Source organism: Notamacropus eugenii, chromosome 3 (genome assembly GCF_028372415.1).
Source record: "Notamacropus eugenii isolate mMacEug1 chromosome 3, mMacEug1.pri_v2, whole genome shotgun sequence".
NCBI lineage: Eukaryota > Metazoa > Chordata > Mammalia > Diprotodontia > Macropodidae > Notamacropus > Notamacropus eugenii.
In genome coordinates this window covers 423,033,825-423,105,913 of record NC_092874.1, presented here as the reverse complement: position 1 = coordinate 423,105,913, position 72,089 = coordinate 423,033,825, and the positions used below count along the sequence as shown (strand labels likewise).

The 72,089-nt window shown below is 38.1% G+C and overlaps 2 protein-coding genes, 1 long non-coding RNA gene and 1 pseudogene across 4 annotated transcripts in view; 1 reads left to right on the top strand and 3 right to left on the bottom strand.

The window, feature by feature from the left end:
• The window catches only part of LOC140497361 (E3 ubiquitin-protein ligase TRIM63-like), a 15,484-nt gene extending 8,778 nt beyond the window's left edge, over window positions 1-6,706 (bottom strand). The window contains exons 1-2 of the mRNA XM_072598239.1: window positions 6,460-6,706; window positions 4,466-4,624 (exon numbers count right to left, since the gene is read on the bottom strand). Of these exons, the coding sequence (XP_072454340.1) occupies window positions 4,466-4,624; window positions 6,460-6,633 (333 nt within the window). The 5' untranslated portion in view covers window positions 6,634-6,706. The remainder of the gene's footprint in view (window positions 1-4,465; window positions 4,625-6,459) is intronic.
• An 11,585-nt stretch (window positions 6,707-18,291) lies between these two features.
• Window positions 18,292-18,808, bottom strand: LOC140497362 (large ribosomal subunit protein P1 pseudogene; annotated as a pseudogene).
• Window positions 18,809-23,540: 4,732 nt separating this feature from the next.
• PTPDC1 (protein tyrosine phosphatase domain containing 1) lies at window positions 23,541-40,123 on the bottom strand. 2 transcript variants are annotated; one of them, XM_072598232.1, is made up of 9 exons: window positions 39,814-40,123; window positions 39,153-39,324; window positions 37,825-37,905; window positions 37,480-37,598; window positions 35,902-36,039; window positions 33,143-34,380; window positions 30,321-30,506; window positions 29,181-29,291; window positions 23,541-23,631 (listed from the first exon to the last, which is right to left on the bottom strand). In XM_072598232.1, the coding sequence occupies exons 1-9, from the start codon at window positions 40,025-40,027 to the stop codon at window positions 23,614-23,616; spliced, it is 2,277 nt and encodes a 758-aa protein (XP_072454333.1). In that variant the 5' UTR covers window positions 40,028-40,123; the 3' UTR covers window positions 23,541-23,613. The 2 variants fall into 2 exon arrangements, with proteins under 2 accessions (XP_072454333.1, XP_072454332.1); XM_072598231.1 differs by lacking the exon at window positions 23,541-23,631 and adding an exon at window positions 24,703-27,117.
• A 255-nt stretch (window positions 40,124-40,378) lies between these two features.
• On the top strand, window positions 40,379-43,205 carry LOC140497364 (uncharacterized). Its single transcript, XR_011964639.1, has 2 exons — window positions 40,379-40,465; window positions 43,115-43,205. It is a non-coding gene; the product is annotated as an uncharacterized lncRNA (long non-coding RNA).
• The last annotated feature ends 28,884 nt before the right edge of the window (window positions 43,206-72,089 follow it).

Sequence of the window (72,089 nt, the reverse complement as noted above, 5' to 3'; positions counted from 1 at the left end):
GTGGCACATATATTACAGGCCTGCACAACATATTGTTGCCCGCCAAAGGATTTCAGGCAGCCAGAGTCGGGTTGACACTGTGCACTCTCTCCTTTGTCACTTGACCCTCAGCAGCCAAACATTGTCAATGCATCTCTAGTCTAACCTATCTGATACCCAAAGAAGTTTAGCCTATTTTAATTTTGGCCCCTGACTATTGCCAAGTTGTGCAGGTCTGATATGTTACAATGCCTCAAGAACCAGTGAATACGATGAAAACAAATCATGGATAGACTTAAATGAACGGATGCAGAGTGAAGTAAATAAAACCAGGAAACCAGTATACATAATAACTACAGTGATGTAAATGGAACGAATAGGAAAGTGGAGGTTTCAGAATTAGAGAAAAAAAACCTAGCCTGGTCCCCAAGAACTATGAGAAGATAATTTTCTCCACTCATTTGCAGAGACTAGAGGTTCATAGATATGTAACACTGCATGTACTTTCAAAATTTTTTAATGTGGTCATTGGTTTTGCTAATTGTTTTTCTTTTCCTTTTTGTTCTTTTATTTAAAAAGATATTCTTTGTTGTATATATGATGGTTCTTTGGGAAGGAGGAGGGGAAGAGATAACTGGGAGAAATGTAGGTGATGGAAAAATAAACAATATCAATAAGCGTTTTATTTTTGACAAAAGAACAGAGAAGGGAGATATGTTTGCTTGCTTGAGACAGACAGACCTCAAGGTCTCAAATGAGAATCCTGTTATGGTGATCTTTATCACCATGGGCTAAAGCCAGTATTTTTTTCTTTTCTTTTTTTTAGGTTGATTGTTTATTGTACTGAATCATTTGATTAACTGTCTGCACCCTTGACAGTAACTCTACTTTCCTCCAGGAGCCATGGCTAATGGATTGAGAACTACTATTTAAAAATATTTCTGGGAGAAAATGCATTCCAAATTCTAAACATTCAATTTACACTTTTTTTTTGAAACATAGAACTGACTATATAACTCAGATTGAAAAAAAATCTTACAATTGTCTTCAGGATGGGTGAGAAGTAGTACCTAAGTATTACTGTATATATGGGAATGTTATATTAATAGTAAGTAATAAAATATATCCTTCTAAAATATACTTTAATAGAAAAATTGTGATTGTAAGGTCAATTATTTTTCTGCCTTACCCCCAAACCTCTCATCTCCCCGCCTACCACTTACTGGGACAAATTAACTGCTACCATGTTACTGTGGACTATTTGGGCTTGTCATATCAATAAACCATAATAAACTTGGAGTAAGGAAACTCCAAATTGGAATCCTTGGTCTCCCCCTAGCTAAGTGACCTTAGATATGTCATCCTTTCAGAACCTCACTTTTTACATATGTAAAATGGGGATAATCATTCCTATGCTGCCTACTTTACAGTATTACTATAAATATTAAAGTCCTCTGTAAATGTAAGCTGTTTTTTTTAATGTCTGATAAAGCAGGATATAGACAAATGACCTGAAACTAACTATGTAAAGACTAACTGACAAAGAATTTCAGGCTCAAGGAACAGCTTGATTCCTTCAGACTTCTTTTTCCTTGCCAAGTTCTCACTCCAAAGGACCGTGTACTTACTATGTGTGATGGGAGTCAATCAATCAATCAACAAGATTAATTAAAACTTAGTATGCACCAGATACTATGTTAACTTAGGAAAAGAGAGAAAAAGCAGAGGATTTTGTGATTTCCCGGCTATTACAATAGAACTGTCTTGGCTTCTGCTTTCAGGAAAAAGGCTGCAGATGCATTTAGGTGGCCAGCTTGGGTGGTGGTTTTTAAGTCAGAAACATGAACATTTAGTTACTCACTACAAGAATGACAAATGAGACATTTAGAAGACATATTTTGCTCAGCGCTCTACTTTGGCACTTCTGAAAGTGTTTGCCACCATCCATTTTCATTCTACCTGTACTCTGCTTAAGATATTAATAGTCTACAGAGTTGGGGAACCTACAGCCTTCTATGTCCTTGGGTGCAGCCTTTTGACTGCAGAACAAATCCTCTTATTAAGACTTGTTCTGTGAAGTTTGGATTCAGTCAAGGGGCAGCACTTGAGGAACTAGAGGGCTATATGTGACTTCAAGGCCACAGGTTTCCCACCCTTGGTCTATAAGGTCCCTGGGTGTAGAGATTGTGCCTTTTTCATCTTTCTATCCCTATCTCCTAGAACCACAGTGTTAGATACTGTGTTTATATGTGTGTTGGACTGAATCCCACAATAGCTTCCAGTGGTTTATCAGATCAGGAAAAAATCCTGGTTTTGGAGGCAAAGAACCTGGGTTCAAATCCTAGCCTTTCACTATTTGAATGACTTTGGACAAATCACTTAACTTGCATGGATCTCAATTTCCTCATCTACAAAATAAAAGAACTGAACTAGAGGGTCTTTAAGGTCTTTTCTAGCTCTGAATGCTGTAACCTAAAAGTCTTCTTTGTAGTTTCAGGCCTTCCACAATCTGGCCCGACTCTACCTTTCCAATCCCACTTAAAAAAATAAAAGTTCAGTGAACAATTTTGAGTACCCACATGTGCACAGCATCCTCATATGAATCTTGTGCTTCTTTGAGTCAGGGCAGAGTTGAGGCTAGGGGTAATCCAGGTATGCAACTGCCTCATTCACAGCATGTGAAGGAGCTGGGTAAACAATGAGGAACACTATAAAATTACTTTTTCTACATGCATATGCTCCTAATGCCAGAAAATCCTTCTTTCTGTGGTATATATAGTATTTTATATTGTAATAAATCATGTGTGTACAATGATGTCTCAAAGCTTTTAGTGGACAGAAACACAGTGGGAGGTAGGACACACAATTTTCAAACCTTGCCTGAGTGTGCAAAACCTATTGCCTATTCCGAATGATAATTCCATCTCCTTAATGCTTTCCCAAGCCGTAAGATAGGCATCGTTCCATTTCCACCAATGTCTCACTCCTATCCTTATTCTGTTCTTCCCACTTGAATGGCCCCCCTCTGCTCCTCTATCTCTTTTAAATCTTGTCCATCAAAAGTCATTTTAAATCTGCCTTCTCCATGAAGCTTTCCTCAACTACTCCAGCTATGCAGACTTCTCTCTTCCTTCTTTGGACAATTATACAACTTTGTTTTCACCATGCATCTTAGTACTGACATAATATGTTGTATCATGCTGTGGCCTTATTTATACCCTGGGAGAAAGACAAAGAAATTATTTGGCAATGGTGGTTCCCTAATAAGTATAGTTTGCTCTCTGTTAACTTTTTTACTTTCCCAAAGCAGACTAGAGCCCCTGAGCCATTTATCTTCAACAAACTGGATAATTTTGCCTCTGGAAGTTGAAAGGACTTAGTTAAACTTTTTATTGCATTTGAATGTATCTGTAGGGGAACTAGAGGGTTCTGATAATTCTGTTTCTTTCTGCCTTACCCCATTCCTGTTTTCCTCCTGCTTTCCTTCCTTTGAGACGTCTCCTGCAGAGTAACCACTCACAAACTGATCCCAGTGCTGATCAGTACAGAAGCTTTACAAAAACTTTTATCTGTTCCATTTTTTTTTTTAACCTGGGCTCCTTAGGCAGACTGGTGGCCCTTTGCTTCAGAGAGTTCATCATATTAATGCTGGACTTAGTGTGGACCTCCAATTAGCTTTAGATCTACTGTAGCTCAGAACCTCCAGATTTAAGTGATCCAACAGTGCAGTGGCAGGAATCAAAAGCTTTGGCTACCATGCCTGGCTCTCATAATTATTTGGAAGTATTTCTTCAACTTCTTTCAATAGTAAAGCTTTTTGGGTATGTTCATTTATTTAATAAATATTTTCTATCATGTCAAGACCTTGTGCTAAATGCTGATATAAAGAAATAAAACTTGTCCTCTGCTTTCTAGTAGGGGAGTCGCTTCCACTGTAGTGTGAGAGTCAGGGTGTGTATAAGAAATCAATACAATAATACATGGTACTGCCTAATAAGTTAGGAAGCCTGGGAAAGAGCTGGAGCAGACGTCAAAACATTGGCTTTGGTCTCAGCTCTGTCATGACTAGCTGTGAAACTTTGAGCAAATTATTTACTCTCTCTGGACTTGTTTCCTCATCAGGGAAATGGAGGTGGGTTGGATGATTCTAGGATTCTGTCCTATTCTGAAATTTTAAGTATCATATTGATAATCCAGACAATAAACACCATGGGACTTCAGAGGAAGGACAGGTCACTTCTGACTATGGTGATGAAGGAAAGGATTAAAGGAGGAAGTGATATTCACACTGGGCCTTGAAGGATTGGTAAGATGTACTGGTATTATCTTATGAATTATAAAGTAGAGAATGGAGAATTGGTTTATTTGGGAAAGTACAATCCTCCTACAATTCCTGGCATATATCAGACCACTTTGAATGAATAAAATTACCGGTTAAAGATTGATTAGTTGGGCAGCTGTGTAAAAGGAAAACATAAGATGATACCAGATTCATAATTTCTCCATGTTTTTCACACATTTGAGCGAGCTGGTTTTGCTCCTTGGCATGGATAGTCTCCAGTTCATCTTTAAATTTTTCCAGTATGTTTTCTGCCAGAATGTTCCTTTGCAATCCATTTGTCCCCCTTCCTCTCAAATATATGACCTAAAACACAAGAGACACCATGAGTTTATTCTGACACATCTCTTCTTAAAAAAATTAAAATACAATGTACACAAGGTAGAACGAATATACATGCATTCTATATCCTGTAGAAGGTCTAAAGATTTCAGAAAACAAATGCAATTGAAAATCTCTCTTCTCTTCCAAAATTATACGTCACAACACTGCTGCATGCTTCCCTCAGATGACTCTATTTTACCAGCTGCCGGGGAAGTGATGTACTATAGAGATTGACCACCAGCCTAGTGCTCAAAATACCTGTGGAATCTCATTCCCAGCCCTACTATTCACTATGTGATCATACTTTGGTCAACTTGCCTCCCCTAGTTGGGCCTCTGCTTTGTCCTTTAAAATAAGAGGGTTGGACAAGATGATTTCTAAGGTCTTTTCCTGCTCTATCATTCTAAGACTCCTTGAACACTTTTGATGTCATAAAGTATGTGGTGTTTGCTACCTATATGTTAAGTAATGCCTCTTTTTACTTATCCTAAAAAAAGAACCATACTTTTTAAGATCATCTGAGGACCCTTAGCTGTACTATGTAAGATGAGTGACTACAGCAATATTAACCCTGTCCACACTCTTTATAATTTGTAAATGTCAAAAATGGTCCTTCTCTACTCCTATTTATCTAATCTGCTGAAAAGGGTTTTCTTCCCATTCCATTTCTATTGTGTCTTCTTTTCCTGAGCTCCAGTTCTGTATTGACAGCTGGATATTTCTGTAAAATGTCAAAAAGAAGGCAAAGATATTTACCAGAGTAGAGAGACGGAAGAGTTTGGTGAGGAGATTGTGGTCAGAGTTTGAGATCTAAATGGTGATATAGTTTTATGGCTGTGTCGAAACATGAGTGGAATAGAGTGCAGGTGCCTAGAGTTCAATCAACAGGGCCCACTATGTGCCAGGCATCATGCAAGATAGTTTGAGGAATTAGGATGCCAGTGTCAAATAGTGTAAGGAGAATTGTTTTTCATTTGGTAGAGAGAAGAAAAATTAAATATTTATTGAATGAATGAAACAGTTATTAAGTGCAAGAGCCCAGGAGATGGAGACTAGTAGTCCTAAAAAGACAAGGGGGGAGGCCTATGAATAAGCAATATAGTTATCTCCTACAACTCTGCTTTGAAGTTTTTCTTGGCTGAATATTAATAGCACAGAACAGCAGATTCCCTGTATTAGGTCATTCTAGGAGATAGGTGTGACAATATAAATGTTTTGAAAATTTCCATCAGGATTTAGGGAAATAGAGATTCCACTGAAAGCATAAAATTTATGTCCAGTAAATTCAGCAAATTGTTCATCTTCATTGCCATACACAATTTCACATCCTATCCCTAACCTCTGGAGCCCTAAATCCTTATCTCCAACATTCCAGTGTGAAACTATTTTCCAAATCCTTATAAAGCAGGGAAAGAAAAAGTAGTTAGTAGACATAGGGGCCCAGGACTGCTCTCATCTTTCTACAAAGGTGTGGCTGAAGGAAATTATTGGTCTCAGCATGACTCAGTATACTCCATCTTTTACACCTACTCTCTGTTTAGGTGAGAGGAAAACATTGTACTCAGGGGGCCTGTTAACTACACATCTGAGTACTTAACGAACATCACCAATCACAGAACTATTTTCTCCAAATATCATACCTCCACTTTAGTGGAAATGTTTAAGTCCAAACAATTTGGTGATTTTTTTTTTTTGGTTTCTAATAACTTTATGAAAAGACTAATAGTAATTTACTCTCTTGGGCTTCCCACTGTATTCAATATGAGTGAGAAGATTAGCTTGAAGTTAAAAGTATTTAAGAGAAAGGTTAATCTTACTTTCCTGCAGACTGGACAGCAAAACTGCCCATTCACGTGGGTGCAATTCTGGCAGAGAAGAATCTGCTCCAGGCACTGCTTGCAGAAGTTGTGAGAACAGGAAAGGACAAGGACAGGTGGGGTGAACAAATCCAAACACACTGGACAGGAGAGTACCTTCCCCAAAGCCTCCATGACACACCTAGAAGTCAATTGTCTCTACCAAGCAGCCCTGTCATGATCTAGGCTTCTAGAATGGGGCTGGAATACATCTCCATGGAGACTGGTAGCAACAATGTGACACAGGACCATATACCAAGCTCCTCAGATTTACCTGGGGAGTGAGAATCTTCCTTTTTCTTCCTGATACTCAGTATAAACGGAACCCCAACCCCCCATTTCTTAGGTATATACACCTGCTAGTTAGGTGTATAAACATTTTTTTAAATCAATTTTACTTTATTTTCAGGTCTGCATTTTCTCCCTCACTCAGAAAGCAAGAAAAACCAAACTAGTTTTAAGCATAAACAGTCAAGCAAGACAAATTCTTCCATTGCTCATGTCCATCTTTCTGCCCCCGCACCCCCCACCCCAAGTCTCAGTCTGTACTCTGCATTGATGAGTTCTCTGTCTGGAGATGGGTCGGATGTTTTATCATGAATCCTCTAGAATTTTGGTTGGGCATTATGTTGATCAGGATTTCTAAGTCTTTCAGAGTTTTAATCTTTTCAATATTGTTGTTATATAAATCATTTTTGTTCTGCTTTTCATTCTGAATCAGTTCATACAAATCTCAGGTTTCTCTGAAACATCCCTTTCATTTTTCCTTACAGCACAGATTATTCTGTCATATTCAAATACCACAGTTCATTTAGTTCTTTGATAAATCTAGGGCATAGACATACTAACAGTATCACTGAGTCAAAGGCTATGCATAGTTCAACAACTTTTTGGGAAGAGTTCCAAATTACTTTTTAGAGTGTCTGGACCAGTTCACAATTTCAGGAACGGTGCATTAAAGTATTTGTTTTCCCAGAGCTCCTCCAATATTTGTCATTTTCCAATTTTGTCAATTGATTGAATATCAAGTGGTACCTCAGAGTTGTCTAAATGTACATTCTTGAATTATTAGTGCTTTAAAGCATTTTTAATACGACTATTGATAACTTGAATTTCTTCCTTTGATAATTGCCTATTTATATTCTTTGACCATTTGTTCATTTGGGAATGGCTCTTATTCTTATAAATTTGAGTCAGTTCCCTAAATATCTTCAAAATGAGACTTTTATCAGAGAAATTTCCTGGAAAGATTTTTTTCAGTATTGCTTTTTAAATAGTATTACTTTTCTTTCTGTTTTCATGGGAAGAAGGATAAAAGCAGCAGAACTTTTTACCGTGCATCCACTGAGCGGTTTTTGAAAAGTTTGTTGAATTATATATTTGACTAACCCTCCCAATTAAAGTGATAGATACATCTTAAAAGACAGGGAAGTAGAAACCGTATGGTAGGAGAATCAGCTGAGGAAGCTGGGGATGTTTAGCTGAAAAAGTGAACATTTGGGAGTAGGGGGCAAAGCACGTTCATGGTCAACACCTTCAAATCACTAAACCAGGGGTTCTTTATAGTTTCATTGTCATAGATCCGTTGGGCAATACGGTGAAACCCATGGACCCTTCTCAGAACAAGATTTCTAAATGCATAAAATTAAATACATGGGGTTACAAAGGAAAAAGTTACCAAAATGTCTGAACAAAAAACATATTCATAGACCCCAGGTTAAGAAGCCCTTAGAGTTATGATATGGAAAAGGATGAAACTTATTCTGTTCTATTCTAGACATCAGAACTAGAACCAGTGTTTCGAAATCAAAGGGAGGCAGATTTTTTGATAAAGTGAATATTTATTGAACCCTTACTATGTTCCAGGAAGAACTTTCTGAGTTGTTGAAAAAATATTATGGGTGATTTTGAAAGATGGCAAGTTTCCAGTCACTAAAGAGCTTCAAGAGGAAAGCTTGATGACTGTCAGGAATTTTGTAGATGGTGTTCATGCTTTATCTATGAGTGAGACCAGATAACCTCAGAGGTTCCTATATTAAAATCTTATGATTCTATAAAATACAAATGGGATGTTTTCTTTGTCTCTTAACTCAAACCTCTTTTAAGGTAGCAACTTCCGATTTTGAATTATATGCAGTTTTTTCCCATCTTTCTCTTACTTTTCACCTTATTTTGATAAACTTCTTTCCTCACTTGTCCCATTTCTAACATATTTCTCTAGCTCTATCATTTCTACCTAACATTGTGTCTTCTTGTAAGCCACTCATATCCACAAGAAACTTCTATGAGCACATTCTCTGCCTTTGCTAATTTGCACATTTAAATTATATTTTCACCACCACCTTTTTCTGGAGCTCCAAGAACTTTTATGTCATTAATTTTCTCAGATTCCAGTGGCTAACAACTCCCTCTGGTCTCTTTCATATTACCTGTGTACAGGAAGGTAAGGGCTTTTCAAGTGAGTGTTTACAACCTGAAGAAGTGATAGAGTATCACAGATAGCTTGTTCATGATTAAAGAGGTAGTTGAATTCACCCCATCCTCCCCCCACACCCCATTGAAGGTCTTCAAACAAAGTTTGGACAACCACTTGCCAAGTATATTTAAAAGGGAAGTCTGTTTTTTCAGGCATGGGTTGGAATAGATGACAAAGATGCTTTCCAGCACTGAAATTCCATGATTCTGTGAAGAAAGAAGCAAAGGATGATGTATTTCAAGAGGTTCTTATACATTGCTTCCTTTCCCCAAATTAAGTGTAGAAAAATATATGCCACAGGGTTACCTCTTGAATATAAAAGTTTCCCCTTAATTAAAAATATGAAAATAATGATCATCTTTCTCTTCCTATCTGATTTCATGAATCCTGACTCCACAGAGAAAGGATTTTGCTTATTTGTATGGATTAAAGGATGTTTATGATCTTTTCCTTAATTTTCACCAAAGTACTATTTCACATTTCCTTATTAGAGGGTTCATTTGATCCAAGAGAATTTCTTTTTTAAAAAAATTTATTTATTTTAAGTTTTCAACATTCATTTCCACAAAATTTTGAGTTCCAAATTTTCTCCCCATCTTTCCTCTCCACCCACCCCTTAACTCTGAGCATTCTAATTACCCCTACCACCAATCTGCCCTCCCTTCTAACATCTCTCCCTTCCCTTATCCTCATCTTCTTTTTTTGTCCTGTAAGGCAAGATAAATTTCTATACCCCATTACCTGTATTTCTTATTTCCCATTTGTATGCAAGAACAATACTCAACAGTTGTTCCTAAAACTTTGAGTTCCAACTTCTCTTCCTTCCTCCCTCCCCACCCATCCCTATTGGGAATGCAAGCAATTCAATATAGGCTATATATGTGTAGTTTTGCAAATGACTTCCATAATAGTCATGTTGTGTAAGACTAACTATGTTTCCCTCCATCCCATCCTGCTCCCCATTTCTATTCTCTCTTTTGACCTTGTCCCTCCCCAAGAGTGATTTCTAATTACTCCCTCCTCCCATTGCCCTCCCTTCCATTATCCCCCCCATTATCCCCTTCTCCCCTACTTTTCTGTATTATAAGACAAGTTTTCATATCAAAATGAGTGTGCATTTTATTCCTTCCTTGAGTCAAAGGTGATGAGAGTAAGCTTCACTTTTTCCCTCTCACCTCCCTGTTTTTCCTTCCATTGAAAAGGCTTTTTCTTGCCTCTTTTGTGAGAGAAAATTTGCCCCATTCCATTTCTCCCTTTCTCTTCCCAATATATTCCTCTCTCACTCCTTAATTTTATTTTTTTAGATATGATGCCTTCCTATTCAACTCACCCAGTGCTCTCTCTGTCTTTCTCTCTGTCTCTGTCTCTGTCTCTCTCTCTCTCTCACTCTGTGTGTGTGTGTGTGTGTGTGTGTGTGTGTGTGTGTGTGTGTGTGTGTATAATCCCACCAACTACCCAGATACTGAAAAAAGTTTCAAGAGTTACAAATATTGTCTTTCCATGTAGGAATGTAAATAGTTCAACTTTAGTAAGTCTCATGATTTCTTTCCTGTTTACCTTTTCTTGCTTCTCTTGATTCTTCTGTTTGAAAGTCAAATTTTCTTGTCAGCTCTGGTATTTCAATCAAGAATGCTTGAAAGTCCTCTATTTCATTGAAAGACCATTTTTTTCCCTGAAGTATTATACTCAGTTTTGTTGGGTAGGTGATTCTTGGTTTTAATTCTAGTTCCTTTGACTTCTGGAATATCATATTCCAAGCCCTTTGATCCCTTAATGTAGAAGCTACTAGATCTTGTGTTATTCTGATTGTATTTCCACAGTATTCAAATTGTTTCTTTCTAGCTGCTTGCAATATTTTCTCCTTGACCTGGGAACTCTGGAATTTGGCTACAATGTTCCTAGAGTTTCTCTTTTTAGATCTCTTTCAGGAGGTGATTGGTGGATTCTTTCAATATTTATTTTATCCTATGGTTCTAGAATATCAGGGCAGTTTTCCTTGATAATTTCATGAAAGATGATGTCTAGGCTCTTTTTTTGATCATGACTTTCAGGTAGTCTCATAATTTATAAATTTTCTCTCCTGGATCTATTTTCCAGGTCAGTTGTTTTTCCAATGACATATTTCACATTGTTTTCAATTTTTTCATTCTTTTGGTTTTGTTTTGTGATTTCTTGGTTTCTCATAAAGTCATTAGCCTCCATCTGTTCCATTCTAATTTTGAAAGAACTATTTTCTTCAGTGAGCTTTTGAACCTCCTTTTTCCATTTGGCTAATTCTGCTTTTTAAAGCATTCTTCTCCTCATTGGCTTTTTGAACCTCTTTTGCCAATTGAGTTAACCTATGTTTAAAGGTGCAATTTTCTTCAGCATTTTTTGGGGTCTCCTTTAGCAAGTTGTTGACTCACTTTTCATTATTTTCTTGCATTCTCCTTCATTTCTTTTCCCAATTTTTCCTTCACCTCTCTTACTTGATTTTCAAAATCCTTTTTGAGCTCTTCCATGTCCTGAGACCATTGAATGTTTATTTTGGAAGTCTGGGATACAGAAGCCTTGACTTTTATGACTTTCCTTGATGGTAAGCATTGTTCTTCCTCATTCAAAAGGATGGGAGAAAATATCTGTTCACCAAGAAAGTAACCTTCTATAGTCTTATTTTTTTTCCCCCTTTTCTGGGCATTTTCCCAACCAGTTACTTGACTTTTGGGTCCTTTGTCAAGAGTAAGGTATACTCTGGGGATATGTAAGATCTCAGTTCCTCCAAGGTGGCACAATCAAATGTGTACACTGGTCTGGGAGCAACAAGAAACTTTTGTGCCCAGAATCTGAGAGTAGTAGTTTCAACCACCTGGCCTCCAGTTCTACTAAGCCAGCACTGGAGGCTGAGATTCAGATAAGCTGCTCACTTCCCCCAGGGGCTTTAGGTGGGGGCAGGGCCACCATTCAGTGTGAGATAAAGATCAGCTGTTCCATTCCCCCAGGAGCATTAGGTAGGGGCAGGGCCTCCACACATGGCTGAGGTAAGGATCAGCTGCTCAGTTCCCCCAGGGGCTTTACGATCCAACAATGGATGCAGGCTGCTGTGGGAGCTGCTGTGCACCCCATGCAGCCTCTGTGGCTACTGCCTGAGGCAGGAGTTATGGGAACACCCTACTCCCTTCTCAGCCAGCTGAAAAAACTCTCTCACTGACCTTTGGAGCCTGTGAGTTGAAGGATCTGCAAACTGCTACTGCTGCTGCGAATTCTGCCCCGGAGACCTGCTCAGGTCCTCCTCTCAGTGCTGTGCCTAATGGCCAAGGCTGGGCTGGGCTCTGTTCTGCATCCGGTGTGACAGACCTTCCCCATTGGCCTTTCAGGTCACCCTGGGCTGGAAATCTCCTCCACTCCGTTGTTCTGTGGCTTCTGCTGCTCTAGAATTTGCTGAGAGTCTTTCTTTATAGGTATTTTATGGGCTGTGGGGGAAGAGCTAGTGTATGTGCATCTTTCTACTCTGCCATCTTGGCTCCGGCCCAATCCAAGAGAGTTTCTCATGAGCCATAACTGTTCAGTATACTCCCCTCACCCTTTGTTCTGTGATTTTATTGAGGTACCTCTTTGTGGATATCAGTTCAGATAGGCAAATCCTCCATAATTTATAGTCTTAGAGAGCTGCTTGGAACACCAATACTTTAAGTGACTTGTTCACAATTACACACCAATATATCTCAGAGGGAGGACTGGAGCCCATGTGTTCATAGATCCAAAGCTAGTTCTCTAATGATTATACCACACTGTTAGGTATTGTTTCATACTCTACCATTTTTATATCTAAGAATTTGTGGTACCTCCAATAAGAGTATGTCTCTTTTTAAAAAATTTAAGTCAAATAAGCTGAAAGTCTTTTAATAAAACTATAGGTTAAAATCTGAATTTTTGTACCTTATAATTAGCAGTTACCAAAAGGCACTTGCCAAATAAAGAAATCTCTGAATAAAAATAAGCATGTGGTTTATTATGTGGCTGTAACCAACAAATTTCTTTTTAACCTTTAAATATAGAAAACAAACATCTGCTGAATTATTTTGTATTTGAATGGGTGGCCAAAAAAAAATACAAGCATTAGTCAGAAGTTAGGAAAAAATATTTTACTTCTAACAAGTAACATTTAGAGACAGAATCAAGGAGGATATTTGGTGGCATCTACAAAAGAACAGATTTTTTTCCCTCCTGTACACAGCATCTTAAATTCTCAGCAGCACAGGAGGAAATCTTAATATTTAATACTTAGTCCAAAATCACGTAAAGACACTTTGGTTTATAGTGTAAGATGCAGTTAGTTGGTGTTTAAAAAAGAAAAAATTTTGCATCTAGATTTCCTTAGACTAAATCTAAATACCTGATGAGGAAAGATTGTAAAACTCTCAATAGATATCCTAACTCATTTCTCTACTGAAAGTAACATGTGAGAAATACATAGAGAAAATTAGTGAAATTTCTAAGGACACCCTTTCATGGCGTTTTCATTCTCTTCGCATTCTTTGAGGAGCTGTACCAGTGAACAAATTATTGAACCTATCCACCATTCCTAAGATATTTAATTTTAATTTGCTCCTTCTCATTTCTGGTCTCTGACTGCCTTTCTTACACTGACAACACTCAATATGACTGTATTTGGGATTTAGAGTTGAGAAGGGTTTGGACTGTCTAGCCTGACATCTAAAGCTACTAATTTCAGCATTTAGACTATTTTTGCGCTGCTGAAATCAGAGAAAGTACAGTATACCTCAGTTATCTGGAGACTGTTTACTCAAGAGCTTCACTTATATGGACCATTGTAAATAACCACATGACTCTTATAGAGGTTCCACAAGGGCATGGAGATCCATGTGTTACCTAAACTTTGGATAGTCCCCTCTTAAATAGCATTAAAATGTTTGCTGAATTATTAAAGCAAAAAGGTCCTGAGCAACCAAGTCCATGTTAATTTATGTTTTCAAGGTCAAGATCTTCTGGTTCTCCCTAAAAGCCTGTTGACTCTGCTTTGGACAAAATCCTAATCAGTTTGGCAATCTGGTTGCCAAATTTAGAGATTATAGGTATTACATTATAATTGAATTGAAAGTAAGAAAGGAAGAAAAGGAAAGTCTTGAGACAGGCAAGAAACACTGGTCATGGAAGAGAAAAGGAGACCTAACAAAAAGCAGACAGAAAAACTTTTTAAAAATATAGTAGTCTGGGCTATTTAGTGTAGGGACAAAGAGTCCTACAATCACAATAAAAAACTAATGTCCACAATGATGACCCTGATGGTACCAAGGTACCACATTTACTCTCAACTGTTAGGGAAGGAAGAGAAATATATTGTCTTGGTGCTGGACCCAGAAGATACCCATCATCTGAATATAATTGCTGTTGTTTTGCTGGCATATGTTTTTTTGAAGGGCATATAAAAGTAGAGAGTATAACGGTTTGTAAGTAGTTATAGCTTCCTGGCACTGTCTCCCCATTTTGGCTGCTTCCAAATCATGTGAATGCAATGCTCATTGTTGGAAGTCTGTTCTGTACTGATTGAGACTTATGTTTGAGCCCAGGGCCCCAGTCTTGGGGAGTGGGGTGGGTTGAGGAGGGGAGGCACTTTGAAACTTAGAGTCAATAGGTAAAGAAGCTCCAGGTAGTGTTTTCAGGGATTAAGTGATACCTGCAGGTATCACCTATTCCTAGGGAAGCTATACTTAGGATTCTAACCTAGGCCTACTTCCAAAACATGTGATAGACTTTGCAGTAAGTTTTAGAAAGAATTTAATAGAATTTTAGAAAGAAAGTGATAGATTTTAAAAAGAGTTATACTACTAGCAGCTAAAATGCTAAATGCTCCAGTTATCAGGAAAAATCTCTTTATGCAGAACTCCTCATTCAATTCAATTCAATAAGCGTCTGTTAAGTGCCTACTGTGTAAGTGACAGAAATACAAAGATGAAACCAAAATAGTCCCAGCCTACTGTCAAGGATCTCACATATCCAACAAATATACTGCTAAATAAATACAAAGTAATTTAAAAGATTGTACCATTAACAATTAGAGGGATAAAAGAAAGGCTTTGTGTAAAGTGGCTATTTAGGACCTTTTTGTTTCAAGGCTTGAGCTAAGTATTGAAGGAAACCTGGGATTTTAAGAGGTGAGAAAGAAGGGAGTACATTTGTGGTACAGAAATGGGAGATGGTATGTTGCTGAGTTCAAGAAACAGCTAATGGGCCAGGGTGGCTGGAACTTAGAATATGATTAAGGAAATCATATAAAGCTTAATCATTATCATAAGGCTTGAAAGGTGGAGAGTTTTAATAACAATCGTGGACTTTTTTTTAATCTTAGAGGTAATAAGGAGCCACTAAAACCTTTTGGTTCTTTAAACGTCATCAGCACAGCATGGGGAGAATGTCTGTGGCAATAAGTTGGGTCACCCAAAACCAGCCTATTTACCCAATATAAAGAAGCACAGGAGACATATGTTCCAATCTGTGTCTTAAAAACATTCATTTGGCAGCTTTGTGGAGGATGATTTGGAGAAAGGAGAGAAAATCAGGGACTCTAATTAGGTGGCTATTGCATTAGTCCAGGCAAGGAGTGATGAATGAGGATAGTAGTTGTAGAAGAGAATTTACAAAATCTAGCAATGAATTAGATTGAGGGAGGGGTTGAAGAAGTTAAAATAAGGATGAAATGAACGATGGGAATAATTAGGGATTTTTGAAAGAGGTTGAGTTTCAGGGAAAAATAATCAAGTTCCATTATATAGATGTTTGAAATGGCTGGTGGGATATCCAGATGGAGATGTCCTTCAGGCACCTGGCAAATGGAGACAAGAGTTTAAGAAAGAGATTAGGGCTGAATATACAGATTTGGGAGTCACTGAGGAATCAGTGATAATTGAATCCATGAGATTAATGAGATCACTGAGACTGTATAGAAAGAATGGTCCTAAGTAACATCCATTCTTGATGAACAAGAGATGGGATGATGACCCAGCAAAGACACAAAAGATCAGTCAGGTCATGGGCTCATATATTTAGAGCTAGAAGGACCTCCTTCAATCTCCTTATTTTACAGATGAGGAAACGGAACCTCAGAGAGATGTGATGGACTCAAGGTCACACAGGTGGAAGTAGCAAAGTGATCATTCCAAACTAGGTGCTTCCTAATTTGCAGGATGACCAAGAAGAGAGTACAGTCATGTCACAGAAGAGTATCCATCAGGATCCTGACAATGCTGGTACAAAATCAACTAGACCAACAGTGATTAGGCGAGTGCCTGTTTAGTTATTCCTTGATATCTTGCTTTAATTCATAGAATTACAAATTCTAAAAGCTGGATGGGACCTCAGGGGCCATTGAATCCAAACCCTACCTTAACTTGGATGTGAGGTTCTCCCTGATTTCCCCACCCCCCACTCCCAACCTTGTAGGGGTTTGGTATGTACTTATTTGTGTACATGCTCCACCAAGTAGAATGTTAACTCTTTGCAAGTAAAGACTGCCTCATTTTTGTCATCTCTGGAACCTGGTACATACTGTCTTACATGGAGTATATGCACAATAAATGTTAAACTGAATTTGTTCCTCAACAAGTGGTCATCCAGACTCTGCTTAAAGTCCACTGGTGAAGGAGAAGGTATGACCTCATGAGGCAGCCCAGTCCACTTTTGGATAGCTCTAATTGTTAGGAAATTTTCTTCATAATGAGATGAAATCTCCCCCTCTATAACTTCTGCTCATTATTGTTTTCTGACCTCTGGAGAAAGCAGAACAAGTTTAACTCCAACAGCCATTATGTCTGCTCTAAGTCTCACCTCACCTCAGATAAATATCCCGAGGTCATTTAACCACATGGACCCCTTTGATAATGACTGAAACTTACGGACCCCTTCTCAGAATGATGTTTTATATGCATGAAATGAAATACATAACATCACAAAGTAAACCAATTATTGGGAAATACAATTACCAGGATTTTTTTTTGAAAGTTCATGGGTTCCAGGTTTAAACCTGATTTATCCAATCTTCTTATGTCCTAGGGTTTAGTCCTCTCATCCTCTTCCTCTGGAAACACTGCAGCTTGTCAAATGCAAAATTATTTGACTACTTCAAGTGCAATCTGAGTAGATATATTGGGTAAATAAATTGGTTTTGTGACACCCAACTGATTATCACATACATTCTCCCATTGCTGTACTTATGTTTAAAGAGTCAATTTGGTCAAAAGGGAAATTCTACTCAGAAATTTCTCTCCTGCTTGCCCAGGCCTAGCATTAGGAGTTCACTAAGCCAACTAATCATGATCTTCCACAAACATGGCATGGGCCCAGGTAAAACACAATAAGTGAAAGGGTTGATTGGACTTTTCCATGATCACCAGGAAGATGTCCTGGTGAAGTCACTCCAGTAGAGGTCCCTGAGCTGTGCTTTGTCTGGTCTTTCAATCTGACCAGTTTCAAACTGACTCCATCTCCAGATCCAGGTACCCTGGCCTGGAGACAAACATAAAGACTCCAAAAAAGGACTGAGAGCTTGCTGGCTTATGGTGCCCTTTCAATATCACAGGAACTTTTCAACTTGGTAGGAGAGTATTTTTTTTTTTAATATTTTTCCTACTAGATACTTTAGGGGTTTTTAGGCTAGTTTACTAATTTTTCAGCTGGTCTACTCATTACTTTTGTTATCAGAAGCCTAATGAATTAACAAATTGACACAAGAGAGTAGAGTGTGGTTCAGCATCACCTCTTCTGTGTCAATCATTCCCCTATGAATCTGAACCTGATAGCATTATATTGTTTGGCTGCCACATTACATAGTTTGTTTCAAATTAGATAGTACCTCCCCTGTTCTACACTAATACAAATAGTTTTAAAAAAATTCCAGTGTAGGACTTATTCTTATTAAATGTCATCTTATTTGTTCTGGTACTTATTCTAGTTTGTTGGGATTTTGTGGGATCTGGACTACCTTCCAAACTGTTAGCTCTCTTGCTTCCCAGCTCTGTGTCCTTTAAGACCTTAATAATCAGGCCATCTGTACCTTCCTCTAGGTCACTGATAACATTTTCACAAGGAAGAATTTCATGTGCCTTATAACCAAGAAACCACCCTCATATGTTTACTATAATCTCAAGATCATAAGTAAAAGACTATAAGACTTAGAAATTTAAGTTGATAGAGGAGTATGTTTCCGAAACTTCTCAGGTTAGTATTCAAAGACCTCCAACTCCCCTTTATTCAAACCTAACTTCTACTACTTCAGCTTCTTTATAATTTTGAAAAAGCATTTCTACTAAACTAATATCATTACTATCCTCCAAATGGCATTTTTCTTTTTTTTTTTTTGAATTAAGCTTTTTATTTAATGTTACAAAAAATATTTAGTCAAACAGACCAAAGCCTGTGTCATCGGACTCCTCGGATTCTTCCTTTTTTGCTTCCTCTTTCTTCTTCTCTCCGCTGGGGCAGCTGTGCTAGCAGGAGGAGCCCCTCCAGCAGGGGCAGCACCACCAGCTGCTTGGGCGGGTCCACCAACTCCTACGTTGTAGATGAGACTTGCAGTGTTTCCATTGCACAGGGCCTTTGCAAACAGCCCAGGCCAGAATGGTTCAACATTACACCTGCTGCATGTATGAGGGCTGATTTTATCCTCTGTGACTGTAACCTCATTGTAGTGAAGGATGAGGGCAGAGTAGATGCAAGAGAGTTTGTAGGCTGTCATTTCAGCAGATGGATGAGGACAAACTTGTTTGCAGTGGTGCTAGTCACTGTCTGACATGAGGACTCAGCCCAACTCAGCCTTAGTTTCCGAAGAAGAACCAAGCACCTAATAGACAACTGAGGAGCTCAAATGGTATTTTCACCATACTTTTTTTCATGAACCTCTCCCCCTGCCATTATCTATATTAATCTAGCACTTTCCTCTGGATCCAGTTCCATATTCACTTCTTCCAAAAACCTTCCTTATCTTCACACTACAGAGATGACTTACACCTTGTGTCCTCAACACTTGGGTATGGAGCTTATACATTTGTTCATATACTACTCTCCAATTTTCAAATGCTCCTTTTGTGGACTGAGAAGTTTTCTAATTTGCTTTCTTTTCATATTCCTGTGTTCTTATCTCACTTACTAGATTATAAGCTCCTTGCAGGCAGGAACATTGTCTTATCTTTGTATCTTTGTATCTATCACAGTGCATTGCACAAAGTAGATATTAAATTGATATTAAATGAATTATTGGGCTACTCTTTCTCAAGACTAGGGTCCTTATCAAGACTTGTTTACACAACCCTTTTATTATGTGAGTACACATAGTGGATATTCAATAAGCACTTTTTGAATATACCTAGCCCTAACAAAAATACTGATTTCACTGAGCAAAGTGAGATACCAAATGATTGGCTTACCTACTGCAGTTTTGCTGGGGTTTTTTTAAGAGAATGACAAAGCAGTACAACTTTCAACCCAATTTAAGCTCTAAAAAACTGACCTGTGCTACCCAAGCCATCTCAAATAAATAAACCAGAGCAGAACCCAAATTATATATGCTTTCAAGACAGCAGTAGTCAGTCAGTAAAACTTCATCAAGAATCAGTCATGCTGGACTGTCTCAATCAATCAATACACATTTATTGAGTGCCTATTATGTATTAATGACTATGTTAAGCACAAGGGGTACAAAAATAGGCAAAAGATATCCTCCAAGGTGCTTACAAACTAATGGGGGAGTCAAATATATACAAAGCAAGCTATATTCAGGATAAATAGGAAATAACAGAGGGAAGGCACTGGCTTTAAGAAGAGTTGGAAAAAGCTTCTTGTAGGATGTGAGATTTTAGTCAGCTTAAAGGAAGCCAGAGGAGGAGGGAGAACATTCTAGGCATGGACAAATGCCAGAAAAGAATGACTGGAGAAGAGAAATGGAGTGTCTTCAGGAAACAGCCAGGAGACCAGTGTCACTGGATTGTTTGTGTCAGGGAATAAGGTGTAAGACTGGAAAGGTAGGAGGTGGTTAGGTTATGAAAAGCTGTGAATGTCAAGCAGATCATTTTGTATCTGTATTTATAAGTGATAGCAAGCCACTGGAGTTTACTGAGTAGGGGAGTGACATGGTTGTACCTGTGCTATGGTTGTACCTGTACTTTAGGAAACTTGGATTGGAGACTTGAGTTAGATCTACCAGGCGGCTATTGCAATCCTTCACATATGAGATGACTGTTTGCTTACACCAGGGTGGTGACACTATCAGAAGACAGAAGTGGATGTATTTGAGAGATGTTGCAAAGGTGAGATTGAGAGACCCTGGCAACAGCTTGTATACGGATATGTGTGTGTGAGAAGATAGTGAGGAATCCAGGATGAATGTTAGGTTGCAAGCCTGAGTTACTGGGAGGATGATATTGCCCTCTATAGTAATAGAGAAGGTAGGTGGGAAGTAGTGTTTAGGGAGAAATAAAATGAGTTCCACTTCGGACATAATGAATTTAAGAAGCCTACTAGACATCCAGTTTCAGATGTCTGAGAGGCAGTTGGAGATGCAAGGTTGGAGGTCAGCAGAGTTTGGGGCAGGATAGGTAGAGTCATCAGCATAAAAATTGTAATTATATCCATGAGAACTGATGAGATCACCAAGTAGAGGAGCAGGGCCAGGACAGAATCTTGAGGGACATGGATGGTTGGAGCAAGTGATTTTGAAAAGGATCCAGAATGAGGAGTAGTCAGATAGGTAGGAGGAGAACCAGGAGAGAAAGGTGCTTTGAAAATCTAGAGAGAAGAAAGTATAGAGGAGAGAGTGATCAACAGTGTCAAAGGTCACAGAATGGGAATTGAGAAAGAGCCATTGGATTTGGCAACTAAGAGATTAGTAACTTTGGAGAGAACAGTTTTGGTGAAATGATAAGGTTCGAAGCTGGATTGTAATGGGTTAGGAGAGAGGAAAGTGGAAGTTACCTGTTAAAAAGAGCCTTTTTGAGGAGTTTAGCTACAAAGGTCAGAAGAGATATAGGATGATAGTTAATGGGAATGGAAAGATCAAATGAAGGTTTGTTTTTTGTTTTTTTTTCAGAATGGGCAGAGCCATTCTGGACATATTTGTAGGCACTAGGAAATGAGACTGCATAGAGAGAGAGATAGAAAATAAGTTAAAGAGTGGGGATGACCTAAGGGACAATCTGTTGGAGGAGACAGTATGGAATGAGATAGTTTGGTCAAGTAGAGGAAGAGGGGAGAAGGGGGAACTCTCAGTGAATGGTCTCAATTTCTTTTTCCTGCAAAATATGAGGTGAGGTCTCAGGGAAAATGAGGGTAGGGGAGTCGTACAAGGCTTGAGAAGAAATGAAAAGGTTTGAAAGAGCTGGTGTGGACAGGGAGATATTGAGTTGATAAAGGAGGTATAAAAGGATTGCCGAACAGTAGTGAAGGCCTGGTTGACATTGTATAATACAAATTTGTAGTGGATCTTCTCAGAATAGTTGCATGATTTTCTCCACTTTTTAAAAGCAGCACAGGGTAACGAGATAGGCAGATTGGAGGAATGCCAAAGATAAAATTTATTTAGATCTTGGCAAAGCATTTAACAGAATGCCTCATATTATTCTTGTGGAAAAGAGAGATATGGACTAGATAATACAAATATGGGGATTCAGTTCTGGTTGAATGGGTAAATTCAGAGAAGTCCTTCCAGTCTGACATGAAAATGTTAGTGGATGACTAGTGGAGTGCCACAATTACCTACGAGTGGAGTGCTTGGCCATGTGCCGTCTAAGTTTTTATAAAAATCAGTGACATGGATAAAAGCATACTTGGTATGCTTATCAAACTGGGAATGACAGTGGATATACTGGATGAAAGAATTAGGTTCCAAAGAGATCTTTACAGGCCAGAACACTGAACTGAATCTAGTTTGATAAAATTTAATAGGGCTGAGTTTTATATTTAGGTTCAAAAACTCAACTTGACAAATAAAAGATGAGGGAAGTGAGTTGATAGCAGCTCATGTGAAGAGCATCTGGGGGCTTTAGTGAACTACAAGCTCAATAGGGTGAAGCTGTTGCCAAAAAAGAAAATGCAATCTTGGCCTACATTGAGAGGCCTATATTCCAGGAAGGTGCTCCAGTGCATTCTGCCACAGTCATTCCACTGTGGAATCCTGTTTTTAGTTCTGTGAGTGCCAGCTCAATTTGAGAGAGTCTAGAAGAGGGCAAGCAGAACTGTGAAGGGCCCTGGGTCCAAGTTCAATGAATTCAGGTTAAATTAACTAGAGCTACTTAGTCTGAAAGATTGAGGGGGACCTGATTGCTATATTCAAGTACCTGAAGTGTCTCATGAAAGGGGATTAGATTTTTTTCTGTTTAGCTTCAGAGGGCAGAAAGCAACAGGGTAGAAGTGGCAAAAAAAGAAAATTTAGGCTAGCTATAAGGAAAAACTTCCTCCCAATCAGAGCTGTTCAAAAGTAGAAAGCAATTCATCACTAGAGGTGGTGAGTTACTCTTCACTTGAGGTCCTTGGATTGATGCTTGTGGGGTGTGTTAAAGTGGGAACACCGTTTGGGGAGCCTTTAGCCTCGATGGCTGCTGATAACTCTTCCAACTTTCATATTCACTGATTCTATAGTTAGGGCTATCCAAAAATAGACTGAATTGCCTTAGTGGGGAGTGGGTTTCCTCTCACTGGAGAATTTCTGGCAAAAACTGGATGATCAGTTGTCAGGTATCTTGTAGAGAAGGGATTCAGGTTTGTACTAAATGACCACTTAAGAACTCTTTCAACTCTGAAATTCTGTGATTCTGTGAGCCCCTAATAGGAACTATCAGATACAATGCCTTGTGCTGGCATATTCTTTGTAAAGAAATTGTTGTGGAGTTTGTATAAAACAATTCTCCCCTCCTCAGGTTCCCTTAGTAAATCATCTTTCCTGAAAGAAAGCATTTAATTAAGAGAGAATGCCAGTCGAATGGAGCACAAGATAATGGTTTTCTATTGCTGTGTAAATTCCAAAGGATATATGAAACTTTCATTTTCAATGAAAGGTATCTTATGACATTATTCTCTTAGAAGCAATCCTTTTTCTACCTCTCTAAAATGGCTGAAACAGATTCAATCATGTTGTTTTAATGGATGTTAGCATAGCAGAAAGAAGGTTGACCACAGGACCATTATGAATAATCGCTCCTTTGTGATTGCTTATAAATCAGTCTTATTGTGTGTATTTCAGCTAATCAGAGATCAGCTCATCCATAAAAGCACAATTAAATTAAATGTAGCACTGTGAATAAGAAAGCTTATGATAGGTTGAATTCTTCTCCTGCCATTTTTATCAGTAAATAATGGTCAGCCATCTAGCACTGTGAGTGGCTACTTAACTTCCTTCTACTACAGAGTTAATCTGCCAATTTCCCAATAAAGCATTAAGGACATTTAAACTACATTCTTGGGCTTATCAGCATTCAAAATTTATTATTGCTAGCTAATTTGGAACAGACACAAAAAAGGTCCTGTGTGTACACTCTCATTTTGAATGACTCCTTACCTATGCTTTTTGCTCAGAGCTGTTTAGGTATGATGGCACACAGAGATTGTGAAGGAATTGAAGGTACAGAGGGCAGGCTGTTTGCAGAGTACTCACAAAGCTCTCAGAGTTCAAAAGAAGACTGCAGGGTACAACAGAAGAGCAAAATATCTTAAAACAACTTAGGACTAGTTTGAAATAGAACAAGACCAGAGATTATCTATAAGCATTCTCCACTTAGAAGAAAATGGAGAAATTGTGCCTAAATTGTCTAAAAGAATAAATGGTGGCTTATGCTTTATAGTGAATCAAATTCAAAACATACTATTTCTCAAGGTCAGTCTAGTAAATGGGCTTAAGATAGGACTAAAAACATCAGCAGAACTGTTAGTGCTTTTGAGCTAAATTAACAGGCAGAGATAAGCAGTTATTGAAGGAATTCTTGACTGCAATGTTTAAAGCAGTGGTGGTTTGTCACAGAGGGCAACAGTAAAGTCTGGAATTACAGCTCAATAATCAGCACAGCAAGAGGAGGGACAGAAAGTTCTATCAGTTACCGCAAGCGCAATACGCTGAAGGCCTTTGCAAATGAAATACAAGTAAAGTTTCCCTCTTTGGTCAGAAAACATGACACTTCCAGATTCAGTGTAGTACAGTGGGAGAATTCAACATGATGGAGAACCCTGGTTCTATAATCTTTTCTCTGCTGCTTTTTACCGATATGATAAATCACTTAACATATCTGGCCTCAGTTTCCTCATTTGTAAAATAAGATGTTTGCACTAAATAATCTTTAACATCCGATGACTCTGAGAACATTATAGCTACTACCCCTCCCTCCCACTTCACAGATGAGGATGTTGAGGCCCATAAGGGGAAGTGACTTTTAAGTAAAGACACACAGCAAGCTGGGGTAAGAGCTGAGACGGGAGCTCAGTCCTAGTCTTGGATCCAAGAAGAAAGCTTATTTAGATGGTGAGTAAACAACATTGTCTCTATGTTGATAATTAAGATAATCAGTCTTTAACAAGGTACAGTTAAGACTGCAGATGTTTACATTATCTTGGCTATTTTTTTTTTTAACCCCGAATCATTATTTATTCCTTTAAAGAACATTTTACCAACTTCCCCATCCCCTACCCTGGGCTTATCAGTGTCATCATGATGTTCGCTGTGATAGGAAACAGCAGACTAAAAAAGTACACTGCTACTATTTGGGGTTCTATTTCCATTTTTATTCAAATTAATACAATACTCAACTACAGCCTGATTTCTTTTAGTGAGTCATTTCTTTCAGGTCCTTGGCATATACTAATTTTCATGACTGGTTTACATCAACTTTTTACCCATAGAATACTATACTAGCATCAGGAATATACCATATTTGCGCTCCAAATTGAAATGAATATTGTGTTAGTAAATTATCAATCTGTCAAATGAATCCTGGCTATCATTTGCCCATATATGGAGAGCATAGGGCTTACAATATGTTGGTTAAAAAATCTATTCTCCTATTATTTTGTTGTTACTCTTGACTAAGACAGAGGTTATTTTTGGTTGTTCTCCCCACCCCCAACTCAGGCACTTGAAAATGAGGAATTTCAGGAATGACTTGGTCTATAGGAATGGAGGCAAATCCAGTTTATTACAAATTTGCTGGAATGTCCCTCAAGAAATTTATTTACCATCCAACAACTGAGTTAGTAATGTGGAAAATGAGCATTATTTTTGATGAATAGTAGCTTGCTTAATTTGCAATATAAAAGCTGGGGGGCATGTTAATTACTGTAATTCAATCAAGTTTTCCCTGAAATTGTCTTTATCTTAAGATAGGTGGTACCCTCTCCCCACCTTTCCTTGGAGTTGTTTCAGTAAATATCAATAAAATAAGGGGTAAAGCTAGTTTCTCCTGGATGCTACTTTGACTCTTGTCTTCATCACTATGACTACTATTAAAAATGCCATTTCTATAACTGACAGTTTGCTTTGCTAGGAATTAGGGCAAGAAGTCAACTTATCCTACATAACATCTCTCAGCTGGTAACTGAAAAACAGTCTCTTTGGACTAATTTAATCTATTATAATCCCAAGATGATAGAATCTTATCTTAATAGGGCAAACTTCTGGAACTAAACTTCTGATGAATCAGGGTCCACAGAGCCCCAGAACCAGAAATGGGATAGAAGACAGCAGTAAGACAAGAGAGCTTTGCTGTTAAATCCCCTTGAATATCTTTTCCACTGTGCCTAATTTTCTCAGTTCCATCATCATCTCAACCTGTTACCTCCTGTTGGGAGATAGGGAAGTTTCCCTAGTGACACTAAGGGTTTGCAGATGGAGCTCTAGATGAGGCTGAGTAACCATACTTGTTACCAACCTCTAGAACAAAAATGTCTTTAACATCTGACCATATCCTTACTCCACAGGACAAAATATACTGGGGTCAGTATAGGGCACTGAAAGACACCTCTAGGATTCCATAATCCCATAAGAAATTCCTGAATCACAGTTTCCTTTACTGTGAAAAATGCTTTCAAAGGTCATGGGCCCACACATTTTATGAAAGCTTGGTTTGTCTCTTATGCAAATCATTCAGTCCTTCATCCTATTTTCTTATTAAAGATAATTTGAAGATAATCTTGTAGCTATTTGGCTAAGCAGTTACCCAGTACAGAGGAAATAAGGCTTAAGGCTTTAGGTCCTGAGAATGGATACTGCCTTCCTGGGATGGCAAAGGCTGGTGTGCTGCGAAGTTCAACCATGGCCCTGACAAATAAAGCAGATCTACTTTTCTCCAATACAAAATTACCAAATCAAATTACATTCAATCTTTTAACATCAAATTACTTATATTGAAAAAATATACCTTGAAATATTTGCCATGTTAAAAACAAAAGAAACTCAAACAAATGAAAAAATCCTTTAAAAATCTTGCAACAGAAACAATTGTAGTCACAAATATAAAACAACATTTCAAGACACTTGGTGACTTATTTAAGTTACATTTCAGGAAGGAATGGCTATATAGTGTTGTTTTACAATTAAAGTATCTATTTCTAAACTCCAAAGATGCTTCTGTCATCAAGACAACTGTTTTGGAAAGTAGAGCCAGTTACCTACCACAATGTAAAACAGAAAAACATTCATGTAAACATCATGTACTTCAAATGTTAATACAATATTAGCTCAATTCACTAAATAAAAGGAAATGGCACTGACTTGATGGCAATTGTTCAAGCACAAAAATAAAACTTGTGGATATATTTTTTTTCAGAATCAATAAATAGCCTCAAAATAACATCATACATAATATAAAATGATATCACTTTAAATGAAATGCCACAATAAAACCACACAAAAAAAGCAGCTCATAAGAATTTCAACATATTCACATATGAACATAAATGTTATCTTCAGATTAGATTAAAATAAACATTGAAGGAAGAAGAAGTAGCTGATTAAATAGACCCTTCTTGGGATCCATGGAATCCCCAACATAGAACTGTAAACATTAAGAGGTGTGTTCTGAGCCTTCTTTTGTAATCTTTCTTTTTTCTTCTAATGCGTGCTTAAATATTTTTTTCAGGGTGTGGTAAACCATTGGTCCATTTTCAGAATCAAACTTAATCTGGTAACAAAGAAAAACTATATTAATAGAGCTCATTTACAAAATGTTTTCTTAGTAAGGCTCAACAAAGGGGAAAAAAAGTACATTTTGCCTTTAAACTATTTGAAGAGATGGAGAAAATACTTTGCTCACCTAGGTCCAGATTTCACACAAAATTATATACAATTCTCATAAAATATAAACAGAATGAGTATCACAGATTCAATTTTTTAAAAATTGATCTTCATGGAGGAGGGAGCTATGGGCAAGGAGTTCCCTGCAACAATGCAGATCAGTTTTCACAGGCTCCATAACAGTTACTCAGGCCTCTTCAAAAATGGCTTGAGCACCCAAAGTGAAATGACTTGGTCAGTGTCCCACAACTAGTCTGTGACAATTCAAAACATACTTGTTTTTAATCAAGAACTATACCAGACTAGGTCTCTTAAAACAGCAAATATTTGGGTGAAAACTCAAAAATCCCTTCTAATATATTTAGCATCATACAGACAACAGAGGAATAAATACAATTGAATATACAGGTAATTGTTTACAGATTATGAATCAAGTATTATGTATTTTCCTTCAGCTTAAACACTCCAAATGAAATGAAGGTTAGCTCTTAACAATAAGAACCTGTTCCACAAATGAGACACTCCATCTCTCCTCTCTAGGAAGAGACATTCCTGGCTGCCCCAATGTGTGCGGCCTCTCCTTCCTTCTCTTAGCTCATCTTCCCCTCTGGTCTGCCCTGAAGTCTCCTTTCTACAGGAAGACTTGCTAGTCCCTCTTACTTCTAGTGCCTTTGCTCTGTCGATTATTTCTAATTTATTCAGTAGATAGCTTATTCATATAGAGTGAGTTGCATGTCGTCTCCCCTGCTAGATTGGGAGCTCTTCAGAGTGTCTTTTATCTTTCTCTGTATACCCAGCACTTTGCACAGTGCCTAGCACAAGCACTAATCTTTACTGACTACTATTGATCATGACGGCAAAGTCCATCTTCTTTTCTACCTTCCCTGGTATTATTTAGTTTTCATTCAATCTGGTTCTGTTTGCCATTATGATACAAAACATAACCTTCTACGCACAATAGGTAGACTGAAAGTCTTCTAAGGTTTAAATATGAACAGAAGTAGATAATGTTAGAGCTGGGAGGAATTTTGGAGATAAAATAAATTAATATAACTTCCTAAGTTTACAGATAAGGAAGCTCAGATCCAGAGAGGTTTAGTGATTTTCCCAGAGTTAGGTGGTGACCTTGGAGAAGTTACTTCTAACAACTAAGAGACATAGATGTTTTTGGTAAAATTTTCAATTTTTAACAAAAGTAATTTAAAAAAAACACATATACACACATATGTATTTACGTATGAAGGTATAGTTCTTAAAAGAATGGCTTGTATTTCTCCATATTCATGTGTGTATTAATTTAACACATATCCCCCCAAATGTATTATGTTTAGAATCCATATCATAGAAACACCATGGGTTTCCTTTCTTTAAAAAATTATTTTCAACATCAACCACTGGGGGGCACCAGATAATTTAACTGAGAAAGTATTCCCTTTAATTCTGAGACTTTCCCCTCAGAGTAGCTGAAGCAGCTTCCTTTTCAAACACAAAAAGCATCCGTATGAAAAGGAAATAGTCTTTATGTTTAATTAAGCTTTTCTAGGTCAAACACAGCACTGCCTAATCAATGTGGAATATGAACTACTCAAAAACTAGTTTCCTGTTTCAACCCAAGGCAGAACAGGCTCAACAAGACTGACTTCTGTGGAGCGCATTATTTTCAATATATTTTCAAAATTCTAAACATCCGATTGCTTCTCTCTCAAACTAAAAAATAAACTCTTCTGAAGTTCTCTTTTAAAAAACCCTATCATTACCCCAAGGTTTTCCTAATGTCAGTTACCCACTCTTTTGTCAAACTGATGTTCATTTTGACTACAAATTTCAAACATATTTCCTTTAAAGTGAAATGACAAACTCCTAAACCTCAGTCCAAAGACCCTGTTACCCATCTGATAGGAGCTGAACAAAACTGAGCTACTTGGCAGGAGTAAAGGGAGCATTGTTTACCTTGGTGAAAGATTTAATGGCATGGGCAAGAAAGGCTTCCTCTACATCAGCTGGAATGGCCTGCAAATTCACTACACAATGCAAGATACAGAGAATCGTCTGGTGCTGCCCCTGTTTAGAAAAAAACAAATATAAGTTGTTTCAAAATCTTCCACAAGAAACAAATCATTAGCTGCAGAGATACGACTAAGACTGAAATCAATATCATCATACAGGTCTTTAAGGTTTACCATGTACTTTACATATTAACCTTTTATCTTTACAACTGTGAGGTAGGTGAGTTATTATTCTCACTATACATATAAAGAAACTGTGGCTGAAAGATGTTAAGTGATGTGCTCAAGGTCACACAGATAGTAAGTGTCTGAAGCTAGATATGAGGTAACGTCTTCCTGATGTCAGGTCCAGTACTCTATCAGTTCTTCCAGTTCTTTCTGACTGTCTATATTAAATATGTATTAATGTTTTTCAATTTAATTTGAAGAGATATATACCAGTTTGATCAATAATGACCTGCACATTGTATAAAAATTCTAAAAGAATATGAAGATATAAATTATCCAGTAGAATATGCCTGAAACAGTCCTTGAGAGTTGAGATGTTTTCATTTTTGTCTTTCTAGTCTCAGTGCCTAGTATATGCTGCCTTGTACACAGTAGGTGCTTAACATGTTTACTGAATTGCATTGAATTTTAAGTGTTTTTCCATAGTCTTATTTTTTTCCCATACTTACTTTTCCTGGGCATAATTCTTTCTATTAAGCTATTATTAGTGGTTGGTTGGATGAGACACCACACTAAAATTTGATACAGTCCTCATGATTAATCAGTTAGTCAACAAATATATCTGAAGTGCCTGTGTGATGAATCAGGCGCTATGATTTGAAGAGAAAGGAATTAAGAAGACAGGAGAAATGGGTTAAGAAGGAACGAAACAGTCCTTGCTCCTTGTAATAATTTACTTGAGGAAACAGTATATGCCCAGTAAACAACCAAAGAGCTAGAGTCAATAGTTTGTGGGAGATGCTATCAAAGAAATGCTTATTCAGGGACCGGTGATATCTGAGGGCCTTGGAGGTCCATTCGAGCTCTGGCATTCTGTGATTAACAGTCAGACAGATGAACATAAGGGCCATGTTACCTTTTCTAGTAAGGAAAGGGCTTCTGAGGCATCAGCACAATTGTTGACTAACAGCTCGACATCCTCTTTGGTTATAACAGGTTCCTTTAGTTGCTCCACCCAGGACCACATCAAGCCACACAGTATGAAAGGATCTCTTTCTCCACATATTCTTTCCCAAGCCCCATCTCGAGAATTCAGTTCTTTCTAAAAAAGAAAAAAAAGGGGGGGAAAGTAAAAAAATGGCACTATTTGACTTAAGTTTAATAATCTGTGTATTTGGATCTATGATAGGAATTCTAGAGCCTGGAGGAAAGACAGAAAATGAAAGGCACCCTTCAAATCAATGTTTTTAAAAGACAAATTCAAATAAATGAGTGGGCAGGGGGACCTCAGATCTTGGGACATAAAGTTCTGTAAAGGGATACAAATGAAACCCTAACAGTGGGGCCCTTATACTGGAACTGTGGGATAGCTCTAAGTATCCACAGAAGGAGGTAGGAGAATGAGGAGCAAGTTGGGAAGGAGCTTAGCTGACAGGCAGCCATTGAGAAGAGAACAAGGGTACCATGTGGTTCCTTCATATTTTAACTAACTCTTCTTACTAAGAGGTGATAAACTCGAACTTTCTGCCTAAGGGCTTTTAGTACCCTCTAAATTTCATGCTCTAGGGTTAAGCCCCAAAGTCCCAAACCCCAAATCACAGTTCTGTCTATATCCTTTGTTAGAAGCTTTCAAGAAAAGAAATTATTTATGTAGAAGCCAGGAGAGAACCAAACTTCTTGTCATGGAATTCATACTGAAAGAGTATTAGAAATTCAGGAAGTCTGTGTGAATGACAGCGGCATTTACGGAAGAGCTTCTGAGCGAATAAAAAGACAACAGCTTGTATTTATGAAGTGTGCAACGTGTCAGCTAGCAGTGCCTTGGAAGTGAGTGTGGCAGATCTTTGTCTACTACATTTGTTTTGGAATAATAATGTAATCATGTAGAACATGATGAAAACCACACTGTATCCTCACAGGATGAAAACAACTTGAAGACCTTGACGAAAGCTACATAAATTTGGAAACAATCAAAATGTGAGGCTTTATACCTTATTTCATTTGGGAGCCATGAGTGTGTGTGTGGGGGGAGGGAATGGAGGGGATCACATAAGAAATAAGTGATATACAAATTTCAATATATTTTTGACAATCTCCAAATATATGTTTTAGTAAATAAAGTGAAGTCTTACAGTACTGGGTTCTTATTTTATTACTCTCAAACTTTCCAATTATTTTTGCTCATTTGTAATTAGTTAGCCTAATCTATTAATCCCTTTATTCAGAATATATAGAATTATATAGAAATCTAGCCTAGTTAGTAAGCCAGAGATAAAATATCAGTTTCCAAAGAATCAAATCAGCTAAAAGAACCCAATGGTTACTTCTACCCAATGGCAAATTGAGTACAGTACTGATATCTTCTGAAGTCTTTTGAAATGGAACTGGATTTGTGTTAGTTAAAAGTATATTATTAAATCCTTTAAAAAAAATCTGTCAAACACCTTGACCTCAGTCTAAAAACAAAACAAAAACACTGTCATTGTGTGGAAATACTTTTAAAAAAATCGCAATAAATTAAATCATACTAGGTTATCCTTTGAACAAAAGTGAATTCTCTGCCTTACTGCTCTTCGGTTCAAGAAAAGACTAATTCCATCCTAAAGCAAAGCAAACGGAAATAGCCCAAAGAGATCTGCAGTGGGGTGTCAATGCCATGTAGCCTTGTTTCCACAATTGCTCCAATCCCTAAATCTCTCTGGTATCACGGTGTCACCTACAGAAATAATGAGTGATGAGGCTAAGGAAACAAAATGCAACAGCACAGTTTAACAGAGAGATGTGAATAGAAAAATAAAGATGACACTATACCTAAACACTTAAATGATTAATCTGTTAAGATGGTTATCATATAACCAAACAAAGGAAATGCCCTTCTAATGAATGAAGAAAGCTTCACTTCAGTAAGTGCTTTCTCCCCTATCAGTTTTATGAGCTCCAATTTAATTGTTAATGTGTCTTGATGAGGCCACACACTGAGGTCATGCTGATTTATTTCTGAAGTCTAGGTGTATAAAACAATACTAACATTTCCAAGCAAAATGATGGATATGTCCTTAGTACAGTGCCTTGCATATAGGAAGCACTATGCTCCCTACCTATCAATCTACTTAGCAATTTGAAGAAAGTTTTTTTATACTAATATGTAGCCCTACTTATGGAAAGGCAGTTGGATGGAACACTGACCATAAGCTAATAAATCAAGCTGATGTGATTTAATATTAGCTGTTGTTTGTTACCAAATTTTTGTAGTTACATTTTGGAAATTCTAAATTTGCATTAAAAAAGTTTACCGAAAAGTACAATAAACTAAGCGCAAAGTCAAAATCCCAGACAAATATTCAAAAGGAAGGGTCCTTTTGCTAAAAGCCTAATTTGCCTTCTGAGCATTGAGGGTGATCCAGAGTCCTGTTTCTCGCTATAGAAGGTTTTGAGTACATTATAAAGGTTAGTTGCCTGAAGGCCTAGAACTGGAATTTGCCCTGTGATCTAAACTATCTTTCTTAATTTACTCAAGCCAGAAAAGAACATTTAGGTGAGCACAATGTGCTAAATAACCTAAATCTTGACAATCTGCTGTGGCTGACCTCAAATATAACCACGTCTCTTAGTATCAAGTATATTTAATCTGTCTCCTGAACTCAGCAGAGGATTTGGAGGGGCTGTGAAGGAACCAAGAAGAAATTCTGCTCTGAAGTTAACTTTATAGCACATAGGTAAGAAATAAGATAAAAGTACCTGCCACATCTCCACTTTGTGTTTTATTTCCGCCTCTTCTACAAATCCATTCAGATTTGCCAGGGCTTTGGCTGCCAACACTCTTCGTGCTTCAATACTCAGTGGCATTGCTTGTGGTGGGGCATTACTTTCTTGCATTTCAGATTTGACAAAGCATTCTGCCCTAGAAACAGTGTCACAATTCTGAGGGACACAGTAATTCCCACCACAAGCCCTGGGATCTTGTCCCCAATAATTGCCAGGGTCATCCCTACAGTGATCAGCTTTCTGGGGCGGGCTGCTTGGTGCCCTGGGTGTGTTTGCAACCTTGGCTGTGACTGACTCCCCAGTGTTGTGCACACCTGAAAAACCTGAGGAAAAGGTTCTACTCCGTTGGATTTCCTTTGGAATCTTTCTCCTATGGAAAAGTGGTGACCCCTCATCTCTGGAACCTTCTAGACTACTACATTTAGGCGGATTCCAGAAAGAAAATGTATTGCGGACTAAAACTTCTTTACTGATGTCCAGTGGAGGCGACGGCTCAACACAAGTCTGGCTCACATGCTGTGGCTGCTGCTTGAGGTTACAGCACAGGAGGACTTGGGTAGGCACCGTCCACGGAGTCTCTCCTTGCTCCAAAAGAAATTCAGCTCGTTTTAAGTCTGAGTCACTGTAGCTGAGCCTTCTTTTCAGATGAGTCAGAGGCTGAAGGCATTCAACATTCCGCCTCTTCCAAAGAGGATCAAATTCATGTTCACTGGAGAAAACAGCATCCTGGTTCTCAAAAGCTACTGTCACTGCTGAGGGGGTGAATGGAAGGGATGCGTCATTCACATGTCTCATTAACTCTTTATCCAGCTGCATTGTGACCATCTCTGAAACTGTCTTTTCAATTTCAGCGGAGAGATCAGGTACCTTTAAAATGTCCTCCTTTATCACTGGTCTGTTTTCAGCTAAGTCCAACAGCAGTTTGCAAACCAGATGAATGATTTTTGGCACGTGCTTTAGAAGTCGAGCTTCATAACCATGAAGTAAATGACGCTGGCGAATTAAGTACTGGGATAAAGTAACAGCATGTGCTTTGGGTTCACAGCAAGAAAACACATTGCGGAGAGGAATCAAAAACTGAGTGAACTCCCTTACACATAATAACTGGCCTCTTGTTTGTATTGAATTTGGCCTTTTTGCTCGAACAAAAATAATTGCTTGATCTGCGGTCATTCTTGTTGCAAAAACTAAATAACAAGCTATTAAAACACCTAAAAAAGTGAAGGAAGATTATTAACATGTGAAAACTTAATTCATTTACCATATTTTGTTGATTTAAAATTTAAATAATATATTCAAAGATCTATGTATGTGAGCATTTCAAGAGTAACTGTGTTATAATTATAACTCTATATGTAATATATAATAACTATATACATATAGTTTTAATTTGAGCCTTTTACCAGCAACATCAAGTAATTATGGTTGGCATGACTGGGAGCTACCCAAACCACTGGGCAATAATGTTTAAATTCTTCCTCATCTTCTTATTTCTTCCCCTAGATGGAGGAGAGATTTCTCTCTTTCGCATCTGATTTAGACTTCTGCTCTTGTTGCTCCAGTGTCTCCTCTTTATGGTTCCCTGGTCCTATCTTACTGATAAAAATTCTGTGCCTCTTGTTTGCTGCCCTTTCCACTTCACCCGGGGTGTTCAGACATTCCACTTTCTAACCCTTCCCACGCTTAATCACTTCTTTTGGATTAGTCACATTCCCAACCCACTTTCTTTCCTGACCATTAGGCAATCTTGTGCTTACCCCCATTTTTCTTCTTTTTGCATCAGCACATTACTCCACTTTTCTGAATACATGTCTCTCAAAAACATACATGTTGCTTGACTCCACATCATTCTAACTCTATACTATAAGGAAAGCAACAAATTGCTGTGGTTCCTAATGTTTTATGAACCTGTTTCAATCTTTAGACTAGGAAAGGTCTGTGAATCCTCATACATAAACCTTTTATATTCTGTGCTAAAATATGTCCTTAAAGCTACTTGCCATGGATCTGACCAATTCAGGCTGTCAGACTAGCTGATTTTCCAGTGGGCACGGTTATGAGTGGTGCCTATTTCATACCCTAGTATGGTCAGACTGTAATGCAGATGTTCTCTTCCTTCTGCTACCAGGTGGTTCTAAAGTATCTTTAAGTAAAATTATTGGTTCTTGGACCAATAGCATCTCATAAACAAAATTCTCATTCCCAAAGAAGGCCATAGGGCTGTGAAGAAAGCATTTACAAGGGAAGGCATGTTTTAAAAGAGGACCATGACAATGAGGCATAAACTGTTCGTATACCAGAGAAGGTAAAGAAGTTCTTCTTTTTAGCAAGAAATAAATGATTAGTGATTTAGTTTATTCTAAACCTACAGTTCTTTATTGCAAAAATAAGATCCTAGGTCAAGTCATTTAAAGACATCAGCAGATTCATTTTTATGAAAGCATTTACTTCAAGTCATTTGCAGAGTAAGAATGCCAGGAAGTTTGCTTAGCAGAGCAAAGACAGCCTTGTTAGGGCAGGAGTTTTATGAGCCCTCAAAGAGGTTCCAAAGTTCCAGAATTTCTGGAGAGTAAGATCATACTGGGTGCATCAAACATCATCAATTCACCTTTTGGGCAAAATGTTGTAAAAATTTAGAAGCATTCTTGAAGAATATTTATTTCCTATAATTAGAAAATATCACGATACCTATTATGGATATATGTAAAACCATAACCCTGACATAAATTTACCTGTTCGACCAAGCCCCGCATGACAATGAATAGCTACTTTCCCTTCCTGTAAAGCAAATGTCATCACCTTCACCATATCTAAGATGGTAGTGAGAGATGCTACACCATAATCCTTCCATCCAAAATTGTAGAAGTAAACTAAAAAAAAATGAAAGAAAGAAAAAAAATCAACTTGTAAGAAAGGATAACTTTTGAAGATAAGATTTCTGATGAAAATAAGTTAAACCAGGAAAAGTGTGATCCTGAGGTTCGATCTGATTAGATTTGTACTTAAAATATATGTTGTCCTTCTGTAGTAAAAATCAAGGAATCTTAAGAGGTGGAATGGACTTTATAGGGCATCTAGACCAACTCCCTTAGTAACTATGCTGCTAAAAATGTTTATAGCTTTATGGCCTGCTTAAGACATATCCTATTGCAATTCCAAAAGATTCATGATAGAAATGATCCACATTGAGAGAAAGAACTGATGGAATCTGAATACAGATTGCAGCATACTGTCTTTTTTACTTTATTTGTGTGTGTGTGTGTGTGTGTGTGTGTGTGTGTGTGTATTCCTTTTGGTCTGTTTCTTCTTGCACAACATGACTAATATGGAAATGTTTTACATAATTGCAAATATGTAACCTATATCAAATTGCCTACCATCTTTGGGAGGTGGAAGTGAAGAGAGGGGGGAAAATTTTGGAACTCAAAAGTTTTTAAAATGAATGTTAAAAATCGTCTTTATGTGTAAGTGGAAAAAATAAAATACTATTAAAAAAGGCATGTCCTATTGAAACTGTTGGAATAACTTATGGAAAGGTGGAACTATGAACTTAACAAGTGAGGTGATTCATACAAATATTACTGAGCTGTAGGCAGAAAATTTTCTATGCTCTCTCTGCATGAAAACACAAGAGGCTAATAAAAGACCACCTAGTATAAATCTGGGCATAGAGTGCCAAGCCTGGAGTCAGGAAGACTCTTCTTCCTGAGTTCAAATCTAGCCTCAAACACTCACTAGCTGTGTGATCCTGGGCAAGTCACGTCACCCTGTTTGCTTCAGTTTCCTCTTCTTTAAAATGAGCTAGAGAAGGAAATAGCAAACCAATCTAGTATTTCTACCAAGAAAATCTCAAATGAGGTAATGAAAGTGTCAGACATGACTGAAATGATGGAACAACAACAAAGGATAAGTCTAGATTTTATTTCTACTTGGAGCAAATCTTTTTTTAAAAAAATGAAGTAGTTTTCACATGCAAACCTTCAAGAGCATGCAATTTTGAGCCTACATTTCTGCCAGTTTTAAGAAGTACACTTTCTAGTTCTCTGAGTAGAAACAAAATAAATATGACTTTATGATAATTTTAGTTGTTGACTATTTAGCCTAAAGAAATCTCTCTAACACATAAAAAATGAGCTTAGGCTCCCAACAACAGTACCCCAAGAATAGAAGCATTTATTTTCATTTTTCCATGAGCTCTTGCATACAAGTAACATTTCCCAAGTTTCTCTTAACTGAGGAACATAACAGCAAAGATTCTGTAAACACTGTATTTGCTAATTAATGAAGAAAATCAGCAGGAATGAACTTACTGCCAGCTTCCATGAAAGCTTCAGGGAGGTAAGTGAAGCCACTTTCTGGTTCTAGTGTGTTCCCACAGCTTGCATGCTCTCCAGGTCGCTGAAGGTTAATTATAGTTTTTATGCCATGGCTTATGGAGAAAAGGAATTCATTATATTGTGATCTGGTATTTTTTTTTCAGCTCTCATTTATACATTAACATCAGTAAACCCTTGAAGCTTTAATTTCCTGTTTGTTTGAAATAAAGCTCCCAACAGCCTATTATAGAAATGAGAACACTTTTTTTAACCCAATATCAAAAGTGATGTTGGTGGCAAACTAAGGGATCTGAATTTATGAGCAATGAGGTCACTTACCTTTGAAACTGTTCAATGATGTTATACTTTTCAATCAGCTCAGTTGAGGGTCGAGCCATTGCAAGTATGTTATCTGTGACCCTGGAGAGGCAGAAGGAAGATATTTATTAAATGCAGAGAAGTCATGAATTTTAGAGCTGAAGGGGCCCCAGGGATATAGTACAACCCCCTCATTTTTCAAGCTTCACTTTCTCCCCTCTAATATCAGGCAAGAATCTACCTACACAAATCTGCTTTCGGTTTTATGTAATGATTAGAAAAGGGCAAAATGTACTCAGATCTTAAGTTTTAGCTCCATAATATTCTAGGGAAAAGGGAGAAGAACAACTTCAGAAATCTTTCCTACAATCAAAGCTTTAAAGGTAGGAGGGGATCTTGGAGGTTGTCAGTGCTTCTTAGAGAGGTGAGGGGAGCAGTTTCCTGACTCTGGCTCCAGAATTCTGGCCATTTGACCAAGCTGCCTCTCATGTTTAAATATCACATGATTAAATATCATAGACAGGAGGTGAATAAAATTCAATATAAGAAAACGCAAATTTACAAGACAGTTAAGAAAGGGAACAAATAAATAGTTTACAAAAGATTCTTTGCCTTATAAATGATTCAGCATAAGACTCCTTGAAGGAGAATGCTCCTGCAGTTTATTTATAACTCCTCAGTGATGTAGCTAATGCATCCAGCTTACTATCTACATACATATCTGTTACCTAACAAAAGCAGTTAAGTATCAGTAATTAATGTCACTTACAAAGAGTAAAAGAACACTACCAACTATGTGAACATGTTTAGACTTCTATTCAGGTATAACAAGAGCTGACATTTCAGTAGCACTTTACAAAGATGATTTCATTCGATCCTAACAGCGTCTCTCTCTAAGGCAGGCAAATGATCTCCAGTTTATAAATGAGGAGGCTGCAGCTCAGAGAAATTAAGCAAGTGTCAAACCTAGACCCTGACTCCAAGACCTCTGACTTCAACCAAATGCTGTCTCCATTAGATCAAGCCACTTTCAATGCGGAGGAGTAGGACAATTCCTTGAAGTTGGCAATTACAGTAATGTCAAATAAAAGTAATTATTTCAAATGTTAAAACATGAACTTAGGACAGACACTTAAAGATTTTATCGGAGTCTTATCTAGACATTGACATTATTACTAATAAGTGCAGAAACAAAGTGAAATGATCTCCTAACTAGTAGCTGTTAGTATCTTGAAGAACTTAATTTAAAAATTCTAGGCTTTAAAAATACAATTGCTATTATAGTTATGTAAATGCATTCAAGCTGCTTCTTCAATGACAGCTTTGGGAAAACTAGCCCACCACATTACCAGGAGGAATAAATCCCTTTGATAGCTTGTTCCTGATCACTCCAGCGTGCTGGATTCTCATACTTGCAAGCTCGACCACCACATGCCACTGAACATGCCACATGTCCAGGAATAACATGTCGTAAACGTTCCCCAACTTTAGTATATTTTGGTGTTGGACGTCGTGAACTTCCTACAAAACCAGTAAGAGAAAATTTCACATCATGATAATACCTAAAAGATTCATTTGTTAGCTCACCAAGACACAGCAATATGGAAAAAAAAAGACTTCTATTTTATTTCAACATCTAAGACAGCCAGCTGTGTCTTAATTATGTACCCTTCAACTTGAAGGTATGGCATTCTTTTTATTAAAGGGTTTTCACTGACAACAGTAATTTCCATAACCTCATTTGGACTGCTATTTAAAGAAAATTTTTTAAAAGCTAGATGTTTCACAAGAGATTGAGCTAAGTTCAGGAAATATAATTAGTTATAAAGTCTATAAAATGCTACAAAATATTCCATCACTTTCTCATAAATCCTTTAAAAATATTTACATAAAAGACAACAAGCATTACTCAAGGTTAAAATTTTACATACATAAGACAGTACCTAAGCATAGCATGCAAACTGAAATACAAGGAAAGGTATTGGTAATCTAAAAGAAAAAAAGCTTTACTTTTTCTTTCAGGAAAAGTTGGATTTATTTCTGCACTGCTGACAGAGGATATAGCCACCATAACCCGATGAGAAGATGAAGAAAGCACTTCTATAACTGAATTCCGCCGTCTCTGGTGCAAACGAAGCAAAGAATCAGAAGTAGAGTGCCTTCGACCTTGGAAAAAAGTGCTCAGAAAATTCACAGCTGACAGCCTTCTAGGCGAACCCTGCATTGTCCCCCCTTGCTATGGTCAGATCACACTGCTGGAGCAAGTGTACATGAAATCAACTTGCTGAATGATGAAGTTACAGAGAGATATGTGCATCATTCCGTATGATCTAATAGTGATTCAGGATAGGCTGACTGGTTTCCATAGTGACAAACAATGAAACCACTTATTCCCATTAGCTGTGTGGAAGCAAAATCCTATATGAATGGATTTAGTTTTGGACAAATTGCTCGAATGCTGATAAGAATAATTTGTATTTCAAACTGAATATGAGTGCGTTAGGATTACTTTGTTTTGCTTCTTGAACACACTGAAAAGATCTGATAATAAGAAAAATACAGATGACAGCTAGAGGGCAATGCATAAATCAGTAGAGGTGGAAGGGGCATTCAAGATGATCAAATCCATGCTGCCACTTTACAGATGAAGAAACTGAGAAAGGTAAGAGAATTTGCTCATGGTCACCAAAGTCGGTTGTCAGGGCTGGGATTTTGAGCCTTGGTACTGCAAAGAATTTAGAAATCATTCAACATACTGCTTTTTCTAAATTTTACATTTAACATACATACATACAATACATACATACATACATACAATACACATATTTTTCCCTTTTCTTCAAACCATCTGTTTTTCTCTCACTTATTTTATCACATGCTGGAGAACCAGTTTTCTGCTGACCCTTCAAAAAGAATAAAGAAGAATCTACTAGAATACAATACAATATACTGAAAGACCTGGGTCATTAACTCCTGTATCATTTGTAATATGATAGGATTATAGATTTAGAGCTATAGGGAACCTTAGAAATCATCTAATGCAGCCTCTTAATTTTATAGGTAAGGACGGTGAGGCCCAGACACTTATCTCTGGTTAAATGACTTATCTAAGGTCACAAAAGGAAGCCACACCGTCAAGACTTAAACCTAGTTTCTCTAACTCCAAAGCCAGCGCTCTTTCCACTTTGCCACACAATAATCAATAATGGTATTTCCTTGACAGAGCTCCTCACTAAGCATTCTGATTCAGGTATAAACATATATTGTGGTAGAAATTTAAAAGCTTGCAAATATGGGCAATATAGACTCAATTATCATTCATTTTCTTCCTTTTCAGAAAATAGAAAAGATAATTTTTGTTTCTGCCATGATGGTAATAGTATGGTCAAATATACAGAATAATTTTTTTTGTCTTTTTCCACTGAACTGAGAAAGATACTCAAATAATACCTTCTTAATTTAGACAGGCACATTTTCAAAAATCCACTAAGCATTATATTTTTAGGAACTAGGTGAGCAAGGAGCTAAAACTTGAGAACTCTAAGATGAGAAAGATGCAAAAAAAGAAAAAAATTACAATCACCACTGAATGAACAGTCGTTGGTGTTTCCTTCATGGAATCCCAGAGCTAGATGGGACTTCAGAAATCACTTAGAGTCCACCCATGTATGACGAGGACTCCCTACAACCTCTCTGATGAGTATCCAACCAGCATCTAGTTAAGACCTTAAGTGCTGAGAAACCTATTACTTCCTGCAGTAGAACATGGGATCATAGATTTAGAGGGGTAGAGGACCTTCAATTATCATTCTAGTGAAACTACTCATTTTACACAGAGGTTGTGATATAACCTCAAGGTGATATAAACATAGGTAGTAAGTAGCAAAACTGTGATTTAAACCAAGGTCCTCTGATTCCCTTCTTTCCAGTTTACCACACCACCTCTTAATAAGGTTGTATTCTATTTTCCAACATAAAAGTGTTGGTGTATATTGTTTATTATGTGCTTCCAGACATACCTCCCCTTCCTCTAAAAAAGCAAAAATAAAGAGTCCATTTAAATACAAAAGGCTATGTAGAACAGTTTAGACTGTGCAGTTATGGATCATTCATTCACTTTTGATTAACCAAGCCCTTAAGGAAGCTAATTGAAAGCACATGAATCAGGGAGGGTGCTTTTTCCCCTAAACTAAGAAGCTTTCACTTATACTGTACAAGTTAACACATTATACTCTATGGTAACAAACTTTGACCTAAAAGAGGCACTACCCCATCCTCCTACCCAATGTTTTCTTAGCACTGTTCAGGACACAAGATGATTAAGATGTGATCTCCCCATCCTCAAAGAGCTTATAATCTAGGAGTGGAGATAAGTTGTATAGTAATACTCACCATACAAGGAAACATGGAAAATTCAGAGGGAGTGAAAAAAAGGAGTTCAGGAAAGGTAGTACTGTTTCTAATAAGCTGGCTGAGTCAAATTCCTTTGTGTCAAAAATATTTTTTATTATCTATCCTCCATTATTAACTATGCTTTCCCTCTGACACTAGCCCCAATTTACCCTGCCTATATCCTGTATGTACAGGGCTGCTTGCACTTTGCCTTCCCCATTAGCCTGTGAGCTCCTCAAGATCAGGGACTGTCTTTGGCCTTTCTTTGTATCCTCAGAACTCAGTCCAGTGTTTGGCAGATGGTAGGAACTTAATATTATTTGTTGTCTGATTCCACAAGCACTCCAGAATGTTATTGTAGCAAAGAAGTTGAGTTTTTGAAGGCTATGACAGTGGACCATAAGCTCTACTACGTTCTACCAAGCTGGAAAGGCTTCAAATACTGGTCTAGTGAATGACTGTCCAAGACTAGTTAGCTTAGTTTGGAAAAACTCACTGCCATAAAGTTGAACACTAAGTAATGAATCATTTTAACCAAAATGACTCATGAAAAGAGACTGATTAAAAGTGTCCCCATGCAACATTCTTTTACTTACACTGTGATGGTGGCAGAGTATCAGAGAAGTGGGTAGAGAGTGCTAAGAATCAGTTTTTAGACTATCTAAAAACATTTCTCTAAATTCTGGCACTCTAATTTGTCCAATAGCCAACAGACGGGTAAATTAGCTAAGGAACTGGATCATTTTCATGTTGAAAACATTTTTTTTACATGAAACCAGAAGACATAAAGAAGTTGCGCCGAAATGGAAAAACAGCTCACAGGTTCTTCTGTTAGAGACAAATGAAGGAATTGGGTTAATCATATGCCCAAATGAAATACAAATATTTCACAGGACACTTGGCTCATTTCTCCTTACAGGAATCAAAATGAGTACTAGCAAACAGAACACTATGGAGAAAAGTGAAGATGAGGATGAGGAATTTTATGAATAAAAGAGCCTCTAAACTAAGTCAACATTTACCTTGATATTCAGGGATTTCAATGTGAAGGCTCACATGGTAAGTCAACAACCACTTATTAAGTAATTATTTATGTGGCAGGCAATGTGATAAATGCTGAAGACACAAAGAGGACAAAAACACTATTCTTGATCTTAAGGAGCTCACCTTTTAATGAGGGAAGACAGCATGAAAATAATTATGCAATAAGACCTATACAGAGGAGAGGACAGAGAAAAATGTTAAAATATGGTATATATGGGTTCTTTCGCTCTGGTCCTTGAGATTATAGGTTTTAAGTATTACAAGATTAAATCTCCACTGCTAGATATACACCCAAAGGAGTCAATGACAAAAAGATTTCATAGACACAACAATGCTTATAGCAGCACTTAAATTTTTTTTTTTAGGCAGTCAGGGTTAAGTGACTTGTCCAGGGTCACACAGCTAGTAAATGTTTAAGGCTAGATTTTAACTCAAGTCCTCTTGACTCCAGGGTCAGAGCACTTCTGATAGTAGCAAAGAACTGGAAACAGAAGATGTCCCTTAATTGGAGAATGGCTAAACAAGGAGCAATACATAAATTAAAAAAATATTACTCTGCTATAAGAAAGGGTACATATGATGAATACAGAGAAACCAGGGGAAAACACAGAAACTGATACCTAATGATATAAGCAGAACAAAGAAGCCAATTTTAAAGTGACTGTGACAATGTAAACAGAAAACACAATGGGAAGAAAATTATCAAAAATGAATGCTGTGACCAAGAGGTCCCACCTCTCTCTTTGTTGTAGAGGTAGGCAACTATGGATGTGGACTGTTGCACATGCTGTCAGATTTTCAGATGTGAGTTAGTTTTGTTGAAACTGGATTTTGCTTTGTTTTTACTCTCATGCTTTGTTACAGAGAATTTCTCTGGAAGAAGGGAGAGTCACACTAAGAAATGTAGATGATATAAAAATAAAAGATATTAATAAAAATTACTGTAAAAATAGAAAACCTGGTGCCCAGAATGGAATACAACCTTCCAGATGTGGTGTGAGCAGAGCAGAGTTCAGAAGGACTGTCATATCTCTTGTTTGGTGTGTAAGTCCTCTCAATACAGCCTAAGACCCCCAGCATTATGGGTGCTCCCTCTGTTCATGGTCAAGAATTACACGACAAGAGCATACGTAGGGCTCTCAATCTGAGGAAGTATCTGACCAACTGGTGGGAGTGCTCACATGTATAAGATCTGCCCACCTAGGAACTGTAAGTTTCTAAAGCATAATATCCTGTAAAAATCACTCAAATTACTTCCAAGGGGTTATTTCCTATTCCTAAGAATACATAAATATTACCCTTGTGCTTTCCTGCTCCTCTTCAGTCTTCTTTCAGAAATTTTGTGGTTAATTTTGCGAAGTTACATGCCCATGCTCTTTGATGAGAAATTTGGCATGAGATTATTCTGAGTAGATGCTAATAGTGACCACATTAGAGTTTTGTACATAATAATTTCAATTTAAACTAGGATTTCAAAAAAGAGCATGCCCATGGTCTGCTTAGATAAATATCAGTAGATAACATTATTTGCTATCTAACTATTTGTGTATTATAGTGAGATGTTTTTGAATCAAGAAATAATTTTGCAAAAACTTGACTTTTTCTTTTTTTTTAAATTAGAGAAAGTTATGCAGCAATCCTATTTTTAGGATAATACCTTAATAAGATTAACAATAGAAAATAACTAGTTGTACAAAAATATTCATGGAGGCATTATTTGTAGTAGTAAAACAAAAAAACAATTAGAAACAAACCATGTGCCCAACAAGTGGGGAACAGAGTAGTATTGGGGATAGGAGGCTGAACTGAGAGTCAGGAAGACCTGGGGTCAAATTCTACCTCATATAATAATGATGTCCAACATTATCTCATTTAATTCTCACAACAACCTGGGAGACAGGTTCATTTTACAGATTAAGAAACCAACGCAGTCAGAGGTTAAATGACTTACTCAGGGCCACACAGCTAGTAAGTATCTGAGTTTGGATTTGAACTCAGGGCCTCTGTACTCTTGGCCCAATGCCCTATCTTCTGTACCACCTAGACACATAGTAGCACTATGATCCTGGGCAAGTTTCTTAACCTATTTAGGATTCCAGCTCCTCATCTTTAAAATGAGGTTAGCCCCACTCACCTCTAAGGCTGTTGGACTATTACATATGAATTTAATATTATTTCATTGTTAGGAGTCCTTCTTAAGTTGCCCCCTCCTCCCTTTCCAGTCTTACACCTTACACGTACCACCCAGTGACACTGGCCTCTTGGCTGTTCCATGAACAAGACACTCCATTTCTTGGCTCTGGGAATTCTTCCTGGCTTCCTTTAAGTCCCACCACCTAAAGGAAGCCTTCCCTAGCCTCTCAATTCCAGGACGTTCCCTCTATTACCTATCTTCCATTTATCCTGTGCATAGCTTTTTTGTACATATGTGTTTGCATATTGTTCAATAACACAAAAATGACATGGAGACTGAGTTCAAATTGGGCCCACTAGACATACTCCTTTCATGAGGGACACAATAAAAGAAGGAACACATAAGGGCATAGTCCATGAATTAGAGAAAAGAACTCTGAATAGATTAAAAGGAAAGAAAAAAAAGGAGGAGAATAAAGCAAAGGAACATTTCTTGGAAAAGTATACTGTCAAATAAGGTTATTTAAGAGGCTGTAACAGCAAGGACCATGGCATGCACAAGAAGGCCTGCTGTACAGGTACTTAGATCTACTTTTCTAAGAGCAAAGCAACATTTGAGGGGTCAACAATCTACTTTAATCAAGCACAGATGTCATTCACTTAGTGCAGGAGAAAAAGTCAGCACTCTGAACTTCAGAGAAAATACAAACAAAGAAATAAAGACCAACAGACAGGGCTTCCAACTGTCTAACCTTAAGCAATACATAAATCACAGATCAACAGATCCAACTGTCTGACCATACATATACAGTTACCAGAGAGAGAAGCACCAACATCTGGATTTTCAAGGGGGCAGGAGAGCTTCTCAGGCTAACCAGAGTCTCCCCTGACCAAACAAACACTTCCAGTGAATAAGCCCCAAAACAAAACCTCACCTCAGGGTATATACATACTTTTCAGAGCCAGAGGGCATCACGACCCTTGAGAACCAGTGCCTCATTAGAAATTAACAAAAGGTATAGGCATTCCTACGAAACAGATCTCCCCTAATCAAGCTTCCCTTAATGGGTAGGCCCATTAAAGGGTGGGAAAGATCTCTAACTCTTATTAACATAATTAACATTACAGAAGTTGAAGACACAGAGTTGGAAGGAAAATGTTGGCCCTTATACTTGTGTAAATAAAGAAAGAGAAGGGTCAAAGAGGGAAAGAAAAAGATAAATATAAAGAAAGGGAAATGAACAATTTAAGTAAATTCAAGGAACATAGGGTATTGTAGTTAAATTGTGAGATAGAAGTCTCTGGAAATAGATTAGCATAAGTAATATAAGCAAAACTAGTGGAAGTGACAAGGTACTGACTTAAAAGAGAAAGGTGATAAAAATCAATACAAAAGAAAAGGAAGGGAAAACATAAGCCTAACAATCATAACCTTAAACATTCTGACAAAATACAAGAAATAGCACAATGCACAAACACATCCCAGCAATTTGCTTTATATAGGAAACAAGAGTCAGGGCTCCCTCTACAAATGGGTAGAGGTTAAAGGACCATAGTCCAGCAACAAAAGGAACTCTTCTGAGAGATGAGGAGAGTGAGGCCCAGAGAAAGGAAATTAATTGCCCAAGGTCACACAAGTAACATGGTTAGGATCTAAAACCAGGTCTGCAGCCTCCAAAATCATCATTTGCTTTTCTTCTTCAATCTCATTAGTCTTTTTATTTATTTATTTAAATTTATTTATTTAAGTTTTCAACATTCATTTCCACAAAATTTTGGGTTCCAAATTTTCTCCCCATTTCTCCCCTCCCCCCACCCCTAAACGCTGAGCACTCTAATTACCCCTATCATCAGTCTGTCCTGCCTTCTAACATCCCTCCCTTCCCTTAATCCCATCTTCTCTTTTGTCTTGTAGGGCAAGATAAATTTCTATACCCCATTACCTGTATTTCTTATTTCCCAGTTGCAAGAACAATACTCAACAGCTGTTCCTAAAACTTTTGAGTTCCAACTTCTCTTCATCCCTCCCTCCTCACTCATTCCCTTTGGGAAGGCGAGCAATTCAATATAGGCCATATCTGTGTAGTTTTGCAAATGACTTCCATAATAGTTGTGTTGTGTAAGACTAACTATATTTCCCTCCATCCTATCCTGCCCCTCATTGATTCTATCCTTTTGATCCTATCGCTCCCCAAGAGTGCTCCCTCCTCCCACTACCCTCCCTTCCATTACCCCCCCCCCCGCTTATCCCTTTCTCCTCCACTATCTTGTATTATAAGATAGGTTTTCATACCAAAATGAGTGTGCATTTTATTCCTTCCTTGAGTCCAATGTGATGAGAGCAAGCTTCATGTCTTTTCTCTCACCTCCCCCCTTTTTCCCTCCACTGAAAAGTCTTTTACTTGCCTCTTTTATGAGAGATAATTTGCCCTGTTCCTTTTCTCCCTTTCTCCTCCCAATGTATTTCTCTCTCACTGCTTAATTTCATTATTTAAAGATATGATCCCATCCTATTCAATTCACCCTGTGCTCTCTGTGCTGTGTGTGTGTGTGTGTGTGTGTGTGTGTGTGTGTAATCCCACCAACTACCCAGACACTGAAAAAAGTTTCAAGAGTTACAAACATTGTCTTTCCCTATAGGAATGTAAATAGTTCAACTTTAGTAAGTCCCTTATGACTTCTCTTTGCTGTTTACCCTTTCATGCTTCTCTTGATTCTTCTGTTTGAAAGTCAAATTTTCTTTTCAGCACTGGTCTTTTCATCAAGAATGCTTTAAAGTCCTCGATTTCATTGAAATACCATTTTTTTCCCCTGAAGTATTATTATACTCAGTTTTGCTGGGTAGGTGATTCTTGGTTTTCGTCCTAGTTCCTTTGACTTCTGGAATATCCTATTCCACACCCTTTGATCCCTTAATGTAGAAGCTGCTAGATCTTGTGTTATCCTGATTGTATTTCCACAATACTTGAATTGTTTCTTTCTAGCTGCTTGCAATATTTTCTCCTTGACCTGGGAACTCTGGAATTTGGCCACAATGTTCCTAGGAGTTTCTCTTTTTGGATCTCTTTCAGGAGGTGATCAGTGGATTCTTTCAATATTTATTTTACCCCCTGGTTCCAGAATATCAGGGAAGTTTTCCTTGATAATTTCATGAAAGATGATGTCTAGGCTTTTTTTTTTTTTTTGATCAAGGCTTTCAGGTAGTCCTATAATTTTTAAATTGTCTCTCCTGGATCTATTTTCCAGGTCAGTTGTTTTTCCAATGAGATATTTCATACTGTCTTCCATTTTTTCATTCTTTTGGTTTTGTTTTGTGATTTCTTGGTTTCTCATAAAGTCATTAGCCTCCATCTGTTCCATTCTAATTTTTAAAGAACTATTTTCTTCAGTGAGCTTTTGAACCTCCTTTTCCATTTGGCTAATTCTACTTTTTAAAGCATTCTTCTCCTCACTGACTTTTTGAACCTCTTTTGTCAATTGAGTTAGCCTATTTTTCAAGGTGTTATTTTCTTCAACATTTTTTGGGTCTCCTTTAGCAAGGTGTTGACCTGCTTTTCATGCTTTTCTTTCATCTCTCTCATTTCTCTTCCCAATTTTTCCTCCACCTCTCCTACTTGATTTTCAAAATCCTTTTTGAGCTCTTCCATGGCCTGAGACAACTGAATATTTATTTTGGATGTTTGGGATACAGAAGCCTTGACTTTTGTGTCTGATGGTTGTTCTTCCTCATCCAAAAGGATGGGAGAAGGTATCTGTTCACCAAGAAAGTAACCTTCTATAGTCTTATTTTTTTCCCCCTTTTTTGGGCATTTTTCCCAACCAGCTACTTGACTTTTGAGTCCTTTGTCAAGAGTAGGGTATACTCTGGGAATCTGTAAGATCTCAGTTCCTCCAAGGTGGCACAATCAAGCGTGTACTGGTCTGGGTGCAGAGAGGAATTTTTGTGCCCAGAATCTTAGCAGAGTTTCCTCTCCACAGCCACCTGGCCTCCAGTTCTGCCAAGTCAGCACTGGGGGCTGATTTTCAGATAAGCTGGATGGGCAGGGCCACCATTCAGTTAAGACCAGCTGCCTCAGGGTCTCTACTTAGGGCTGAGGTAAGACTCAGCTCTTCAGTGCCCCCAGGGGTTTTTACACTCCAGCAATGGAGCAGTCTGTATGGGCTGCTATGCAGCCTCTGCGGCTGCTGCCTGCTGCTGGAGCTATGGGAAGGCCCTTCTCCCTTCCTGGCCAGCTGAAAAAATGCCATCACTGACCTTTGGCGTCTGTGGGTTGAAGGATCTGGGAACCGCTGCTACTGGGACGAGGAATTCTGCAACTGGAGATTCCACCCCAGAGGGCTGTTCACGAGCTGAGCTGCCCGGTCAAGGCTGGGCTGGACTCCACTCCACGTCCTGTGCAACCAACGTTTCCCATGGACCTCTCAGGTCACCCTGGGCTGGAAATCTCCTCCACTCTGTTGCTCTCCACTTCTGCTACTCTACAATTTGTTGAGAGTCTCTCTCTACAGGTTTTTTATGGGCTGTGTGGGGAGGGCCTCCATATCTATGACTTTCTACTCTGCCATCTTGGCTCCGCCCCCCATCTCATTAGTCTTCATCCAGTTCTTCCTGCAGCTTGGATATCTAAAAAAACTCAGAACATCTGCACCACTGAAAGGGATACTTCAAAAGTGCCATTTGTGGTGGAAGATAGTCACTGTAGATGCCTGAGATTTAACCATCTTTGTTTCCTGGTAGAGAAAATAGGCTCCAGGGAAAAAAGAGGGCAGAACCCATGAGAGCCCATAAGTCTGGAAATAGGGAAAGTTATCCTTTTGTGATAAGAGCCAAAGCTTTTATCCAAGGAAAGCTGAAGAGAAATAGCAAACGATGTGGCAAGGGACCAGCAAAATTGCTTTTACTAAGTACCTTGACACTCATAAGATTAGACCAAAATGTTAACAGAAGATAAGTGAACTAACAGTGAGCACAGTTAAGGCATCCTGATTATAATGCATGGCATGAATAATAAACAATGTTTGAACTATGGGAAAGCATATGGTAAAGAACAATAGGGAATTTTGGTAAAAGGGGGAGATAAGCATCTCTAAGGCTGATAAAGGGATGAGGTGCAGGGGATAAGAGTGTTGGACCTGGAGTCAGGAAGATGTATTCAAATCTAGCCTTGTCTATCTACAGTGTAACTCTGGGCAAGTCATTTAACCCCAGTCTGCCTTAGCTCCCTCATCTGTAAAATGGGGATAGTAATAGCACCTACCTTGTAGGTTATTCTGAGAATAAAAGAAGATAATATTTGTAAAGTATTTTGCAAATCTTAAAGCACTATGGGCATGCTAGTTATTATTATATGGGGTGGCCTAAAGTCAAGACAATAATGTCAGATCCAATGTACAGCATAAGGACTCTTGGATTTGAATTAAGAGGACCTCGCTCAAATCCTGGGTCTTCCACTTACTACTTGTGTGTGACTTTGGGACACTTGTTACTCTTTTGAGATTCGGCTTCCTCATGTGTAAAATGAAGTGGCTGGACCTAATGATCTCTAGGATCCCTTCCTAGGGCTCAATCAAAATCTCTTTTGATTTAGATAGCATTCAATATTTAGGACATTCTAGGAAATATAGACCAGAATGGAGAAGTTAGAAAACTTCTGAACTTCAGTTTCCCAGTTGGATGTTTTCTAAAGTCCCTTCCAACTCTAAGGCTGGGGGCTTGCTGACAAGAGTAGCACACACCCTCTACAATCCAGTTTGGAGTGGTAATGGACAAAGCAGGGACCCATGGGCCAAATGCAAGTGGGAAGCTGGACAGATTCTGGAAACCTGGAGAGAGCCTGGGGTGGCAGACGTCAAGAGCCTTCTTCCTGAGAAAGGATCCCAGTAGTGTGGGAAGGTGACAAAAGTATGAATAAGAAATTTGGCAAGAGTGGGGTTAGAGAGCTGTTAAATGTGGGGGATGCTTGAAAAGAGACACAAGTGAATAATAAGGAAATTGGGGGTTGAGTCATGTACCTGCATTTGATTAGAGGGGTAAACGCATAATTTTGCTCTGAGAGGAAGATACAGGAAGCAGATATTGTTGCTGAATTTCTTTCTCAAAGACCATCTTTTGTATTTAGTATTTCAAGATAGAAGTTTTAATGGAAGTAAGAGGTAGATTAAAGAAAAAAATATTAACCTACAACATAAGATATGGCTGAGTGGGTCTTATCTTTTATTTTTATTTCATTCAGGTCGATTTCTTTTTTGAAACTCCTATAGCCTATACACCAAAAATAATAAAGAACAAATTAAAGCAACATTACCTTTCATGCTTGCTGTATACACACTATTGTTCACTGAGGAGTAGTAAAGTTGTTCATTTGGCGACAAGACTCCTGTAGCCATTGCAGTTCCTGTTGAAATAACAGTAATTTGTATGTTGATCTCTTTTTTATTTACTGAAGACTACTGCTTCCTTATTGTATAGGAAATACCTAAAAATAGGGCAAGAAAAATTGTAGCTTCATGGTGATATTCAACAATTCCTACCATTGTCCAACAGCCATAAGTAGTGCAGGACAAATGGCCCTTTACCCCAGATCCTGAAATTTAGGACCGTTTTGTAGGTAGAAACAACCAATTTACTTAGCACCCAGTACAAAAATAATTTGTTAAAATAAATTACTACATGGTGTTTGTTCCCCTCCCAACCACAACCCAGGTGAGCTCTTTCCATTCCCTCCTTTAGCAGAAGACTCATGTTCTCCAAGGGTTTCCTATCTCTACCACATCAGTACCCCAAGGTTTCTGTCTTCTCTGAAAGGGTGGTGTCCCATGGTCTCTTCCCATGGAGACTTGTGTCTTGAGTTCCCCACCCCAACATAGCAATGAAATCAGTTTTTTTAAAAAGTAAATTAAGGACATATTTAGTGCTATTTGCCCCAACTACATTTTTGTAGTTACTTGTTCTGGGAGAAAAAATTGCTGGTTAAAACTCTGTTCTCCAGGATAGGTAAAGTCAAGATGTAAGAGATGCAGGAAAAGGTACAGTCCAGCTTCCCCATTCTCACCATTTTTTCTATAAAGAGCTAGAAGATGCACCAGATTGAATCCTGGTTGGGAAATTTCAAGAAAAAAAATCAGTGAGTCATTATTCCAGTGCAGTTCGATAAGAAGACACACAAATAGGGTCTGTGGTCACTGGAGACAGTCTGACCAGGGGAGTATGCTGTGCAGAGCATACCAGTACCCAGAGACTGAAAAGAGGACCAGAATGTGTTCGATGGCAGGAAAAAGTCCCAGGAGACCCCTGAACTAGTGTAAGATGTGGGAAAGGGTGTACCTGGCAGCTCTATTGCTCACTACCCAGTTCCAGGTCACAGTTTCAGGGCAGAGCAAGGAGGGGGCCAGAGCCTAAGGGTGGCAGAGAGGAACAGTTGAGATCTCTGGCCCTAGCTGTGGACTGGGGAGGAAGCAAGTTCAAAAGTAAAAAGTAGCTATGTAGCTCTGATCCCAGGAACAGAACAGCAACTCAGTTTTAGTGGTTGAAGTCTGCACAATGGAATAATTGAGACAAGGATCCAAACTAAAGGGGAACCTATGGCTCTGTGGCTTTGAGAGTGCAGAGTCAGAGGCCTGCAGCAGTCTATTGAAACTTCCGACTAGGGACAAGTAAAAGTCTTGATGAGACCCAAACCTGGTTCAGGGGTCTAGGACACTCAAACCAGGAAGGCAATGATCAGATTTCATCACAGATCACATCACTTAGGGAACACTGAACACTTAGGTTCCCTGAGAGCCTGGCATAATACAACATTCAATAGACCCAGGAAAGCAGCAGAAAACTCCACGAGGAGAGAAGCTCAGCTCAGACATTCCCTCTGGAAGCTCAGTTCTAATAAAAAGTCCAAGTTAAGAAACAGGCTAGAAGAATAAATAAATAAATAAAAATAAAAATAAATAAAAAAGAATCCCGCCATAAAGAATTCCTGCAATGAAAGAGAAACTTAAGACACAAATCCAGAAGAAGAAAATGACTCTAAAATATTTAAAAGACCTCAAAAAAAAAATACAGCTTGTACATGATTCCAAACAGAATTCCTAGAAGTGACAATGCAAAAGTTTAAAATAGAGGTAAAAAAACTGTTTTTAAAACTAAGTGAGAGTAGAAGAGGAAAAACCAGGAAAAGAAGTCAGAGATGGGGAAAAAAAGATGGAAAGAGAATTAACAGCTTGGAACAAGAAGCTCAAAGTTTACCAAAGAAAATACTCTGAAAACTAAAATTGACCAAATAAAAGCTAATAACTCTATGAGACATCAAGAAATATTAAATCAAAGTTGAAAGATTAAATAAAAGAAAAAAGCATAAGTATCTCATAAGAATTAACCTGGATCAAGGAGAGATGGAATCACTGGGTCCCATGAAAGCTATTATCAAAAAGAATACTAGATATATTTCAAGAAATTATAAGATTGTCCAGATCTCTTACAACTAGAAGACCAAAGAGATATAGAATGAAATCTCAAAATGTAAACTTTCAGGAATGTTATATACAAAATCAGATCTCCCAAGTCAATGAAAAATAAGTCAAACAATTAGGAAGGAGAATTTAAGTATCAGGGGTCCACAGAGGTAGAATTACACAAGGTTTAGCAGCTACCAGTATAAAGGAGTGTAGAGCTTAGAACTGATATTCTAGAAGGCAGAAGAGTTTATTACAACCAAGAATATCTTACTCAGCAAAACTAAGCTATACAGGGGGAAGATGTAACAATATACAAAGAAAAATTAAATGAATTTTTAATGAAATAGAGGACTTTCAAGCATTCCTGATGAAAAACCCAGAGTAGAGAATTTGACATAACAAACACAGGAATCAATACAAACATACAAAGATTAACCTGAGCAAACGATTAAACAAGGATTATGTGTTAAAATGGAGACCTAATATGTGTATCTCTTCAGACTCTATCATAATCAGGTATCATTAAGGAAGTCTAACTAGACAGAGGACCTGTTTTGATTATCTTAAAAGAGGAATGGAAGATGGTGGAGTAGAAAGACAAACATACTCTAGCTCTTCCCCCACAGCCCATAAAATACCTGTAAAAAAAAGACTCTCAACAAATTCTAGAGCAGCAGAAGCCATAGAACAATTGAGTGGAGATTTCTAGCCTAGAGTGACCTGATAGGCTGATGGGAAAGGTCTGTCCCACAAGACGGGGAGCAGAGCCCAGCCCAGCCTTGGCCATGTGGCACCAGGAGGAGCAGGACCTAGCAGGTTTCAGGGATAGAATCTCCAGGAGCAGCCCAGATCCCTCAACCTACAGGTGCCAAAGGTCAGTGAGAGGGTTTGTTCAGCTGGCCGTGAAGGGAGCAGGGTGTTCCCATAGCTCTGGCCTCAGCCTCTCAGGCTGCAGCAGCAGAGGCAGCAGTGGGCAGGGCTCCCAAGGCAGGCAGCAGCCTGCACCCATTGCTGAAGGCCTCATCATAAAGCCCCTGGGGGAACTGAGTGCTGTGCGGTGGCCCTGCCCCACCTGAGCAGCTGACGTTAATCTCACACTGAGTAGCGGCCCTGCCCCTGCCTAAAGCCCCTGGGGGAACTGAGCGGCTGATTTGAATCTCAGCCCCCAGTGCTGGCTTGGCTGAACTGGAGGTAAGCTGGTTGTGGAGAGGAAACTACTACTCTCAGATTCTGGGCACAAAAGTTTTCTGGTTATTCTCAGACCAGTGTGTAAGCTTGATTGTGCCACCTTGGAGGAACTGAGATCTTACAGATCCCCAGAGTATACTTTACTCTTGACAAAGGACCCAAAAGTCAAGTAACTGGTTGGGAAAATGCTCAAAAAAGGGGAAAAAAATAAGACTATAGAAAGTTACTTTCTTGGTAAACAGATATCTTCTTCCATCCTTTTGGATGAGGAAGAACAATGTTACCATCAGGGAAAGACATAAAAGTCAAGGCTTCTGTTTCCCAGACATCCAAAATAAACATTCAATGGTCTCAGGCCATGGAAGAGCTCAAAAAAGATTTTGAAAATCAAGTAAGAGAGGTGGAGGAAAAACTGGAAAAGACAGTGATGCAAAAAAATCATGAAAAGTGAGTCAACAGCTTGCTAAAGGAGACCCAAAAAAATGTTGAAGAAAATAACACCTTGAAAAATAGGCTAACTCAATTGGCAAAAGAGGTTCAAAAAGTCAATAAGGAGAAGAATGCTCTAAAAAGCAGAATTAGCCAAATGGAAAAGGAGGTTCAAAAGCTCACTGAAGAAAATAGTTCTTTAAAAATTAGAATGGAACAGATGGAGGCTAATGACTTTATGAGAAACCAAGAAATCACAAAACAAAACCAAAAGAATGAAAAAATGGAAGACAATGTGAAATATCTCATTGGAAAAACAACTGACCTGGAAAATAGATCCAGGAAAGACAATTTAAAAATTATGGGACTACCTGAAAGCCATGATCAAAAAAAACCCTAGACATCATCTTTCATGAAATTATCAAGGAAAACTTCCCTGATATTCTGGAACCAGAGAGTAAAATAAATATTGAAAGAATTCACTGATCACCTCCTGAAAGAGATCCAAAAAGAGAAACTCCTAGGAACATTGTAGCTAAATTCCAGAGTTCCCAGGTCAAGGAGAAAATATTGCAAGCAGCTAGAAAGAAACAATTTGAGTATTGTGGAAATACAATCAGGATAACACAAGATCTAGTAGCTTCTACATTAAGGGATCAAAGGGCTTGGAATATGATATTCCAGAAATCAAAGGAGCTAGGATTAAAACCAAGAATCACCTACCCAGAAAAACTGAGTATAATACTGCAGGGGGAAAAAATGATCTTCAAAATGAAATGAAAGAGAGGACTTTCAATGAAATATAGGACTTTCAAGCAATCTGATGAAAAGACCAGAGCTGAAAAGAAAATCTGACTTTCAAACACAAGAATCAAGAGAAGCATGAAAAGGTAAACAGGAAAGAGAAATCATAAGGCACTTACTAAAGTTGAACTGTTTACATTCCTACATGAAAAGACAATATTTGTAACTCTTGAAACTTTTTTCAGCATCTGGACAGTTGGTGGGATTATACACACACACATACACATACACACACACACAGAAAGAGAGAAAGAGAGCGTAGAGTGAGTTGAATAGCAAGGAATCATATCTAAAAAAATAAAATTAAGGGGTGAGACAGGAATATATTGGGAGGAGAAAGAAATGGAATGGGGTAAATTATTTCTCATAAAAGAGGCAAGATAAAGATTTTTCAATGGAAGGAAAAAGTGGGGAGGTTAAAGGGAAAATGGGAAGCTTACTCTCATCACATTTGGCTTGAGGAAGAAATAAAATATACACTCATTTTGTTATGAAAACCTATCTTACAATACAGGAAAGTGGGGGAGAAGGGGATAAGCAGTGGGGGGGGGATGATGGAAGGGAGGGCAATGGGAGAAGGGAGCAATTAGAAGTCAACACTCTTGGGGAGGGACAAGGTCAAAAGAGAATAGAAGAAATGGGGAGCAGGATGGGATGGAGGGAAATATAGTTAGTCTTATACAACATGACTATTATGGAAGTCATTTGCAAAACCACACATATATAGCCTATATTGAATTGCTTGCCTTCTCAATGGGGATGAGTGGGGAAGGAGGAAGGAAGAGAAGTTGGACCTCAAAGTTTTAGGAACAACTGTTGAGTATTGTTCTTGCATACAACTGGGAAATAAGAAATACAGGTAATGGGGTATAGAAATTTATATATATATGTATATATATGTATATACACACACACACACACACACACACACACACACACACGTGTGTGTGTGTGTGTGTGTGTGTGTGTGTGTGTGTATTTGGACGTGGCCTATGTGGGAATTTGTTTTCTTTGACTATACATGTTTGCAACAAGTTTTGTTGGTCTTGCTTTCTTAATGGAAAGGAGGAGAGAGGAAGGTGGGAGGGACAGAATTTGAACCTAAAAATAAAATTGAATTTAAAAAATTTAAAAACCTCCAAATTCTGAGTATTTTCATTCACTATTATCCATGACTGGACTCTCTCTCTCCTCATTTCCACCTCCTAGCCTCCCTGGCTTTCTTCAAGGCTCAGCTAAAGTCCTACCTTCTGCAAGAAGACCTCTTTAATATTACTGCTACTTCCCTCTGACATTACCTCCAAATTATCCTGTGTATAGCTAGCTTTCATGTTGTCTCCCCCATTAGACTATGAGCTCCTTGAAAGTAGAGTTTCTCCCCCCCCCCTTTGTATCCCCAGCACTAAGAACAGTGCCTGGCACCTATTAAGTGCTTAATAAATGCTAATTGATCAATCATTAAACGTTTATTAAGTACCTACTATGTTCCAGACACTGTGCTAAGCACTGGGGATATAAAAAGAGGCAAAAGATAGCCTCCTTCCTTAAGCAGCTAACAGTCTAGTGGGGGGAGATAATGTGCAAACAAATGCATACAGAACCAGTTACATATAGGATGGACAGGAAGTAATTAACAGAAGGAAGGTTTTAGAATTAAGAGAGATTGGGGAAGAATTCGAGGAATAGAAGAGATTTTAGTTGGGACTAAGGGGAAACTAAGGAGGTGAGTAGGTAGAATGGAAGGAGCTGAGATAGAATGCTTCATCATTCTATCTGGCCAGGAGGCCAGTGTTACTGGATCAAAGAATGTGTTTTGGAGAGTAAGGTGTAAGAAGACTGGAAAGGCAGGATGGAGTTAAGTCATGAAGGGCTTTGAATGCCAAACAAGAGTATTTTGTATTTTATCCTAGAAGCAATAGAGAGTCACTGAGTAGGGCAGTGACATGATTGGACCTGAGCTTTGGTAAAATCATTTTGGTGGCTGAATGGATGATAGCTTAGAGAGGGAAGAGACTCGAGGTAGGCTTAATGACTTCTAATGATATAGTGTTAAATTATATAGGATTCTATACAGAATAAGACACAATAACAAAAAACCCATCAAGCTTTCATTTCCAGTAGCTTTCTAGTTAGAACTTGCATGGGGCAGGTGATCACATGGGTCAGAAGAAGTGATACAAGGACATTCTCAAAGTCTTTCTCAAGAACTTTGGATCTGATTGTGTAACATGGGAAACACTGGCACAGGATCGCTCAGCATGGTGTGCCCACATCAGAAAAGGTGCACATTGAAACTTCACTTTATCATGGTGATGTCATTTTGGTTCTCTTCGAGAATGAAGGACAACAACCAACCAACCAACCACCATAACTAGTCAAGATAAGGTCTTATTGTCTTCTGTCTGGGTTGCTGAAACAGTTTTCTAGCAGTTTTCCTGCTAGTTTTCCCAGCTTGCATTTCTACCCACTCCAATCTAGTCTACACATAGATTCAGAATTTTCTACTTCAAGCACTATTTTCATCATGTGATATTTATTTATAGTGACTTCTTGTTGTCTACTGAATAATTCACTCATTCATGCATAGTCAGCAAATATCTACTACGCATTTAATATGGTCAAGTTATTGCACCAGGAAACGTCTCAAATCTGAACTTATAAACATGGCTTTAAAAGATTTTTCCTCTTTACGAATCAAATTTCTCTTTCAAGGCAAGTCCTATCTGTTGCCCTTCTCTACATCGATGTTGACTCTGTGATATTTCAATGAATCCATCATTTCATATAGGTCCAGTCTCTCCACGATTTTTTTTTCTGTGAAATTCTCTCTTTATCTTTTTGTAAATCCTCCATAAATGACTTACGTGCTAGAAACCTTCTTCTGTTGCCTTTTAAAAAAATTTTAAAAACAAAGTTCGAAATTTACCTCTTCTAGTAGAATTTTTACAAGTCACAAGGATTATTCATTTCTCTGTCAGCATGTATGTTAACTAGAACAATGGAAAAAAGCATTAGATTAGGAGTCAGGAGATCAAAGTTCTAGCTATAGATCTACTACCAACTAGGTCTTGGTTAACTTATTTGCTTCTCTGGGTGTCACTTCTCTCACCTATGAAATGAAGCTGAACTAGCATTCTAAGACACCTTCCAACTCTTGACACTCTAAAATATTCAAATATATTTTCAACAAGAATTGAAATAAAATAGATTTTACAGCTAAATTTCAATTAAGCTAAAAATTAAATCCTGATCAATTAAGCAGAAGAAGGAAAGGAACTGTAAAGGCCAGAGACTGAATTTAGGAAGGAAAAACTGGGAGGACTTGAGGACAAATACCAAAAGAAAAGAAAAAGGAGAAAGGCTTAAACTGGAGAAGACTTGAGTGAAATGACTTGATTAACAAAGGTAAAAGATTCAAGGATAAGGACTTAAGATAAAAGAAGAAAAAATATGGAAAGATTCAAAGAGGAGTAAAAGGAAGAGAAACAGGAGAAGGTGGTAAGATAAGATAACTAAGGGATGATAAGATAAATTTAAAAGCTAAGGTAAAATAAAATGATAGTAAGAGAAGGGAAAGGAGGTTGAGTGTAGATTTCAAGGTACTAAGGAAGAAGTGGAGTGACAGTCACTCTAGAGTTGAGACTCTCATAAGTAGTGCCATAGCAATGGGTCAGGGAAGCTATTAGCAAAAAAAGACAAGGACAGAGGCTCTTACTTTGAGTTAAATATGGAGAATAGGAAAGTTTTGTCATGACTTGAATAGAATGTATGACAAGGGTCTCTGGAATAGAGATCTATGCTTGTCCCTATGCCATCTAAAATTTTTATTAATTACTTCAATTTTTATTTTTATTTTTTAATTAATTACTTCAATTTTTAAAAAAGAATACCTTTCAAATTTATAGATCAAATGAAGCTGGTAAAGATATTTGGATAATTTGGACAAATCAGACTCTAAAAAAGACAGTGACAGGCTAGAACACTGACTTGGATCTAACAAGACGGAATGTAATAGGGATAAATATAAAATCATATATTAAGGTTAAAAAATTAGCTTCACAAATACAGAATGAGGTTGGTTGGTTGTCCTTTGTCTTCAAAGAGGATCAAAATGACATCACCATGATAAAGTGAAATTTCAGTGTGTCTGACGAGATCAATAAGAGCTTGGAATGTTTTACCACAGGTTGTGCACAGATATAGTCCGTGTGAATATTTGGGGTGGATATCCCAAATTTGCTTATCCTATGTTTACTTTGTGCTGTCTCAATTCTGCTTTGCTCAAAGAGCACAGCACCCTTTCTGATGTGGGCACACCATGCTGAGCAGTCCTGTGACACTGTCTCCCATGTTGCACAGTCAAATCCAAAGTTCTTGAGCGAGACCTTGAGAGTATCCTTGTATCGTTTCTTCTGGTCACCATGTGATTGCCTGTCCCATGCAAGTTCTCCATAAAAGTCTTTTTGGCAAGCGTACATTTTGCATTCGAACATTTTCAGGAATTCAAAAGCAAAGGGCCCTATTTTGAATTCCATACAATCTTGCTGGCTGTTGGCAAAATGCTAAGACATAGAGCTACACCTTCCAGGGAATTCAATCTATAGAGAGAAAGAAGATCCTACCACTAACATAAGATGGTAAATATGTTTGGAGAAAAATTTCAAACACCAACCCTAACAAAATACAGTCAAGAGGCATGTCTAATAATGAAAAACTTGCATATGACCTCCACAAGATTAATCCAAAGAAAGTATCAAGAAAATTAGCCTCAAAATTGAGGGTGATCTCTCCATCTTTGTAAATAAAACTGACTCAGAAGTATAGTGTCATGCTCTGTCTGAATTCATCTGTGTCTTTGTATATGTCTCCTACTGATATCAGTATACTTCAGCCTCAGGGCACAAGGACAGAAGGCAAAACTCTGCTAATAAAGGAAAAGTCTTAAAGCTAGGAATTTGTGCTAATGATCAGGAAAGATGTACACATACCATTCAACCATTCAGCCATTTAAGAGGATTCCCATTACCAGCTCTGCCAAATGATTAGCAAGGCTAAAGGGCTAAACCTCAGGATACTTTTTATTTTCTCACCAAAAGTTTGATGCTTACCCCAATGTTGCCACATTCTTCTCTATCATAAGTGAGGGACATTTCATTCAATCAGCAAATCAGCATTTATTAAGCACCTACTGGGACCAGACACTAGGGACACAAGTAAAAAAGGCTAAAGTCTCACCCTCAAAGAGCTCACATTCCACAAGAGAGACACAACATGCTCAAAGAGATGTAAAGAAAGGACACATTCAGAATAAACACACAGTGTTTGGGAGAGCAGGGCACTGACACCGAGGGCATTGAGAAAGGCTTCTTGAAGAAGATACTGCTTGAGTTGAGACTTGATGGGAACCACAGATCTAAGAGGCAGAGAGAGGGGAGGCAGAGCATTCCAGGAATAGGGGAACCTGTGTGAAGACACAGAAGTGGGAGATGGAATCTATCACATGGGCCCAAGGTGGGGGCAGGTTGTGAAGGACTTTTAGGTGTCAAAGTGGGAAGTTTGTTATAGATGCAGTAGTGAGTCAGTGAGGTTTCTGGAGCAGGGGTGCTAAGCTTTAGGAGGATCAATTCAAAGGTATCTGGAGGATGAAGTGGTGAGGGGAGAGGTGGGATGCAGGAAGTCCAAGTAAGAGCCTGAGAGGCGAGCAGGCCTGGGCTACATCAGCCATGTTCGATCTCTCTGCCTCTGCTTGTTCTCCTTCATTGTAATCCCTGAGCCCCCTCTTAGTTGCCTATCTACATTCTACCCTTCCCTGAAAGCCCCACCAACATCCCACTTTATTTATGAAACCTCCCCTCACTAGTCCAGTCTCCTGAACTCCTACAGTATCTGCTGGCTGTACTCCTGATTTAGGGGCAGCTAGGAGATGCCATAGTGCATCCTGGTCCTGGAGTCAGGAAGAATCTCCCTGATCTCAAATCCAGCCTCAGATACTTAATAGCTGTGTGATCCTGCACAAGTCACTTAACCCTGTCTGCCTCAGTTTCCTCACTTGTAAAAGGAGCTGGAGAGGGAAATGGGAAATCACTTCCATTATCTTTGCCAACAAAATCGCAAATGGAGTCATGAAGAGTCAGATATGATTGAAAAGACTGAACAACAACAACGATTTGGTTTCCTTGCTTTATTTGAGGGAAAAATCTAACTCTGGGTATTTTCACTGGATGTCCTCTATGCCTGATTTCCTCAAAGTATCAGCTAACGTCTCACCAACTACAAGAAATCTTTTCTAAAAGCCATTAATGCCAGTGCCATCCTTTAATTGATTATGTCCAACCAATCATCTTGCTTGTACATGGTTGTTTGCATGTTGTGTCCCCCTCTTAGACTGTGAGCTTCTTTGTTTTTTGCCTTTCTTCACATTCCCATTGCTTATCTAGTGCCTGGAAGCATAGTAGACACTTACTGTATGCTTGTTGACTTGATTTAAAGTTGATGTAGGGAAAACTACTCATAAAAGGACTGAAGTTGTCTCTCTGGTAGATATCTCTAATGGTCAGAAATCCAGTATATTATCCACATATTTTATCTGTTACCTCACCAAGTAATATGACCAATTTACCTCCTCTGGTGTCATAAAACTGTCTGTATTACTACAACAGTCACTTTAGTTGGTCATTTTATTTTTTTATGTACTATATGGTTCTTTTACTGAAATCCTATTCTACTAAGTCCTACTCTGAAACCTACATTATAGTGTAGAAGAGATCTGGCTTTCTCAAAGATTATGCCAGAAGAGTAGAAGCTCTGAAAGATCATGCTCAGCTAGGAAGGTTTTACACACAATACTGACTGTGTCATTTGAAGACTAATCTCAGTACAGAGTATCATTACCAGAAGATTGACTGGCAGGTGATCTTTATCTGTATATACACATGGACATCTATATGTGTATGTATCATGTCCATGAATTATCAATTGAGACAGAGAATGAGTTGTGAGTAAAATACTGTTCTCATTTGAATCAGGAATGCCCATGGAAGTAGCAACATTCTTAAAAATACAGGCTGCACCTTTTTTTCTACTATGTTTTCCCTCAAAAACTGTCCATTGATCATTCAGTATGTATCTTAAGGAGGCATTAACCATTAATTCACAGAATTTCTCCTCTGCTGCTTGTAAGGGGGCTCCTGAATTATCTAAGAGTCTAGCATGGGTGATGACCTCTACAGCTGTGTCCAACTCTAAAACACGGTGCCCTTAACACCTCCTTCAAAGAGGGTTCATGATAATCTGATTGGTGGAAGAATCAATACTGATTTCATTGGATACAATCATCCTTAAAGTTGCTGTATTTTTAGTCCCAGTTTGCCAAATTTCCATTATTTTCAGGAAAGAAATATCCTTAGAAGTTCTCTAAAATGAATCTTTTTTACTAAGCTTAATAGGAATCATTAATTCAATTAGCATTTATTTAGGGATGTACTGTGCTAGAGGCACTGGGAATGTAAAGACAAACACAAAACAATATCTTCCCTCAAGGAGTCTACATTCCTCCAAGAGGAATATGTAAATAAGTATAGTACATTAAGAATAAGTAAGCAGGTAAGTGTAGCATATGGAAAATTAAAGAGGGAAAGGACACTAATGTCTTGGGAAGGGGCAGATAGAAACAGCTTACAGGAGAAGCTAACACCTGACCTGAGCCAGGAAGGCAAGGATCATGAGAGGTGGAGAGGAGTATGGAGTATCCCAGGCACAGGAGACAATACCCATGAATGCATGGAGAAAGAAGATTAAGTCAAGGACCATGTGTCTGAGCAATTTAACAGGAACATACAGCTTATGATATGAGTGGTATGAAATAAAGCTGGAAAGGTAGGTGGGAGCTGTACTGCAGACAGCCTCAAATGCCAAGGCAAGTTTATGTTTTATCCTAGAAGAAGATTATTTTGGCAACCATGTGAAACTGGAGAAGGGAAAGAATGAGAGGAGGACATTAGAGTAGCCCATATGAGAGCTGATAAGGGTCTGGCTGTGTGTACAGAGAGAAGGGGTCTGTTGGGAACAATGCTACGGAAACAGAACCAGGCAACAAGATGGCAATGATGGGCTCTAGTGCTTTCCACACAACACATTATTCAAACCTCATGCTGACCCTCATGGTTAGACACTATTGGTATCATCCCCATTTTACAGATAAGACAGATTCAGAGGATCACCAATGATTACACAGTTAGTAAAATTGTGAAGATAGGGTTTGAACCCAAGTCTCTATTGATTTCAAGCCTGGCACTTTCCATAATTAGGCTGACAATGAACACAGCGGTTATGCTAATCAGAAATTGCATTTCCCAATTGCAATGTTAAAAATATCTGAGTTTAAAGACAGACTTTCATGTATTTTATATAAAAATGGACTATCAGGTTTAAGCATCCTTCATATTTCTGTTACTTGTTCCTCTTTATTTTCATCTTAAAAGGCATCTCCTGAGATTGACTGAATGTTTAATAGCATGCTAGGAAAATCTTGCTGGTTATTAGCTATTTCACTTGGGGCTCTTAATGAAGATTTACTGAAAATAGATGGTCTTCATTTATATACGAAATTAACTTTAAAGCTGCCAGATTGCTGAGTAAAAAGGAGATCACTGTCATAAACCCAGTCATTCTCAGCATATACAAATTTTATTTTTTAATATAATTTCCTGTTTCAAATTACAAAAATTCTTTTTCACTGTAAACTACATTTCAATTTTGCTTTTTTAAAATCCATTTAACCCCATTTAAGATCAGCTATAAACTCATTAATTGGGACCTAATATTCCCTAGTAATTATACTTTGAACATTACTCATGCTGTGAAGTTCAAAATAATAGAGAGGAAGTAAAAGATAAGACATATTCATTGTTAAAATTATAAATGATGTAATGCTCTGTAAGAAGACACAAGCCCCATCAGCCTAGAGGTTTACTTCAAAGAAAAAATCAGGCTGTAGGGTAGACTGAGGAATTACATAAGCCTTAAGCTATACAAACAAAACCACCTGTGGTTAGAGGAGGATACAGATGATGCTAATAAAAAATAATCGTACTCATATAGTACTTTTAGAGTTGAAAAAACATTTTCTCATTCATTATCTCATTTGATCATGATACTTTCTTCTACGGATGGAGAATAACATTTAAGTGGATTTATTAAAGATCTGTGCAACCCAATGATTTCACATTCTAAACTTGGGGAAATGTCAAGTCTTAGACTGTATAATTTTCTAAGCTTCTTATTAGGGTGAATACATTAAAATGGAGAGTACAAAGAGGCAGAGCTGAGAAAATTCAGTCAAGCTCTCCAAAATTTCCTCCAAACAACTGTAAGTAACACCTCAAATCAAATTCTGAAGTGGTAGAATCAACAAAAAGCTGGGTAAAACAAATTTTCATCTCAAGACAATTTAGGAGGTCAGCAAGAAAGATCTGTCTCACCAAGGTGGTGGTGGACCCTGGAAATACAGGTGATGCCTTGGGGGCTGCATTCATTGGCATCAGCAACAGCTTTAGGGGCTCTCAGGGCACAGACTATGAAGAGGTTGAGCCTACTGATCTGAAGGAGATTACAGGGAACCCATTGTTGAAGCTAGGTTCAGGACCCTGTTATTTTGCCCATACATAGTTCCTGGTTGCAATCCCAGGGCCAAAAGGAGCGAGAGCACTTGCAGGGAAGGGGGGCAGGGACCCAGGTTGTAGTTACAGGGCAGAGAGGAATGCTAGTGGTTGCTCATGGTAGAGTAAGGACCCTGGTTTCAATTCTAAGAGGTGAGCACAAGCACTAGGAATTGTGGCTGCAGGTAAAGAGGGAACTAGTCACAGTGCCAGGAACAGGAGAAGTGATGGCTAAAGGAGAAGAAGGGTAAAGACCAGAGCACCAACCAGGAGAGTAATGACCACACTTCTTCCTAAATCATACCACCATGGAAGCGCCAAAAGCCTATAGACTCCCAGAGCTAACCCTGAAAACAGTAGCAAGAAAAGTTTGAAGTTGGGACAGTGTCCCCTCCACCATGGGAACAGAGCCCAACTTTAACATAAAGTTAAAAATCAAGATAAAGGTTGGAAAAATGAGCAAACAACAACAAAGACCTGGCCATAACAACTACTTTGGTGACAGGGAAGATCAAGACACAAACCCAGAAAACTATGTCAAAGTAGTGACAAGCAAAGCTTCAAAAAAAAAAAAAATGAACTGGATAGAGACCCAACAATAATTCCTGGAAGAGCTCAAAAAGGATTTTTAAAATCAGAGAAATAGAGAAAAAATTGAGAAAAGAAACAAGAATGATACAAGAAAATTATGAAAAGAGAATTAACAGCTTGGTAAAAGAGACACAAAAATCCACTGAAGAGAATACTCTGAAAAACAGAATTAGCCAAATGGAAAAAGAGGCATAAAAGCTTACTGAAGAAAATAATTACTTAATAATTAGAATCGGGCAACTGGAAGCTAATGAATCCACAGGACACCAAGAAACAATACAACACTGTAGTAAGTACTTGCTAAATATTACCTCATTTGATCCTCACGATAACCCAGACAATAACCCTGTGATGTAGGTACTAGTATTATCCCCATTTTGCATTTGAGGAAAATCAGGAAGACAGTGATTTAATGATTTTCCCAGGGTCACTCAGCTAGGCTGAATTTCAATCCAGTTTTTCCTGACTCCAGGCCCAGTGCCCTCTCCACTGTAGTACCTAGCTACCTCTAGGCATATAAGGGATATAAGTGATCACAAAAACAAAATCAAAAACAAAAAGGTAATTTAGATGACTTGAAAATGAAGAGCTTGTGCACTAACAATGCAATTCTATGAAGACAGGCACATGAATACACTGCTAGTGGGGTCTGTGAAATGGTTCCTCAATTTTATAAAATAATATAGAATTTAAAAAAGGAAGTGTCTAAAATGTCCATACTCTTTTACCCAGAGATTCTATTGCTAGGCATATTAGGTGTGTGTGTGTGTGTGTGTGTGTGTGTGTGTGTGTGTGTGTGTGTACACAAATACATATACACAAACATACATATATGGTCCTATACATTTTATTTTATGCATTAAAAAACATTATTCTAAGAAAGGATGAACAGGCTTTACCAGACTGCCAAAGGGGCCCATGAAACTACAAACAAAACACAGGTGAAGAACTCTTGGACTAGAAGATGTCTAAGGTCTCAATTTATGATCTTAGGAACATATCTCACAAGTGGACATTAACTTTTGCTCAAAGACCAAGAGTGAAGGGGAATCCAAAAGTTAGTATTAATAAAGCAAAACTAAGGTTTGCAAAATGATTTTATGAACTTATTACTTCCTTTATCATGAACAAGTTGTACCTATGAAACTTTGTCTTTTTGTGGCTCCTTGAACAATAAATATGCCCTTCTTCTGTCCTTTTTGCCCATCTTCTGCATCTGAGGTAAGACTCCATATTTGTGCTGACTTACATTTCCTATATTATTAATGATATGGATTGCTACTTCTTGTATAGTTGCTAATAGTTTGCACTTCTCCTCTGGAGAAGTGTAACCTATTATTTACAACCAACTGATAGCAATTAATTAAATCTGTAGCATGAATTATTTTTTATTTGTACTCTTAGAAAGTCATTTAAAATATTCTGAAAATTGAGGTCATTATATGAGCTTATTAAAAGGCATCAAAAAAAAGTCTTACTTTTTTTAAAACAAAAAAATGGAAATATCAAAAGGGCTATAAAAGACCAGAAGGGACATTCAATTTCTCCTCTTGTCTTATCTTGTCATTTTCCGAACAAAAATCTTTAAATGTGTCTTATTAAAACCATTTCCTAAAAAACAAATAATTACTTATTGTTTTCTATTGTAAGGCCCTGCACTAGACATTACCTAAAATTCAGGGGGGGAACCTGTGACCTTGATGCCACATGTGGACCTCTAGGTCCTCAAGTGTGGCCCTTTTACTGAATCCAAACTTCACAGAACAAATCCCCTTAAAAAAAGGATTTGTTGCGGGGCAGAGCCAAGATGACAAAGTAGGACTCATCTCTAGAAGCTTTCCCTCCACAGCCCATAAAATACCGATATAAAATGACTCTAAACAAATTCTAGAGCAGCAGAAGCCATAAAATGACAGAGTGAAAGAGATTTCCAGCCCAAGGTAGCCTGCATGGCTGACAGGAAAAGTCTATCGTACTGGGCATGGAGCAGAGCGCAGCCCACAGAGCACAGCCCAGCCTTCACCATGCCACAGCAAGGACAGGACTGGAGCAGGCTTCAACGTGCCACAACCAGCAGCTGCAGGTCCCAGATTCCCCAACTCACAAATGCCAAAGACAGCTTCAAAAGTCAATGAGAAAGTTCTTTCACTTGAGTGAGAAGGGAATGCAGAGGTCTAGACCTGGCTCCAGGTGGCAGCAGCCACTGCTGTGGCAGCTTCCATTGTTGGAGCCCTCAGCCTAGAGTCCCTGCGGGAATCAAGCAGCTGATCTAGATTTCAGCCCTGAGTGGCGGCCCTGGGGAGGAAGAGTGCTGGCATGGTGGAACTAGAGGTGGTTGTGGAGAGGGAATCCTACCTACAGATCCTGGGCAGAAAAGAGTGCTTGTAGTTGCTCCTAGACCAGAGTGCAGGTCAGGAGAGGAGTTCCCTTCGTTATGCCACCTTGGAGGAACTGAGAACTTACAGGTCCACAGAGTATACCCTCCTCTTGACAAAGGACTCAAAAGTCAAGTAACTGGCTGGGAAAATGCCCCTCAAAAAGAAAAAGAATAAGACAATAGAAAGTTACTTTCTTGGTGAGCAGCTATTTTCTTTCATCCTTTCAGTTGAGGAGGAACAATGCATACCGTCAGAGGAAGACCTAAAAGTCAAGGCTTCTGCATCCAAAACCTTCAAAATAAACATGCAAAGGTCTCAGGTCATGGGAGAGCTCAAAAAGGATTTTGAAAATCAAGTAAGAAAGGTGGAGGAAAAATTGGGAAGAGAAATGAGAGCAATGCAAGAAAATAGTTCTTTAAAAATTAGAATGGAACAGATGGAAGCTAATGGCCTTATGAGAAACCAACAAATTACAAAACAAAACCAAAAGAATGAAAAAATGGAAGACAATGTGAAATATCTCATTGGAAAAAACAACTGACCTGGAAAATAGATCCAGGAGAGACAATTTAAAAATTATGGGACTATCTGAAAGCCATGATCAAGAAAACAGCCTAGACATAATCTTTCATGAAATTATCAAGGAAAACTTCCCTGATATTCTGGAAGTAGAGGGTAAAATAAATATTGAGAGAATTCACTGATCACCTCCTGAAAGAGATCCAAAAAGAAAAACTCCTAGGAATATTGTAGCCAAATTCCAGAGTTCCCAGGTCAAGGAGAAAATATTGCAAGCAGCCAGAAAGAAACAATTCTAGTATTGAGGAAACACAATCAGGATAACACAGGATCTGGCAGCTTCTACATTAAGGGATTGAAGGGCTTGGAATATGATATTCCAGAAGTCAAAGGAACTAGGATTAAAATCAAGAATCACCTACTCAGCAAAACGGAGTATAGTACTTCAAGGGAAAAAAATGGTCATTCAATGAAATAGAGGACTTTCAAGCATTCTTGATGAAAAGATCAGAGCTGAATAGAAAATTTAACTCTCAAACACAAGAATCAAGAGAAGTATGAAAAGGTAAATAGGAAAGAAAAATTATAAGGGATTTACTAAAGTTGAACTTTTTACATTCCTCCATGGAAAGACAGTATTTGTAACTTTTGAAACTTTTCTCAGTATATGGGTAGTTGGAGGGATTATACACATGCACACACACAAACACACACACACACAGATGGCACAGAGTAAGTTGAATGGAAAGGAAAGATATCTAAAAAAATAAAATTAAGGGGTGAGAGAGGAATATATTGGGAGGAGAAGGGGAGAAACGGAATGGGGCAAATTATCACTCATAAAAAAGGCAAGAAAAAGCTTTTTCAATGGAGGGGAAAAAGGGGAAGTGAGAGGGAAAAAGTGAAGCTTACTCTCTTCACATTTGGCTTAAGGAGGAAATAACATGCACACTCAATTTGGTATGAAAATCTATCTTACACTACAGGAAAGTAGGAGAGAAAGGGATAGGTACCCAGCCCCTACCACAATGGAGGGCTTTACTTCATGCTGTTTGCTGCGGACATAAAAATTCTTAGTTTCTTTTTTTGTTGTTGTTTTTTACTGTTGTGCCAGGGGTTGGACAAATATTTTCCTTAGTACCAGTATATACCTAGAGTTAACAGCAGGCAAATGAGCTTGTCTTAGAGATTTTACCACACTCCTCAGCACAGAAAAAGATCAGTTTACTAGTTCCTTCACATTAGGCAATCTAGGAGATTAGGGATTGATTTGGTTTTTAAAAAAAGTTCCTGAAAGCAGCTCCCTTTTTCTGGTGTTACATTTCCACTCTAGAAAATTATAACAAATATACCCCAAAGGGCATGATGATAAGTGCAGCACAATCCAATTAGCACAAGCTAATCAAGCCTGAACCTTAGGCTCTAGCCATAGGAAACAGCTTAAGAAGAGTTATAAGTAAGAGGACGAAGAAGGCAAGAAGGAAGGAATCTCAATAACTAGAAAGGACCTTGGAGATTCTCTATTTGGGCTGACAAAGAAACACATTAATAGTTTAAGGATCCAGGGTTCTGTTAGGGTAGGAGTTTGCTGCCCTTCTCCTCTCCTTCACTAGTGTCTTTTGTGAGGTTCTGAGCTGGTAAAAATAGCCATTACTTTGTGGCTAAACTTTCTGTCAATTGACCTCTTAGAACTAAGTCAGGTTTCTATAAGGAAGGAGTTTGAGACAGACATCTTCTCAGCTTGGTCGAATATACTGCGTTTTTTACAGAGATCATATCAAGTCACAATTAGGCATCTGAGTTTGCTTTAAAAGAGAAGAGCTGTTCAACTACTGACATCTAAGCCATCTTAGTAAATCCATCAAAAGAACTATATACTCCAAAGGTGGAGTGTGGGCCTCAAACAACTCCACTTATTTCTATAATAATAATCATAACATATAAGGTGTAAATTCCTTGAAAGCAGTAACAGTCTGTATGGGCACGCACACGTTCTTAATAAATTTATATTTAATTATTTTATGGTTTACAAAGATTTTTTAGTATCTCATCTGATTCTCACAACAACCCTGTTAAATAGATAATTAAAAAGCATTATTTATGTCTGACAGGATGGTCACATAGTATCAGCGACAGAATTAGAACTCGGGTATCTCTTGACATTGTCTTTCCAGTATACCATGCAGCTGCTTCAACTTGTTAACAGATGAAGATTTACAAAATTCTTAAATAACCATCACTTTCTAAAGGAGGTCCAGAAAACATTGTCCCTAGCTTCTTAGCAACTGAAAAGTGTGGAAATAATCTATCTCTGGAGATGCAAATGAATGAAGGAGATCACTTCTTTAGTAGAATAGTTGTATCACTGCTCACAAACAGAAGAGTTCTTTATTTTAACCACAATACAATGTGCTAATATCAAGTCTTTGGGAAAACTTGTAAATTTTGCTCCAGTAAAAGAACATGTAAGAGATAAGAAAGCAATCAACCTTCTATAAGAAAATTTGAAAGAATATCTTAAGAATTATTACTTTTGTAAATTATTTTCATAATACAAGCTATGTTACATTTTGTAAGGCAATATTCAGTCCACAATAAAAATATATTGCAATGCTATTTTAAATCTTAACCAAATATTTAAAATATTACCATCCCAAAGAGTTACATTATTTTAAGATTAAAGAGATTTAGAAAAGGAATACAT

What these genes read in the sequence shown, in the direction of transcription:
- PTPDC1 (XM_072598231.1), bottom strand. Translation starts at nt 40,027, where the DNA reads ATGCAGGGTTCGCCTAGAAGGCTGTCAGCTGTGAATTTTCTGAGCACT. An exon ending in ATCATTGAACAGTTTCAAAG is followed by an intron (nt 37,599 to 37,824) that starts GTAAGTGACCTC and finishes TTTCTCCATAAG; the next exon opens with CCATGGCATAAAAACTATAA. An exon ending in CCCTTTCCTTACTAGAAAAG is followed by an intron (nt 29,292 to 30,320) that starts GTAACATGGCCC and finishes TTTTCTAAACAG; the next exon opens with GGGCAGCACCAGACGATTCT.